General features: G+C 41.5%; 2 protein-coding genes across 2 annotated transcripts; both read left to right on the forward strand.

The window, feature by feature from the left end:
* Positions 1-16,211: 16,211 nt before the first annotated feature.
* Positions 16,212-24,881, forward strand: psmc1b (proteasome 26S subunit, ATPase 1b). Its single transcript, XM_035423980.1, has 11 exons — positions 16,212-16,299; positions 17,196-17,249; positions 17,339-17,435; positions 18,122-18,246; positions 19,216-19,401; positions 20,369-20,497; positions 21,267-21,363; positions 21,932-22,121; positions 23,058-23,209; positions 23,557-23,711; positions 23,985-24,881. Exons 1-11 carry the CDS (start codon positions 16,297-16,299, stop codon positions 24,117-24,119), a joined length of 1,323 nt encoding a protein of 440 aa, XP_035279871.1. The 5' UTR covers positions 16,212-16,296; the 3' UTR covers positions 24,120-24,881.
* Positions 24,882-35,550: 10,669 nt separating this feature from the next.
* On the forward strand, positions 35,551-48,522 carry calm1b (calmodulin 1b). Its single transcript, XM_035422620.1, has 6 exons — positions 35,551-35,702; positions 40,585-40,615; positions 41,061-41,204; positions 46,841-46,947; positions 47,140-47,275; positions 47,577-48,522. Exons 1-6 carry the CDS (start codon positions 35,700-35,702, stop codon positions 47,603-47,605), a joined length of 450 nt encoding a protein of 149 aa, XP_035278511.1. The 5' UTR covers positions 35,551-35,699; the 3' UTR covers positions 47,606-48,522.
* Positions 48,523-62,858: the final 14,336 nt, after the last annotated feature.

The following is a 62,858-nucleotide window of genomic DNA, read 5'->3' on the forward strand; positions in this document are numbered from 1 at the left end:
CCTGTAGTTCTGTTTTTAGCCTTAGTACACATATTACAATATTCAGCCTTATTACTCTCAGTGCTGTCATTTTTGTGTATCATATACAGTTATATATTGTATACCCTTTTCACTCTCCACAATCCTGTAAATTTTTATGTAACATTTAACATAAAAATATCACCCTCATGAGCATTATAGTTTTTCAAGGCCTTTATTAAAAGTAACATGAACTTTAACAAAACTAAATAAATAAATAGAATAAAAGCTCAACAATACATTTTGTACAGAAAATAGTTTGTTGACTTTTTAAAGTGGTAATAAACTTCAGTTAGTGGAAGGGTGTTGTTGTCCTTTATTTTTTTTTTGCCATATGAGGCTAGTATGATGTAGCTAACACAAGCCAAAAGCACTAACCCATAAAATGGGTTTTTAACCCTTTGAAGAGTATGTTTTTTTTTTTCCTTTTCAAAATTCTCTGTCAGTGTTTTATAACTCTATTGCTTTCAGTTACCAGTAGTGATAATTGCATCAACATTGGAATGTTCAGTTAAGACTATTCCAATCACATTTTCTGAACTTACACCTTAATCGAAAGTTAAAAGTGAAAGTGTTTGATATGGTCAGCAGCACCAAAATTAGTCATAGGCTCAATAAAAGGCAGGAGTCACAATTAAAGATGGAATTATCCTTTTAAAAGTTGTATATATTCTAAATTGTTTATTTTGCTTCAGTGTACAGTCGTTGTAAATTACGTCATAAGTAGCCTATTCGGACTATTCTTCCAGAACTCGGTACTGTCGGGGCACTACTCGTATCATTGATGGAATTTTGGGCAAAATGTGAGTTTAAAAGCCACAAACATCAGTAGGCAATATCACATTAAGATTTTTGTGCACAATAGCCTAGGTTTAACTAGGGTTAAACTCCGGTTGATTTCTGGTAATACATTTTTCAGTTGTCCTGCCTACTCATGTTTGGAGGAGCTATCACTGTAGGAGCACTAGGCTACTGTTCACTATTTCACTCATTGTAATTCTCTTGTGTCGGTAAGCATTTCCAAGTTTCCCAGCTTTCCAGGATAAGACTAAATCTGTAGAAAAACTAGTACCGTTACGTTTTCTGAATTATGACTTGGTACCAAATTATTGGTTTTTATGACATCCCTACTCCACTACCAGCCTTCTGCAATGCCCTGTGTTTTTTTTTTTTGCCAATGGGAGTGTTCAAGAGGCTTTGTGAGTGATGCTGTCTCTTAGCTTATTACCTTTCATGAGGCTACTATGCTCTCATCATGTGTACGCTGTACTGCATCAGCCAATCAGTACACTTAAAAGTTTCTTTTATTTTTCTACAGTCTATGAGTCTGAGTTTTGAGGACAGAAGCTGTTTAGGAAGTAGCACTGTGTTTATTTTATTTTTTAAGTTGGCTAGAGTAATCGTTAGATTAAGACTATACTGCTGTACATGTTTTCAATGAAGCATTTGGCATGTAACTTGTCTAGATCGCTATCACACAATGATAATGCTGTCATTTTACGAAGAGGTTCAGTGTCATTAATCTGATTATTTATGCGAATTACAACGTGCATGTGTTCAAATCCTAAACTTTTTTACGGTTTTACGGTGTACCACAATATTATTAGCCAACATTTCACACCTTTCCAAATCTATACTTCATTTCAGTTTATCATGGAACTCGTAACTCTTCATTTACTGTGTTAAGATAATTTGCAGCGCCAGCCACTTCATAACTAATGTGGTTGTGAGATGGCTTGGATGTGTCCACAGCAAGCGGCCAAAACCAGGCTTCGTTTTTGAAGCTCACTTCCTGATCTTGTTGAGAGACGTTGCTCACTTGTGCCTCTGCGGTTGGCTCCAGTATAGGTGTTTCCATATCCGGTTTCTATGTAAGTCTACGATACAAATGCGGTCAAAATACGAAGTCAATCATTTTTTCCCATAAGAACATATAGTCACAATATGTGTATTTTCTTCGTCTTATGTCTGTCCATGGGCCAATTTCATGATTTATTGTGTCATTTGGGCACTGTTATAATATTTCTGTGGACCAATGAGGTACAGTTTGCGTCACTTCCTGATCACTGCGGAGGACTGAGCTACAGTAGGGGCTACAGTCTGTGGTCACTGAGTCATCAGGTGGGAGATGGCGTCTCATGATCTTGACATTGCGGCTCCGTCTCATCGTCCACCTGTTATCTGTGCGAAGTCAGAAAATGTAGACATCCCATTTCGTACAGTGATTTCATTATGGCGTGTGCTATTTACAGCTGCACAAATCGACCATCAAATAATCCTTCTCTGAAGTTTTTTTGATAGCTAAGTCATTTTTACAATTTCTTTTAGCCTGCTTAACCAAATAATTAGTTTGCAAAAAGTGTCATTAGTTAACGCTTATTTGCTATATTGGGTAGTCCAGTATGCTAAAACAGTTAGCAACTTTGGCTTCCAAGCCATTTGGCTAGCAAGCTTGCTAGCTAACCCTACCCGGCAAATATTCAATCTGTCAAACGTGTCGACAGCTTGTCAGTCTATGGTCCACAGTTTGAGAATTCTCTGGGAGTTTGCTTTGTTTCATTGATATAAAGGATGTATGCCACCTTTCATAGAGCCAAAGATTTTTTTAAATCCTACTTTTAGTTATGTAAGTGAATTTTAAAGTTTTCATTATGTTTGATGGGCTCCTTCTTAGAGACAGAGGTTACCTCTGCCTGGCCTTTCTGATGACACCCAATCCTGCCCCTGAGGCTGGACCACAAGTTCATTTCCACTTGCCCCATAGAAAGACACAAGACAGTGTGGAGATGACAGTCGGAATCCTCAAGGCCTGGTTGCAGTGACAAAAATGTGGCATGTGCTGTGCTACACAATGTGGCAACTATGAGTGGAGAGAGAAGCCCCACACCATCACTTGATGAAGAGGATGGTGATCGCATCCACCACATTCACACAGATGGTATCCTTCTAAGGAACAACATTGCAAATAATCACTTGAACTAACTGATCTACATCATCACTGCAATACCCTCCCCCCCACCAGAGTCTGTTTTTAATAAAGGGAAAATTGTGTCTTTACCATTTTATTTCCTCTGTAATTTTATATTTACAATGAAGAAATATATGCCTGTTGTGTTATGTGCTCACTGATACTCTAATTATGCTATCTCAGGGTCCGATTTTGCTCTCTGTCAGTCTTCATATTTTATTCATATTTTATTATTTTTTCTAAACGGACCATATACCACTTACAGCCAACTCATAAAATAAGTATTATAATAAATAAAAAACCAGTATAATTAAAAATAAACAACCTAAATACTTTATTTAGCAAACACCATAGTGACCGCACAGTCTGAGAAACTTTCTCTACTCAAAATCTCAATAGGTGCAAAAAAAAAAAAAAAATGATGCACAGTGTTTCTCGGATTCTGAATTCATGTTGAATCATTTTTTATGTGTGATTGGAAATGGCTTTTAAAATTCATGTATGGGTTGGGCTGAAGTTTGATCGATTTTGATTGCTTAAAGCCGATTTCTAGCCCATTTCAGTTTTTCAATTGAAATTTGAAGAATTCTTTCCTGTTTTCTGGAACAGACCCCAGGCCTCTCATGCATTAGATACTTAGTTATTTATGTTTGCTATCAAAAGTCATAAAACAAAAACAAAATGATAAGCATTACTTAGGAGCTTGGCTGCAGTAAGAACAACATTTGCTTCAGATGGACAGATATCCACTAGCTCTGCTCAGTTATATTCCCTAGCATAATAGACAACAAATTAAGAGGTTGTATATTTTGTGTACTCTCACAGATACCTGAAATTGTAGATCAGATCAGAATTGTAGATTTTCAGACTCGGTCCTGGTGAGCCATTGTGTATGCTTGTTCAATAAATAAAAAATAAAAATAAAAAATGTACATGCTTGAAATACAATTTTGCACTTTCACTTATTCAAATGTAGATTTGGTTTATTGCCATTTGCTTTGTCAGTGAAATCAGATTCATTTTTCACAGAGTTTAGTTTCAGTGATCAGGTGACTGTGGTTTCACTTTGATTAGCGAATCTCGATTGAAAATGCATGCCAGAGCTGAAAGGGTTTCCCACCCTGGTACATCGCTGCTTTATCCCGTGGGTTTGTACAGTGCAGGGGGAACTGTCTTCTCCTGTTTCTTCTGCCAGTTCAAACTTCCCTCAGCATGAAACGCAGCTTGTTTAATTTCCATGACTGGTGATGCATGCGCACATCTTCTGACTCCACTTCAGATTGCTGTCCGGAGTTTAGCATTGATGCTAGCTGAGGTGGCTGCGTGAACTTCTCCCTCTCACGCTTTTGTTGTTGCTTGGCAGTGTACTCAGGCTCTAAATGATTGGGACTCACCAAAAAATATACAGTTATTTGTATTCTTCTTGAATATAAGTAAAAGAAATTCCTTGTACTAGCCATGTTTCACTGACAATGATAGGTAATATACAAGCTGACTACCTTGTTTTCTTTTATCCTTTTCCTGTGTGCAGGAAGTAGAGTAATTGTGTCTGAAGACAAGAAATTTAATTCCTGCCCTTTCCATCTAAGATGTATTCATTTTTGGGAATTACTTGAAAGTGGGTGTGGCTGCCCTGGTGATGGGGGAAGGATTCCTAGGAATACTGTAGTATGTTTTACTGGTTGACATTTTTTACTGTATTTTCCACAAACTCATTTGCCATCAAAAATTGATTTAAATTCTCCTAAATTATAGATTTTTTTGCTACACATTAAAATGTTTATAAATCTCAACAAAACATAATGAATCCACAAAGAGGAAATCATGAAACTTGAAACCCAAATAAAATCAGAATTTAGCCATAGAATGTGTTGTATGAAATATTGAAATATTACTTCATATATGTACTGTTTTGTAACGTTTTAGTTTGTATAATTTAACAACACATTATTCATTGTATTTACAAAACGACTTGTATATTTAAGTGCCAAAAATGTAGTATATTTCATGTAAATGAATAACAAGTGCATTGGAATTCAAATTTCACCTTATATCATTTTTTCAGAAGGGATTGGACGGCACTTCTTCAATGGACTTCACATGGTATGTGCGGGGTGGAAATTCTCATGGTATTCACAGTTTGTTTCTCCTTCCCAATAATGCCACATTGTGACTTGAATTCAGCATAAAGGAACTCCACGTTGTGGGGGTTATTGTATCAGTCTTGAGATTAGTCTTTTTAGGGGGGGTGTATCGGGGAGAGAAAAAGTTGCGTCATTAGCATGGCAGAGGGAGCAGTGACAGTAAAATGATCTATCTTTCTGCGGTGTTCTTTTTGTTAGTGTTTTTGGTTCAAGTTCTTCAGTTCTGCAGTCACTTCAAAGTCATTCAAAGAAGGTCTGACTTCCAATTTAACTGATAGCTACAAACACAATAGAAGGTACTTGAAAATCAATTGCATGTTGCTATCTCTGTTGTGCTTGAGGGGGCAGAAGAAAGCTTCTAATGCGTGTGTAGCACTGACAAAATTGGGCTGAGGGAAACGGTTCAGTGTTCAGACATAAGGTTCAGACATAATGTTGCTAATGAACAGGATCGCCAGTGGAAGAGAACATTTTAAAAGTGACCTGCTCCTCCTCAGTCTTCTAATCCTCACTTCTTAGCTTCTTAGCTGATCTGTTTCAAGGTTTCTTTTTTTTCCATAAATATTTCTCATAGTTTACATAATGATGGCACGGTGGTGTAATGGAGAGCACTGTCGCCTCGTAGCCAGAAAGTCCGAATTACGGGCGGGACCTTTCTTTGTGTAGTTTTTGTGTTCTCCCACTGTCCATGTGGGTTTCCACTTGGTACTCTGGTTTCCTCCCACAGTCTAAAGACATGCAGGTTAGGCTAATTGGAGAGTCTAAATTACACCCACCGGTATGAGTGTGTGAGTGAAAGGTGTGTGCCCTGCGACAAGTCTAGGATGTATTCCTGCCACACGCATGCTGGGACACAAACACACACACACACACACACACACACACAATTCACATGTGGTTAAAGTGCACATTATCAGCTTTTATTGAAGGGTATTTTTGTTATAAATAGCACTTTTTATACATAGTCCCCCATTTCAGGACACCATAATGTTCCGGTTGAATGGCTTCACTGGTGTTTTTGATTAGTCAGATGTATTCACTTGCTTCCTTAGTGCAGGTATAAGAGAGCTTTCATTGCCTAGCCTTGGTTATTGCCTTTTGAGTCTGTTATTGGTGTTTGTCAACACAAGGACCAGAGCTGTTCCAGTAAATGTCAAGGAAGCCATTATCAGGCTGAGAAATAAGAAAGAGACACAGGTCAGACCTTAGACTTATCAAAAGCAACAGTGTGGAACATCATTAAGTAGGCGGGGGTGTTATGGTTTGGGCATGTATGGCTGCCACAGGTATTTCAAAAAAGCCAAAAATGGGAACATTCTTGACTGGCCAAATCATTCACCTGATCGGATGAGTCATAGTTACTGAAAATATGATTTAAATATCCACCAAGTATAACCATACCTGTTAAAGACATCCAGTATTATTTGTTCTTAATTAATACATTTTGTGTCATATGGAGGGATATAAATACTTAGTAAACTATACTTTTCACCATAGATCTCACAATTAATGACCTACCATCTGGATCAGCATGTTGAAATTTTATGGTAAAATGGATATTCTTATTAATGACTCCCCAAATATTGGTCCTAAATATGGACTCAAAAGCCTCCCATGCCCAGTGTTTTTTTAAGCATTGTATTTGTCCAGTTTTAAAATACAGGTCTTGTAAAAAATACAACAAGTTTCAACTTCATTTTACTTTTTAGCTCCATCATGTAGGCCATTAACATTGCATGTAGTTACATTCTGTTTATTCGGAAAAGTTTGTTCAACCACATCTAATCTTTGACAGGTATTTGTAATGTATTTCAAAACTAAAAATGCAAAGCTTCTCATTGCATTGCAAAGGAACTTTAGACAGAACAATACATAGACAAATATAATATACCTAGACAGTGTACAAATAACCTGTAGACCAGAAATATTACCTCTTAGGAGCATAATTTCCTACCTGTTATTGCCCATGAATGAGTAATGAGATGCTCAAAGATCATTTGATGAAGGGAATTATTTTCAATGTTACCATGTGCGTAGAACATCTGTTCAAAATGCCCAGTTTCTTACATTACTTTAGCTGCTCTTTAATATTGTGGGACATTTTTGGGTGGGATCAAAGACTAATTTTCGCACTAGATGGTTGAAATGATGTTTTTTGTTTGTAATGCTCTGGCTTACTGTATGTTCATAGAGACAGTTGTCATTGCTGCTGGTGCGCGGTCCTTTATGGACAGCTTCTGCAGGTCACAACTCTCGATGGCGCACCATGCAGCAAAGATTTCACAAAGCATGAGGTGTACATATCGCGGGGGCCTAATCCATCACACCTACTGCATTCTTTTCTCTGAAAAGTATGAAAAAAGAAAACATCTGCACACTTGGTAGAAACTCTCCACAGGTGCGTTGGAGAAAAGAGGCGGTGGAGCCTCGGGTAACATCCTGGCTATGACACATGTTCTCCGGTGACAGTGCTATTATTTTATTCAGCTGAAACTGGAAACTCGCAGCAGGCAGAGCTGGAGAATTGCAGGCACAAGCGTGGTAGGCATGGAAGAGTTTCTGGAGGCACCTGGAAATCCTTGTTATTCACATTATTATACAAACCAAGCAGTGTATTTGATTACAGACTCTGTGCATCTCTCACCTACAGGATTTGATTTTTGAACATTTTGAGCCTAAAAAGGGGGATGTGGAGGAGACATAGATGAATGGGGAAGGAAGGGCAAAATGTCTTATCTGTGTCATTCTTCGATCTCCCCTGTCTGCAGAGCTGAGAATGCAAAGCAGTAGAGACATTACACTACAATCATATAGCAGACCCTCCCATCCATATAAATAAAGAACATTAGTGTTAGTCTCAGGAAGACAAAAGTGCAATATCACCAAGAAGGCAGAAGACCATCTATAATCAATGGGCCTCATTCACAAAACTTTTCTTAAATTATTCTTACTTTCGTTCTTAAAAATGTTACAACAAAAAAAACAATATGAGATTCATGACATTTGTGCAGACCTTTGTTTCTGCGCATATCCCAGATGTGTGAGATGATGAATGCTGACTGTAAATCGTATATGCAATCCTGTGATCATGTGATCAGTATAAGAACACAGCCATGAACAAATACGGATAAGAAAAAATGTTGAATGCCGAAATGTACTCACGGTTTACATTCAAACGTGATCATACACATGTTTTGTGAATGAGGCCCAATAAGTCTAAAGTCATCTGAACAAACCAACATTCAGTATTGTAAATCAAAGTTAATTCCACCATACTGCTAACTTATTTTTACACAGCTATGCCTGAAACATTATTATCGCAATATGCATCCAAAAAAAGGAGAAAAGCTAATGAGGGTAAAGGCAGCCATGGTGTTGCCTGAAGAGCTGGATCTTCAATTTCTGTTGGAAAATGGGTATGGTTTCTTCTGTCCTTACTGCAGTGGGAACCCAAGAACTGCAAGCGTGTAGGGGGCAAAGACACCAGACGTAGCAGAATAGAGAGGTCCAGTCGGTGTGAAGGGTCTGGTGAAAATATAATGGTGCAGTCCCATTAGTTGCCTGATTGGCTAGCACAAAGATTTTAATTATATGTGAGCCAATATAAGTGATAAGAAAAAGATTATGTTATTATCATAAATATACATTTTGCTCAGAAAATATTTATGTACAGTGCACTTGATATCTTTTTTCTTTTTCCTATCATCAGTTTTGGCTATACTGACCTGCGGCGACTTTCATTGATCGAGTGCAACAATCCCATTTTCATTTTGAGCCAATATCAGTGACCAGTGGAGGGAGATGAGAATGGGAGTGACATGACTGAGCCTGGAGAGGTTGTAGACCAGGGGAACAGCAGTATTTTGGATAAGCTGTAGGGGGTCTAATGGCAGATGTTGATTTTGTACAGGAAGAATCTGCACACTGAACGGACTGCTGTGATTGTCTTGGAGAGGGATGATTTGTTGTCCAGTGCCACTCTGAGATTCCACACAGATGAGAAGATTGACATTGTGGGGGGGGGGTGGGGCAGGGTAACAGCTGGGAAGCGCATTCGTTTTGGTCCAATTGAGCTTCAGATGATGGTTTGGCAGCTTAAGATGTCTTACAGGAAAGCTGAGATGCGTGTTCAGACTAGTTTATCGGAGAAGGGAAATGGGAGAAAAATTTGTGTGCCATCAGCATAGCAGTGATAATTCAGGCCATGGGAGGAGATGACAGAACCAAGGCACTTGGTCCAAGGGTGTCTGATCTGAAAAGGGCTGGTGTGGTGAGGAGTTTTGTTCTAGACCAGCACTAAGATACATGAATCTGCACATCAAGGTCTTGATTGAAGAGGTGTCAAGTGTCGCAGTACTGGGCTAAAACACAATCCTGCACCCACATTGGCTGTTTTTGGATTGGATCGGACATCACTGGCATAGACAGAGAACAAGAAAGTACCCTGGACCGAGTCCTGGGGAACATGCGCAGAGAGGTTATAAGGTCTTGATGCTGCACATACAATCCAATCTGGAAGGAATGTCTATCAAGATAGGAAGCAGACCTGTTGGATAGTTGAGCTGCAGATCCCCAAGGTAGTCAGGATGCATTGCAGGCATAAACTGTATCAAATGCTGCAGAGAAGTCAAAGAGGATTGTAATAGAGAAAGAAAGAAGCCACACACACGCAGAGGCTCAAATAACTGCTTAAGTGCATATTGTAGCAGCCTCCCAGCTGAGAGTAAGTGGCACAACCAGAACCTACTGTGAGAGGCACGCTGAGCGATTTTTAATGTTTAATCTCCTCTGCTGTTGTGCAGAGAAACACGAGACCAGGTGTGCATGTGTGGGAGTGCAATCATGTCTAATGCTTAACAGTTTCACAAGCTTTTAGGCTTTCCTCTCTCCTCACCCTTTCATGCGCTATAAGTAGAACCATGTGACTTTGCTTTACTTTTTTTTGATCGTTTATTGCCTGTAATTATCAGTACCTCAGTCATCATCTGTATGTCAATCTTATTTAGGATTACAATTGCTTTGCTGAAGGTTTCAGTGTTGTTTCACTTGTACATTTACCTTTAAAACAGATGATTACATGGTTTTGCATAATAAAAATATGAAAAAGAAACGTATTGTTCATAAGCGGTTGTCATTGTGTAAGCTTCTGATAAATTCAACATGGTGTTCTATGCAAATCCTATGCAAATAAATTCTGGTAGCATAAAAATAATGCTTAATATGTAAAATGGATATTATTGTTGTTTTTATTTTAATTTACCTGATCAGAAAAGGTGTCATAAAATGCAAGCAGCCATACCAGCCTTACCACCATGCTCCCTGCTCCTGCTCCTTTATCTGAATTGTTGGAGTAAAGCAAGTGTGGGCTTGGTCAGTGCTTGAATGGGAGACAGCCTGAGATACCTAGGCTACTGCTGGAAGATGTGATGGTGGAGTGGTAAGGGGGAAATCTTCTCTCTGGACAAATAATCCCCAACACCCCAGTGCAGTGATGGGGATACTGTGCTGCAGGAGATGCTGCATTTCCAATGAGGTAAATCGAGGTCCTCACTCAGTGTAGTCATTAAAGACCCCATGACACTCATCGCAGAAAGTAGGGGGTGCCCTGGTGTCCTGGCTAAATTCCCTACCGGATTCTGTCAACTTGCCACCAAATCATCCCCTGACTGTAAAATCTTTATGGTAAATTACTGCGTAACTGAGTTACCTTACTTTTACATTATGTTTGTAAAAATACAAGTGATTACTGTAATTTATAAACAGCTGACTACTGTAATTCTACAGTAGGTACCACTATATCACAGGAAATTGTGGTCTTGTTTAGTATGAAATCTCAGTATATACTTGTCATTTAATTGTAATTGTGAATATGTTACAGTAAACTACTGTGAATAGGTTAACAGTAAATTGCTGTGAAGCTTACTGTAAAAGCACTAGTAGCCAGCAATTTACTGTAAATTTACAGCCAGTTATTTTACAGTGTATGTATAATGAAAGGTTGCTCACAATGAGTAAGCATCAGAATTAGGTTCAAGTTGTTTCAGGCAAGGTGTTTAGATGCCATTGTTTCTACTAATCAGTGTGTCTACTTGAATATGCTCAGTTAACATAATGTATTGGACAGCACAAAACTCAGGGTGATTGGTATGTTTTTATTTAATTAATAACTGTTTAATCACAGCCAGTTTCCTTGTTATGTGTTTAACTGGGATGGTTACAGAGACACTCTGTGGATGGTGACAAAATTTTAGGCTGCAGATCTAAAAACACAGACTCCCAGCTATCAGTGAAGATGAAGCAGCTCTTACACAACAGTTCTGCTTGAGCCACTACAGTCCAGGCTCCACACTTCAAAAGCATACTGATGTTCACCTACTTGAAGATCCATTATCTTGGAACGATGAAGAATGCTCATTCAACGCACAGGCCTCCCCAAGGAAAAAACCATCAGCCTCACAAGGATTGATCGACTAGACGAAAACATATTCAGCCTCATAAAACCAAAGCAGACTTGCTATAATTTGGCTGTCAACACCTCAGAGAGAGGTATTGAGAAAAAAAAATGTTAGGTCGGTTTGAGTTCACTTTAAATGGATTCTCAGTTTCAGGGATCTGCATTGGGCTGCTATAGGAAAACACTTGTGGCCAGATGTACAAAGCCATTTGTGACTAGATTCAGACCCTGATATGTCCCATAAACATGCATGTTTCTGTATGTAGCAAACAGGGACAGGTGGTTGGAAGCACAGTTTGCTTGTTATTTATGTGATTATGCATTTAAAGGAGGATCACACATATAACAGGCAGAGATATTATAAGTGTGGCTGATTCTGTATTACATTGAATTTATTAAAGTCCACACTATTAATGACCGCGGCTTTTTTTTGTGAAATTGCACCACCTCTAAAGAGCAGGGCTTAATAACGATGCACTCAAGATGAGACACAGGGATAGGCTTTGAAGAAGCATGAAGAGAATCTTTGCAACAAGAATCACACTATTTCAACTTCCCAAGCAAGAAATTGTAAAAAGGTGCAGATTAAAGGGGTAGTTCTTCTAAAAATAAAATAAAGCAATATTTTCACTTACCCAGAGTTCTGTCTATCAATCCAGATAGTTTTTATGAGTTTTCTAGATATCCACTGCAGCTCACCGTGATACAACGTATCTCAACAGGGCCAATGTTATGTGTATTTGTTCAACCAACAAAATTAAATTGTATTTGCATTTGTATTCAAATTAAAACCAGAAGTGGACTTAGCGTAAACCGAAAGTAAATGGGGTTTAACTCGGAAACTGTATAAAAAGCAAATTCCTCATTTTTACCATTATAATCACCAGCACTGCTATTTTTGAGATATTAAAGCATTAAAGTCATGGTTTTACAATGACATGAAGATCCAAGTTTAAATAATCCAGTTTAACAACAGGTAATTTGCTTTTTAAAGATGTATAACAAAAAATGACCTATGTTACCCATGACAGGCATTTGTAACACTGAGGAAAACAAACAGTCAAATCAAGTTTCAAACATAGGCAAAATTTTTTCGTAAATCAAAACATGCACTGAACAAAAATATGAATGCAACACATCAATTTCGAAGATTTTATTGATTTCAAAGGTAATAAACGTAAATCAGTCAACTGAAATAGATTCATTAAGCACTTATCTATTGATTTCATGTTATTGGGGATACAGATATGCATTTGTAAGTCACAGATTCCCCAAAAAAGAAGATACCATGAAATGGACAGAATTCTGATCAGTATCTTGTGTGACCAGCATTTGCCTCATGCAACGCAACGCAACGCATCTCCTTTGTATTGAATTGATCAAATTGTTGATAGTAGCCTGTGAAACATTGTCCCACACCTTTTCAATAGCTGTAAGAAGTTGTTGGATATTGTTGGGAACTGGAACACGCTGTTGTATGCGCCGGTCCAGAGCATCCTAAACATGCTCAATGGGTGATGTCTGGTGAGTATGCAGGCCATGGAAGAACTGGGACATTTTCAGCTTCGAGGAATTGTGTACAGATCCTTGCAACATGGGGCCATGCATTGTCATGCTGAAACACGAGGTGATGGCGGTGGATGAATGGCACGGTAATGGGCCTCAGGACCTCATCACAATATCTCTGTGCATTCAAATTGCCGTGGAATGCACTTGAGATCTCTGCCCAAAGGATAAGCCTGGCCATACCAATACCCCACCACCACCATGGGCCACTCTGTTCACAACATTGGCATCAGCAAACCGCTCACCCACCTGACACCATACACACTGCCTGCCATCTGCCCTGTACAGCTGAAACCGTGATTCATCAGTGAAAAGGACTGTTCTCCAGCGTGCCAGTGGCCATCAAAGGTGAGCTCTTGTCCACTCACGTTGATTGTGATGCCGAACTGCAGACAAATAAAGACCCCGGTGAGGATGCCGAGCACGCAGATGAGCTTCCCTGAGGTGATTTCTGACAGTTTGTACAGAAATTCTACAGTTGTGTAAACCAACTGTTTCATCAGCTGTCCTTGTGGCTGGCCTCAGACAATCCCGCAGGTGAAAATGTTGGATGTGGCGGTCCTGGGCTGGCATGGTTACACGTGGTCTGTGGTTGTGAGGCCTGTTGGACGAACCTCCAAAATCTCTGAAATGAGAATGGTGGAGAAATGAACACCCATTACTCTGGCAACAGCCTTACAGGACATGCCTGCAGTCAACATGCCAATTGCATGATCTCTTGACTCTTGACTCTTGAGGCATCTGTGAAATAGTGTTGAACAACAAAAAACTCAACATTTTAAAGTGGCCCTTTGTTGACCCCATCATAAGAACACCTGTGTAGTGATCATGGCTTTTAATCAGCATCTAGATATGACACACCTGTGCAGGAGATGGATTATCTTGATAAAGGAGAAATACTAGCTAACAGTGATATATAAAAAAAATTGTGGGCAAAATCTGAGAGAAATAAGATCTTTGTGCACATAGAACATATCTTTGAGGTATTATTTAAACACATTAAAAATAGCTGCAAAAATAAAAGTGTTGGGTTTATATTTTTTTCAGTATATTTGCTACAGCCATGTTAATGTGCTTGTAATGACACAATTAGGTAAAAACCATAGAAACTGCCCTTATGCTGTCAAAATGGTTTGAAGAATCAAAAACAGTGCCTTTTCATCCACTTTTCATCCTATACTTTTCTGCTAAATTTTTTGAGCAGAGGGAATTATTTTGGTGTACTGAGCTGGCTATGTTGCAGAACATGATCCATTTATCATTAGTTGCCAAGGTTAGAGTGTTGGTGCAGGTGAGTTGTCAAGGTTACAGAGTCCTACCCTGGGTCCAGGTGAGTCATTGTGGCAGCTCAAGATATGCCATTAACCTTGTAAGGGTGATAACACTTGAAACTAAGGGGCATGAATGTTCCTTTTCCCTTGGATTAATAGCGTCCTGGTTCTCAAGGCTGTCACATAAAAAAAATACAAATAAATCATTCTTAAATATATAGCCCTTAGGGTTAATAATTCTGCCTTACCTGGTAGGGTACAATTTTTGATTAATGTGTTTTGTAGAATTAATAATACAAGGTTATTACACAGGCAAAGTGACTGATCAACTCATTACATTAAGAGAAGTGTTTAATAGAATGTTACAGCAACAGATATCCCTACCACATTGCTAACTGCATGGTGGTGAAAATCATAATGAAACAATTTCTCATTTTAACATCTTTTACACTGCTATATTGGCCTTCCATTTATTACATTAAAGTAATACCATTTTATTAATGGTGCCGTACTGGTGATTTCTCATTTACAGAGCAAAATGGTAAAACCTGGGTAAAGTTCTTTAGGTTAGACTTGTTTAACATTACTCAGGTGAGGATTGATTGTCCTGACTTCTGAGAAACAAACCATTGCTCTTTACCATAGCGGGGATGAAACATATATGGTAATGCCTTTTTGCAATTCCATATTCTGTTTCAGATTCTGTTATATTCTATTATATTGTTCTGTTATATCCACTGTTCTGAGTGGAGTTCTCCCCATGTCCATCATGTGGGTTTCCTCCCAAAGTCCAAAGACATGTAGCATACTGTAGGTGAACTGTAGAGTCTAAATTGTCCCTAGGTATGTGTGCATGTGTGAGTGAAATGTGTATATGCCCTGTGATGAACTGGCGACCTGTCCGGGGTGTATCCCTGCCTCTCACCCATCCCGTGACCCTGAGCAGGAATAAGCAGGTTAGATAATGGATGGATGATGTTTCAGCGTAACTCCACTGCCCGTCCCTGGGAATTATGTTACACATACTGTACATACAACTCTCCAGTTGGATCAAAGGTTTCTGGTTTAGACTAAAACACCAGCAATAATTGCTGGGAACGTGATTTCAAAGAAATTATTGCATGACCTTGAATATATGGATCTGTAGAGTAAATGTATATCCCCTTTCATTTGGTAATCATTTTTAGTTTTGGCAGTAATCTGGTGAACAATGAGCCAGTACTTAACTGACAGTGTAACAGTGTAGAGAAATGCATGGCCGGGCTACGCTAAAACACCAGCAACAATTGCTGGGAACATGACTTCACAGAAATGATTACATAATGTTATAGGTATGGGTCTGTAGAATAAATGTATGCCCCCTTTCATTTGGTAACATGTTTTAGTTTTAGCAGTAATCTGGTATGCAAATGAGCCAGTACTGAATTGACACTGTATAGCAATGCATGGCCGGGCTAATTAGACACCAGCAAAAATTGGTAGGAACATGATTTCACAGAAATGACTACACAATGTTATAGGTATGGGTCTGTAGAGTAAATGTATACCCCTTTCATAATTTTTAGTTTTGGCAGTAATCTGGTAAACAATGAGCCAGTACTGAATTGAGAGTGTATAGAAATGCATGGCTGGGCTACACTTAAACAGCAGCAACAATTGCTGGGAATGTGGTTTTCCAAAATGACTGCTGTAATGTTAAAGGTGTGGGTTTAAATATGAGTATATAATGTGCAATTATATCCAACTGTATTAGTTACAAGAACAAAAACGACAAAATCGCACTAAAGAGATCATTGCATTTACCGAGCTTTTAGTTCGAAATCCTCTAACCGGAAGTAACAATTTCCAGCTTCCGGGGGTTCATTTCGAAGAGCGATGGTAAGTGAGCAAGCATTTTCTGTCAGATTAATTATTCTGGAACAGCTATAAACATTTTTTTAAAATGTTATTCTTTAATTGGTGCTGCTGCCATAACTGTTTCAGTTATTTTGAAATGTTACCGTAAATCTGTCTCTCATTGGGAAGTCTATCTAATTCTAACTAACGTTAAATTGTAAAGCCAGATTTTACTTGCTAGTTGGCTAACTAGCTAGCCTGGCAACTGCCTAAATAAATAGCTGTCTCGTTCGCCAAACAACAACCTCATCGAAAGCTTTCTCGTTCCAGCTACAAATTGTTACCGTTGTTTATTAATATGGCTGAAATATCAGTTTCATTGCAAGCGAACACATTAGCCTGTCATGAACTGCCATGGTCGTATTGTTGTTTGTTTTGCTAGATGTCTGCATTAGGCCAGCTTCCAAATGTTAACTTGTCCAAAAAAAAGGCCCAGTTGAAAAGCCAAACGTTGTTTTACATCAGCCGTAATTACCAATGTAGACCGTGCTAAGTGGATAGATATGATGCGACGTTTATCTAACAGTAGGCTATATCGCAAGCTATGTTAGTATGTAAAATGTATGGCTGACCTGTGAATTTTCACAAGTTAACTTATAGTTAGTAAATGTATCCTCCTCAGATGCTGAATCCATCATAAATAGCCTTATCACAATTTACGTGTTGATTATTATTTAACTTCATTTACTCTAATAGAAAATGTGTGAGGTAGGGATACTGGATTCTGTCAAATCATGGCAGCAGGGTTGAGACTCTTTCTTTTTTTTTTTTTTTATCTTGAGCGGACTTTCATTACAGCTGTCATGGTAATTCAAATAACATTTTCGACAATGAGCGCTGAAGTTCTGTGTTAAATTGTACGTTTTTGGTAAATATAGGGTCAGAGTCAGAGCGGCGGTCACGGACCAGGAGGGGGGAAGAAGGACGACAAGGTAAGCTCGACGTTCGTGCCTCAAGTCAAGGCGAAATGTGGCTGTCGCTAAATGTGTGCTACTAACGATTTGACTTCTGATTTTGTCAGGACAAGAAAAAGAAGTATGAGCCGCCCATTCCCACCAGAGTTGGAAAAAGGAAGAAGAAGACGAAAGGACCAGACGCTGCTAGCAAGCTGCCTTTGGGTACCCACAGTTCAACTTTAATATTTCATACCTTAATTGTGGTAACCCACCTACACTTCTGATATATTTCTCATTTACTTGGAGTGTTTCAGTTATGCATGCTGTTGTCTCAGGTTTTTAGGGCTGCATGATACAGCGAATGCTTTTAAGCTTTACAAGAATAACTGCTGCCATGGGGCGTATAGGCCATCTTTCATCTTGTTTCTTTGAGGGCACATGAAATGCTTCTGGAGAAAAAACATCTCTGATGTCGATTGGGTGCTGAAGAGACAGCCGATCAGCAGCATGGCCTTGCAGCTTCCATTGGATTGAAAAAGCAAATCACGTGATCACATAGAAGCTGTACAACCATGCTGCTAATTGGCTGTCTTATCACCAGCCAATAGATATCAGTTTTTTTCCCAGAAGAATTTGACATGGCCTCTGACATTTGGATGTTTACTACCACATCAGGTATGATCAAAAAAAAAAAAGAAAAAAAGACAAGAGATCGCATATATGTCCCATGCCAGCGCTTATTCTCATTATGCTTAAATAGATTGAGATTCAGTATATTGTGCAGCCCTAGTTTCAGGGCTGTTTGTAAATCTGGCTTAGACCTGACAAGCACTTGAAGATTGTGGCTAGAATGATATGTCTCTTTGATTGGTGTGCATCTGACTGCTCTTCCTTTCCACAACTTGCAGTGACCCCTCACACACAGTGCAGGCTGAAGCTGCTGAAGCAGGAGAGGATCAAAGACTACCTGCTAATGGAGGAGGAGTTCATCCGAAACCAGGAGCAGATGAAGCCCTTAGAAGAGAAGCAGGAGGTAATTGTAACACCCACAAATTTCTGGGGGCCTCTACTAGAGCTGGGCAGTATATCGATATTATATCGATATCGTGATATGAGACTACATAACGTCTGGGATTTTGTATATCGTAATATCATGATATGGCATAAGTGTTGTCTTTTCCTGGTTTTAAAGGCAGCATTACAGTAAAGTGATGTCATTTTCTGAACTTACCTGACTTCTCTAGCTATTCTATTATTTGCCTCTGCCCACTTAGTTATTACATAGGCATTACTGATGATTATTTATCAAAAATCTCATTGTATAATTTTGTGAAAGTACCAATAGTCATCCCCACAATATCATCACAATATCGATATCGAGGTATTTGGTCAAAATATTGTGATATTTGATTTTGTCCATATCGCCCAGCCCTAGCCTCTACGAACCGCTCGGTCCCTGCACACCCCCCACCCCCCACCCCCCTACATAGTCTGAAGGCGCACATCTTTTCAGACTGTACCTAGACTAACTCTCTCTGCTATGCAGGGCACTCCCAATCAAGGATTGCTCTTATCATTTGTATCCTTCTAATTGGTTCCTGTAGCACTTTCATGTCACACTTATATCTCCATTCAGCATTTATTGCACTTGTACCTTTATCTGGATGTTCTAGCTGGTCATCAAGCCTGCTAGTTTGACTTACCATTACTTTCTAACCTTGCCTATTCTTATTGTGTGAACTGGACTTGATGTTCATGGCTATGGGTAGCTGTTACATAATGAGTATTGTACCTTATCGGACCTTTGTTGTTGTTGTAGTTGTTGCGATGATCTTCCATATGCACTTATTGTACGTTGCTTTGGATAAAAGCGTCTGCCAAATAAATGTAATGTAATGGATCCCTTACCCATGCATGCCAGCCCCTTGTGGTGTTTCATCGAAGGTTGGGAAAAGGCTGTCCTCACGTACCCCCTGTGCCCCCCTATTTCCTTTCTTGACAGGAGGAGAGGTCGAAGGTCGATGACCTGAGGGGCACCCCAATGTCTGTGGGGACCCTGGAGGAGATCATAGACGACAACCATGCCATCGTCTCCACCTCGGTGGGGTCTGAGCATTATGTTAGCATCCTGTCCTTCGTGGACAAGGACCTGCTGGAACCTGGCTGCTCTGTTCTGCTCAACCACAAGGTAACAAAGACCTCAGCTTCATGTTACTGTTTTGAGAAATTACAATTTGGGGGGACAGTATAGAATTTTCCATGAGAAATTAGTAGTGTATCAAAGCAAGATTCGGTGTGGACAGTACATGCCACAAACATTCAACATGTCACATGCAAGCTTAAGATACATCACAGTATACCAGAGCATTTGAGAAGAGCAAGGAGGAGAGTGGAGCGAATGTATTTTTAATGAGGTGCAGAGTGGATGAGCAGAGTGTATTTTGGTGCTGCTGCATGTGAATATCTCCTGTGTGTGGAGATTTGGGTGGTGCTGCTGCGTGTGGAGATTTGGGTGGTGCTGCTGCGTGTGGAGATTTGGGTGGTGCTTCTGCATGTGGATATTTGGGTGCTGCTGCTGCGTGTGGAGATTTGGATGGTGCTCCTGCGTATGGAGTTTTGGGTGGTGCTGCTGCGTGTGGAGATTTGGGTAGTGCTCTTGCATATGGAGTTTTGGGTGCTGCTTCTGTGTGTGGATATTTGAGTGGTGCTCCTGCGTATGGAGTTTTGGGTGGTGCTGTTGCGTGTGGATATTTGGGTGGTGCTCCTGCGTATGGAGTTTTGGGTGGTGCTGCTGCATGTGGAGATTTGGATGGTGCTGCTGCGTGTGGATATATGGGTGGTGCTGCTACGTGTGGAGATTTGGGTGGTGCTCCTGCGTATGGAGTTTTGGGTGGTGCTGCTGCATGTGGAGATTTGGATGGTGCTACTGCGTGTGGATATATGGGTGGTGCTGCTACGTGTGGAGATTTGGGTGGTGCTCCTGCGTATGGAGTTTTGGGTGGTGCTGCTGCATGTGGAGATTTGGATGGTGCTACTGCGTGTGGATATATGGGTGGTGCTGCTACGTGTGGAGATTTGGGTGGTGGTGCTGCTGCTTGTGGAGATTTGGGTGACGCTGCTGCGTGATGAGACCTTGGCTCTGCCCGTCTCATCAGGTGCACGCGGTCATCGGGGTGCTGATGGACGACACGGACCCGCTGGTCACTGTGATGAAGGTGGAGAAGGCCCCCCAGGAGACGTACGCGGACATCGGGGGGTTGGACAACCAGATTCAGGAAATCAAGGTGCCGTCCACGACCCACAGCTCCCCTCCCATCATTTTCACTTGAATGACTGTGAATCAGCGCCAGACCTCCGTGTTTTATTACAGCTAGCTCATCCTACAACTCTCTTCCTCCTCGTCAGCACTGTGTCACTGTATCTGCATCTGTCTGCAGAAGTCAACTTGGCGAGCGAGCTCCTTATGTCATTACCTACGGTGCATTCAGTTGAATTAAATTAATGTTGGTATCTGTAAGACGCTTCATTGTAATCCCGCTGTTGAGGGCACTGGACAACAGTTTGGATGAAAGGATTGACTGACTACAGGGCTTTCACACTAGTACTCAAGTCCATTTTGTATCTATTATACAAGTTCCATTTCCTTTCAAGGTCCTTCACTGACCTATAAACCATTGTGCAGTAGGCTATATTACAACTGTGGCACATTTTTCATGAAGCAGTATAAAATTGGTCTGAATATCCATGAAAAGGGTCGCTGTCCCTGGATCAGCGCCTTCAACCACAATCCAAGCCCCAACCCATTTCAAGAAGAACACGAATCTCTCAACTGAAAATGGAAGTGCTTCACAATGGCTCTTTTGAAATTGTCTCATCTCAGTCCCATAAATTTTTCAGTCATTGTCTTAAATTTGATTTGCGGGAATTGTTTCCCGGAGCACGGGAATTCCACGACCAGTGTGTGTAGGCCTGGTTCTCCATGCATTGTTGAAAGTGCGGTTGTTCATTTTTGCCGTCTGTTTCCCCCCCCCGCCTGCTCTGGGTCAAATGCAGGAGTCCGTGGAGCTTCCCCTCACCCACCCGGAGTACTACGAAGAGATGGGCATCAAGCCCCCGAAAGGAGTCATCTTGTACGGCGCACCTGGCACAGGTGCACCCCCTCCGTCTACCGCAATGGCACTTAAGGCACCTGTAAATATATTTTAGCGTTATATTACTGGTATTTGGCCAATGCTCTTGTCCAGAGAAATTTGCAGCACACAAACAAACGTATGGATATGGGATGGAAGTGTAGTGGTGCCCTAGAGGTGGGAGTGTAGTTCTGAGACGGACTGGCGTCTATTCTGAGATCAGTCTCCTAATAAAGTTACGAGTACAAAAAGGCAAATACAACGGGTTTGACACATGTAAAAATATACGGATATGCTCAAATGGCAGCTACATAAGGTAGTAAGGCAGGAGCCAAGCTGCAATCTGAACACAAGTCTTCAGCTCTGTGTCGGAAAATGGCCAACCTCTGTTATTCTGACGAGCGTAGCAGGCTCATTCCCTTCAGGATATTGTAAGGGTGTGCCATGGTATTAAAATGGAATGGAAGTGAACATCTCAGCTAACATAAAACAGTGTCACGATGTTATAGCATTGACAAAGCATTCCAGTAATATAGTGAGAACTTATCTTATGTCGGCTGCGATGATAAAACCGGTGTCCTCGCGCAGGGAAGACGCTGCTGGCCAAGGCGGTGGCGAACCAGACGTCGGCCACGTTCCTGCGGGTGGTGGGCTCGGAGCTCATTCAGAAGTACCTGGGCGACGGGCCCAAGCTGGTGCGAGAGCTGTTCCGCGTGGCGGAGGAGCACGCCCCCTCAATCGTCTTCATCGACGAAATTGACGCTATCGGCACCAAGCGGTGAGAACCCTCCTCAATCCAAAGTTTTTTTTTGAAATTTCTTTATTTATTTTTCTTCTATTGTGTACAAGTTAAGGCATGTAGCCCGCTATTTTAAACGTAATCGTGGGGCGCGGTCTATAAAATAGCCTACGCCTATGTTTAGCTTTGTGCAGTTGTTATTTTCTAGTATTTTCACTGCCTCACCTTTTGAGTGTTTTATTGTTATTCATTTAGATATGTATTAATGGTAATTTATTTGTTTTTTTTTTTGGGAACAAACAGCCTTCCTCATTATGTTATTTAGGGCAATGTTTGTTGTTTTTATGTTTCTGGACAAATGGGCTTTTAAAAGTATACAGCATAAAAGCAGCATTCTCGCAGTTGCTATTCACGATAAAAAAATACTTTTTTGAAACAATCTGCAGTTTTATTTAAGAGAGGATATGAATGTGCCAGAGCTGCATCTAATAACACTGCATTTGTGTTTTAATTAAGATTTTTGTAATTCAAAAAATGTTCCAGGGGTCCTCGGCAAACTGGAAAAAAATATTTTCCCTTTGAAGCAACATCAAAAATTTTTGTTTTTGACATTTTTATTATCCTGCTCATAGCACTCCAGTCTGATATTTTCCCAATATTTTGTTTGTATTTTTTGTAGTTCCATATTAGATTTCCAGATAAACTAAACCAGGTTTAGAAATATTTCTGGATAGTGCACTCTTGGAAAAATTATGATCATTGTAATTTCATAATACGATACCATACCGTATAGAATACTTATCTGATACATGCTTTCATGTGCTCCTGTGTTGGGCAGCCACTTGACTGCAACTAGTTGCTGGTGTTGAATGAAGCCTTGATGGTGAACACTGACCTACGGTGTTGGAAGTGTTCGTTTTAGGGGGCCTTATTATTAAAATTTGGGGATCCCTAATGTAACCTGCCCCTCTGCAGGTATGACTCAAACTCGGGTGGGGAGCGCGAGATCCAGAGGACCATGCTGGAGCTGCTCAACCAGTTGGACGGCTTCGACTCGCGAGGCGACGTCAAGGTCATCATGGCCACGAACAGGATCGAGACCCTGGACCCCGCCCTTATCCGACCCGGTGGGCTCACTCATTGAAAACTCATCCCAGTCATATGAAATGTTCTGAAGGGCAATTATATGTTGAATCTGAAGCTTAATAGAGGAAATGCCGCATGTATAACAAGAAACCCCCTATACAAAACAATAGAATCTAAAGATTTTATACAAGAATTTCTCCTTATAAATGCACAGATCTACAGGTCTTATACAAGAAAACCTCCATGTGAAACCACAAACCTAAGACCACTAATGGTCTTACTGCAAGAAACCCTTCAGAGATGGTACTGGACACAGCGGAAGTGTATTGGGAACACAACGGAACACACTGGTGCTGCTCTCACTTTCTTCCTGGTGTCTGCATCGCAGGAAGAATCGACCGGAAGATTGAGTTCCCCCTGCCAGATGAGAAGACCAAGCGGCGGATCTTCCAGATCCACACCAGCCGCATGACCGTGGCAACGGATGTAACGCTGGACGACCTCATCCTGGCCAAGGACGACCTGTCCGGGGCCGACATCAAGGTACGTCAGCCCACTGCAACACTCCGCCTTCTGTGCCTCTCCTATGATGCTGCATTCATGACTGCGTGTGTCTGCCTGCCTGTGTTGTAGTGATCTTTTTCCACCTGTTTTATCATTTGGCTTGTCATTCTCTTCCTGTGTTTGATCCCGAGTTGCTGTCTTCCTGCGTCTAATCTGAGTTGTGTTCTCTGCGTCTCCCCGCCGGTGGGGTAATGATCTTGTTGTTTCTGGCCAATGTTTCCACCGTCTCCGTATCATGTGTGTGTGTCACAGGCCATCTGCACAGAGGCGGGGCTTATGGCTCTGAGAGAACGCCGGATGAAAGTGACCAACGAGGACTTCAAGAAGAGCAAAGAGAACGTGCTGTACAAGAAGCAGGAGGGGACGCCGGAGGGGCTTTACCTCTAACTCCACGCCTCAGAGCACGGCGCAGCTAGACAGTGCTCTGTGCTAGCTAACAGTGCTCTGTGCTAGCTAACAGTGCTCTGTCCCCATAAACCTTTTGATACGTTCTGTGCATGTTGTTATGTTTTCTTAAATCCATATTTGGATGATGTAAGAATAAAAAAAAGTTAAATTCCAGAAACTGCATGTTCTGATCTGTTCAGTCATACTCTTGCAAATATTTCATGTTCAAAAAAATGTTTCTTTGAACAATTTTACAGTAATTTTACTGTAGTTCTACTGTAGGTTATATTTCTGTCTTGGTTTGAGTTCAAGATCAAACTGGTAACCAATCATATTTTTTGCTCGTCTTTATCGAGCCTGTAATTGTGGTATAAACCAAGTGGGTGCTTGAGATAGAAAAAATCATAGATAATAAAATGTTAAGGGAAATGATGTGGGGTATTTAAATTAGTCTCAGATTAACAGTGTAAAATTCCACAATTACAAAATTCAATTTTACTTGGTATGCCGTAATCACATTGCTCTTCATATCATGTATTTTAACTGTCTAGCTATTTGTTCCATTGTAGACAGATTGTATAAAAAGCAATGCAGTGTAGCCAGTGTATGCATTTAAATAAGCTGGCCGTTTAGCGTAACTGTAGCGGAGCTGGGCTTAGTGCATGTGAAACCCTGGAGGGTCATGGCTGCTGTACCCATGTGGAAATTCTTACTGTAAATGAAACCACTTCAATAAATGTCCAGCTACAGTGAGCTCTATAATGCTTGGGACAAAAATGTTTTTTTCTTTTTTTTTATTGATTTGGCTACAATCCACAATTTTATATTTGTAATCAAATAATTCACATTTGGTTAAACTGCACATTCTTAGCTCTCAGCTTGTAACATTTTTGTTTCACCATGTAGAAATTGCAGAATTTTTTTATACCTAATCCCTGCCCCATTTCAGGGCATCATAATGTTTAGTACTTGTTTGCATATCCTTGCATGCAATGACTGCTTGAAGCCTGTGACCAATGACCAGGTGCGGAGTATCTTTTCTGGTGATGCTTTGCCAGGCCTGTACAGCAGCCATCTTCAGCTCCTGCTTGTTTTGGGTGCTACTTGCCTTACATTTTCTCTGAAAACACATGCTCAATTGGATTCAGATTGAGTGGATCTTGGATCTTTTGGACAGGTGTTTGGGGGTTTGTCTTCATTATGGTGAGAATTATTTCATCATCCAAAGTAGAGGTTTTTCTTGGCTTACCAGGCCCATTGCAATTACTGAGCTCACCTGTGCTCTCTTTGTTCTTAATTATGTTCCAGACTGTCAATTTTGGTACTAAGATTAAGATTTGGCCTATGTCTGACTTTTTTTATTTCTCAGCCTCAGAATGGCTTCCTTGCCTTCTTTATTTGACACAACTCCTCATGTTGACAAATGCCAATAACAGACTCTGAGGTCAATCAAAAAACTTAATTCAAGAATAGACACTCAAAGCTCTCTTATAATTGCACAAAGGACGCAATTGAACACACCTGACTAATCAGAAACACCTGTGAAGCCATCTGTCTTAAACATTATGGTGCACTGAAATGGGGGGACTATGTATAAAAAGTGTTGCAATTTCTACACAATGAAACCAAAATGTAAAAAAAATACCATTCAATAAAAGCTGAGAATCTGTACTTTAATTTATTTATTACAAATCAACAATTGTGGAGTACAGAACCAAATCAAGAAAAAATTGTCTTTGTACCAAACATTATGGAGCTCACTGTACAAAAATATATAATGAAGTGTGTATGAATATATAATATGTAAGATGACCTGGAAAAGAATATCTTGTAAGCATTTATGGCAATTAAAATAGTAAAACCTTCTCTGATCAGACTTTTCGGTTCGATATCAAAGTTAGACACAATAACATTACCCTGTATGTGTGCTTTTACCACTGTACAATTTGGGATTTCTGAAACTAGGAGTGCAAACCCGCCATTGGTTGCATTCACGAGGCACAGTTTAGTATTATTTCCAAAAAGAAAGCACAATTTTGGGTATTTTTTATTTGTTTATGGCAATTGACGTGGTTTGATATCTGACCTATGCGTTAGAGGCTCTGGCACACAGGACAATATGCACATTGATTAACAGTTCAATCATGAGCTCTGAGAGAAGACGGGTCCAGGACTAATTAAGTTCAGAGCCCCACTTATATCAGTTGGAAGCACTTCAGAATTAATTAAATTAACCCACAGTTGTAGCCTTTTCATTGTCTGTTAATTAAATATTTACATCAAATTAGGCATATATATATATATATATATATATATATTAATTACTGCTGTCCAATCCTAAGCATTTTTTCTGTTGAGTAAGCGCTTTGCCCCTCAATGCAGTTTGCGCATGGCAGTCCAGCTGACAGAGAGGTTTCAATCACCAATTTGTCTGTTGGTCAGCCAGCATTGTGGGCCCATTACTCCGTAGAGTGCAAGGTTGTCCACTGTCCATTTCCAATTTCAATTACCTTGCCTCCCTGTTAGCAGCAGGGCAATAGTTTCCATAAAAATAAAATATGGCCCAAGATAATAAAATAAAACCAAATCGGGAACTGTACTGCAGTTGGAGGCATTGGTGGATCCAAGTCGTCCATCTAATAAGGCAAAGTAATTAAAACAGAGGGCGTGAGTAGGCTATCCATTATGAGCAGCAAAGGGTAAATTCTGAAGGGCTGAATGTACTGGTTGAGTATATACTAAATTTCACCATCTTCCTATCTTATCTTTAAAAGGCGTGAAAGTGTATTAATCTCTCAAAAAAACAACAGCTCTGTCAGGACCAATCCATAGTGTAAAATAGCCAAACAGAAGAAAGAATGCCTGCACTGACATCCTAATCAACCTGAGTTATTTAAGTGAAAAAGCAATGTAGGCAGCCAGTGTTTCCCACACATAGGTTTTGGAAGGGCGGGCCAACCATATAAATTAATGGTTGCCCAAATACACTCAGACCTTTTTTTTTTTTTACTGGTGTCATTTTTTTTTTTGCATCTGAGAAAACAACGCCATCGTCGATCAACTAGCAGTCTCCCATCACCCTACCCCTCCCATCCCTGTTCATTCTGGTTTCGCGAGAAGGAGATGTAGGCTACAGAAATGATAACTGATGTTACCATTTTTTTTTTCTGGAATAGCTATATTCATATGAAAAAGGATGTCTTTGAAGATGAATTCCCAGGAAATAATATACTTGAGACACATTCAAAATAGTTTGTGACTGTGCATGTAAAACACTTGCATGGCAAAAATCATTTACCAACAAAAAATCTGAAATATAGCCAAATTGTCAGTAATATTTATACACTTTCCATTTTAATTTGATAGAAAATTACACTGTCATATTAGGACAGATGGGTATATTTTGCTTGCAATAAAACCACAGATTAACCTATTTTTATCTGGGCCATTTAAAATGAATTTAAAAGATCACATCTTGATGAAAAGAAAATTACAACATGGAATGCTAAACCATATTTTATCAGCGAAATTATTATTATTATTATTATTATTATTATTGTTGTTGTTGTTGTTGTTATTACTGATATTTCTTCAAAAGCATGTGATGTCAGTCACCCCTTCTTATCACACTGAAGTCCGCAAGTTGGTTTGCACTGACATGACAGTTGTTGGAAAAAACTTAATGTGCGGCTTAACTGATGCAGGCACCCAACAAACCAGCAGGGGTCTCTGTTGCATGACACTGTAATACTGGCTGAAACCCTGCTCTCCATGGGCAACCTGAGAGCCAATTATGTTTCATACAGCGAGCCTGCCTGCCAGTCAGAACTGTCTAGGTCTGGATTCAATACAAAACCATGGGGGCCCATCCATCCCATAGACTAGCCTTAAACAGCATGAGGCACCCACCTGTGATTCAAATATTTTCAAGCATTTGATGGGTACGAATAGGGCCTACTCGTAGTTGTACTGAGATGTAGTATGGTTAAAAAAATGACACCCCTCACAGTTGAATTTAGGCTGTCCTTGACAAATCTGAGCTTCCACCTTCATCTAATCTGACCCTATTTGTTTATTGTATTCATATTGGTTGAGCAATGATTCACATTTAAAGCTTTCAATGATTTACTGAAACAGTATCCATAAAATCAGCGGCTGTCTTGCAAGGGCTCTGTGCTGTGAAACAGAATTTAATTAGAGCCAATTTTTAACTGTTTGTGCTGCATCTTTGTTAGTTTACAAGGGCACAGAAATGTACTATTCTAAAAACAGTGAACTCCCACATGTTTCACTTCCACACTTAATTAAATTACCCCTGCTGTTGAAACATAATCAGCAGTAAGCAGCTTCACAGATACAGGATATTAGAATCATGGCTATCATGCAGTGTTCTCTTCTGAAAGCAGGGCACATTTTAGAATGTAAACGTAATTTATCTTTTTGTGATTATAGTATTCGCTAAAATGTGCATACCAACAAAATAAATCTTGGTAGTTTAATATGACATATTTATATTACTCCGTTTTCAATGATAAACAAAAAAGCAGTTTGATATGTCATGCATGTTTCACCTAGGATAAATAGACAAATCAAAACCAGTCACATGGTGGACAACAGTTGCAATTGCATCAGACTGCAGAGACCGGCTGGGTTTTCTCCTACACTTGCCCCATGTGCTGAAGGCCTGTTCCTGAACTGAATTTTATATGAATGTATATGGAAGTTTGCATTTTATGAAAAAGCACATTGGAATTCTGCATCTATGAAATGTTCTGTATAAATAAACTTCAACTTCAACTAAAAAAATGCTGTGGTCAGATCTTTTATGAATACAGCTTGATTCTGTATTCAACAGTAGATGGCACTAGTGACCGTACCCTCAGCCTAGGTAGTTATATCACCATACATTTGTACTTTTCTTGCCAGTGTTATCTATAAGTGAATTCAGTAGCATATTCCTTTTCCGGGCCACTGCACAGCCTAATAGTCTAATTGGAAACAGAAAATGCTCAAATGAGGACAGGCTGTGTGTGAGACTTCTGAGGAGGGTCCGGGTTCAGCATTGGGTACAACCGCTTCATTTACATAATTGAGAAGACCTGAGGTTCTGGGACGTTGCTAGAGCACTAACACCAAGACAGTGGCAGCTATCTGTAAACGTCCTGATCGAGGTCATCGATCTCCCCTCACTGGGCAAATCCACTGTGCCGCCAAAACTGCAGTACCTTATACAGCGATCAGCCAAATGTGCCCTGCTCTCAAAGAACCATGGATCTCAATGCCCCCCAGCCCCTTTCCACTCAATTTCACTAATAATAGTCAACGCTGGCCAAAGCTGCCATTATTATAAATATGACTGTTGTTTTGTTGTCCGTAACAGTAATAGCAATCATTATTATTAATTTATGATAACATCTATTGTACTTAAAAGTGCTTAGTGATTATTTATCTGTTTACAAATGCAATCCCTGAAAGTGTGGTTTCCCAGGAGAAAATACAAATCCTGCCAGATACTGGTAGTATATCAAAAGGCCTCCCATGGGTCTGGCTGCCAACACAAGGCTATGACATAGGGTGTGGGCCCCTCTATTGTGTATAACATGATATAATACTGTAAAACTGCATAAATCCACAATGTGTATGCGGTGAGCTGATATGTCAGTATCTATAAGCTATGTAATATTTTTCCAGCAGACACTTTCATCCAGGGTGACAGGCCTTGCTTACAAATCTGTTTCCCTTGATATTGTTACTGAAGCCATTCAAGTTGAGGACCCTGCCTAACACCCTCTACCTGAGGATCAAACCTTCTCAGAGTCCTGAATGAGTCATTGATACTCCAGCTGTCTGTACATGTCTGTGTGTGCTTGTATATATGCATCAGTGCCTGAGTGCATGTCTTTGTCTGCCTGCATTTTGTTGCCGTTTATAAACATGTCTGCATGCATTTGTCTGCACATACATGCATGTTAATGCATGTCGGTGCATTTATCTTCATGTGCTTCTACGTGTGTGTCTCTCCAGTGCCGGTCCAGAGGAATCAAAGCAAGCCTGTCACATGGTAATGCTGCAGGGTGGCCGGGCCGGCCTCTCTCATTGGGGTGAGGGACAGCACGGCACTGACAGCATCCAAGAAGCCACTGGTTGTGGCCTCTGCAACATCCTCCTTCCCCCATTAAAGTATCTTCCTTAGGTAGGAGATCCTAGAGGCTTCCCTCTGCCATGTTGCTAACAGAATTGCTTTCAAGCACGGACCCCAAGTCTTTTTTCATGCGTTGACTAGGTGTAGGTTTAGGGTTGGGCGCGATGACCAGACCAGTTGCTGGAATCAGGAACGACAGTTATATTCAACTGAGAGTCTCTTCAAGCTTCAGCATTGTTTTCAAGTCTATCCTCTTGGCTGGCAAGTGACCAGATTCTGCTTCAAAAGGTCATAGGATATCAGGAAAGGCCTTTTAGTGTCTCTTCTTGGATTTTTTCCCCCTCATTCCTTGATGACAGCACAGTTATCATCCTCAAATGGTTGTGAAGTGAAATCATGACACACATCATCAAATTATGCAGCAACATATGATTATACAGTCATAGCGCTTGACTGTTGTTGTACTCTTAATGACCCATGCCAGTAAAACAAAAAGCAAGGTAAGTGTGGAGGAAACGGTGACGAAAGTCTTTAGTGTAAATATTTATCAGTGTGCAAGAATGCAGGTGTGTATGTTTCCAGGTTGGGAAGATTGAGGGAGTTCACATTCACATTCACATTCACATTCTAGGCCAATAAACACAAATATCAAAGGGCTGTGGACACAAATATACAATGTTACAATTGTATTATACAATATTGCACCCCAACAGGCAAATGCAAAGCACATCACTAAAATCGATATTCCAATATATAGGCTAATTCAATAGCAAGCTGTACACAGCTCTTGTGGATAGTAACATGGATGAGTCCATAATGCAATGAGCATTATTTGTATTTTAATTGTGTAAAAAAAACCTAAGCAAGAGCCTGGACTGGACAAATTGCCTGACGCTTGGTTGGTGAGAGGAGAAATGTTTTTAATCCAATGATAGAAAATGGGACTGCACAAATGGAAACTGTATCAAACTATTATTTCCATGAACTGGATACCGGGGTTAATTGTTACAGATTTTAGAAGGGTTTGTCTTGTGTACATCATTACATGGAACAAGTTCGACAGACAGGGTCCAAGAGGACAGAAACATCCAAAGTGTAGACTGCTCCAGGCTATCCGCCTCTGCAGATAGAATAATGCTAAATGAATTGCAATTAGCTACCAGCGACCCTCCAAGCTAGGATTAATCTGGTTTTACAACAACAGCGAAACAACAAAAATCCCCTTATAAACGTACCAGATGGGAAGACTCTAAAGGGTTGTCAGCTTTTTATTTATTTATATTTATTGTTTTATGAAGCTCCAGTCAGCCCTCTTGTTATATGGGCTGTCTTTTACCAGCTTTACAGTGAATGTAATAAAAATACATTTAAAAAAAATAAAACTATAGATACCCATCATGGCTGCTCTTTCAAGAATCTTTAGGTTCCACGGCCAATATACTTTAAGGAATCCTCCTTCTTGCCACTCTGTATTTTGCCTCACAGATGTTTCAAAAGAAGAAGACCCAATATGAAAGTACTTTTTTTTTTTTAAACACATTTTCAACATACAAAAAGGCCAAGTTACTTACACTTACAAAGCACTTTCTCAAAGTCATTAATGAAAACCTATGATCTACGCCTGGCGTTAAAAGTATTGAAATCAATTTCCAGAAAGTTACAAACCATATCAGCATATTTTGTCTACAACCGACGTAAACGCACACTCCAGAAAGGATAAGTTTGCACCCTGAGTTACGTCCCAAATTCGTCCACCATACCATAACAAGGACAACACAAACTGGAATGCAACAAAGTCCATTGTGGCCATAACAAAACAAAGTTGAAAATAAATTTCCCCAACCTACTATAAACAAACACATTTATTATAAAGACACACAAAAACCAAACCCAAAAACCACAATATATATATAAACAGTCAAAGGTGTGGGACAAAACAGGTTGGGCCAAAGCAGGGCCTACAGAAGACTACTAACCCTAGGCTACTACAAATAGTCATCTTTCCCCCCGATTAAAACAAGAATGGTGAGTCTTCCGCAGGTGTCCTACTCTGACCTAAAACCTAACAAAATGAGCACATAAAAGAAAAAGAATATTCCCCATCCAACATCACACAAAAAGACAGAGAAATAGCCAAATTAAAGCCACAAGTCTGCATCATGGTGAAAGACCCAGCCACAAAACTACTCAACAAAAGCACCTCCTCTTCAGCTGTAGGGCTACAGGCAAGTGAAGCCAAGGCAAGCAGAGGCCAAGGCACAGGTAGGGAGAGAGAAGCACAGATCACCTGCGGGAGGTTAGTTTAATCACCAGCACGTAACACTGGGTTGTCAAGTTAATTTTACAAAATGTAAAAGTTCTTGTAAATTTGCAGCTTAAAATAAATACCGATTGGAAAATAGATAGTATATATAAACAGATAATTAGTCGTACATAGAAACTAAGCAGGGATTGGTGGACTGCAGTGTCACTCATAATTTGCTAACAGTCAATTGGCCACTTTCATCAGATGACTTTGGTCAGGTGTTGTTACTGGCAGATGTAGCTAAATGTTCAATGGGGCAAATTATTGATTGTGGGACTGGAGAATTTGTGATGACAAAATCAGTAGTAAAAAGAAGAAGAAAATCCAAACGACCCAAGTCCGGGGCTTTATTTTACAGACGTGTGAAACTGTATCTGAATTCTGCGCATCTAGGTCAGAAGGTACAGGAGTTAATGTTCTTAAGGGCTGAGAGTCTGTGGTCATTTTTGTAGGAAACCCTGAAAAAAAGTGCCAAGCTTTCGGTACAATATAGGTATGGGACTTGCCCCACCTCAGTGTAACTTGGCAGATGGCATACCTGCCATCCCAATAGTAGCTTGATTAAATAATTTAGACAAATTCCACTGCCAGATCGGAACATTAATCAAGGCTGTTACCACATAAATGTATCAATTGTGGACCGTCAAATAAAACTTAAAACAATCAAAATGAATTTACTTTACCCTTTGTTAGGCTACAGAGTCTTGTGAAAACTAGCAAGGGTAGCCACGTGCTCCTGTCCCACCATGTAAACAGTCGCGGCTATGTGACGTCAGTACAATGAGTGAACGAATGGAACTGTATAAATTCATTGTGTGTGTGTGTGTGTGTGAGATATATATATATATATATATATATATATATATATATATATATATATATCCTAAATAGTACGTAGTGTTAATTTTGCAATTAAATAAAATCAGTGCTTCCCGTACTGTAATACCTTATACATTAAAGTGATGTGTCGGGAAGCTGCTCGAGCGCAGTATTAAGTACCTAGTTTAAATAAATAAATACATAAAAAATAAATAAATAAAACGTGTTAGCTTGAAATGTCTAACTATTATGAACATAAATGCGTTATGAATAAATGCGTTAAATATTGATTGTTTTCGCTGGAATTTTATTAAGTGTTACATTTAACCAACGGATCCGCTTTTAAAATACATTAAAATTGTGTGTGATGTCTGTATTAGTGACAAGCGCATTGACCTGTAAGCATGTGGCTTTCCGCTTGATGCGTTTCTACCATCGACTGTATACACTGCTGTATAAAAGCTCTTGTCCATGTAAATACTTCCGTATAGGTTAGCAACCAATTGAAAATCACGTACTTCCCCACACACAGGAAACTAGCCACGGTTTACATTTTTCATTGTAAAAAATAAAAAGAAATAATATTCCCCGGCTGAGTCCAGCCTTTTGAAAATTACCAAAATCATATGCGCATAAGCTGCAGTAAAGTTAATAAAACAACCCAACATTATACCATCAGCCTCTCTTTTACGTTACTGCATTACATTTCCTAGACTACTGTCCAGCGCCATTGCTTGGCGCATTGCAGATCTTATGTAGCCAATGATAGAGTTCAATACACCGGGCAGAATATTGCAGGTCTGCTGTGACCAATCGGGTGCACCGTCACAAAAAGGACCGCAAATTCTCCAGTGTCAACTGGAAAATAGGCCTTAAATCTAAGAGTATCCTTCCACTGAAAGTAGTGCCTAGATTTCGATCTCGAGGTTCAGTGCGATAGGGGTTGTCTCCTTGAATTACGGCTCGCAATTGATTAGGCCGAGGACGGATGGCATCGCCACAAAGGCGACCTGCAAGATCGTTTTTATGAATACAGTTTTCTAAAAACACAGTGTGATTGCATTATTTCGCTTGCTAGAACGTTCTGTAATGGTGGACTTTTGGTGATTTGTCAGGCAATCTATAATTTCTACAATGAAGAAACAGAATAGAAAACGTGTAAAATATAAACATGTCTGATACGTTTGTATCATATATTTAGGATGTATTCCAGTGTCTTTTTAATGTCATGCCGCAGAAGATGCAACGCATGAGCACAGATGAGAGCTTCGATCAGTTGCACCAAACACCCCAGCCCCTGAAATTGTCTGTCCCCAAAAAACTCGGAACACTTGTGGCTCTACACATTGCATTGTGACGCCACAAAGCAGAGGAAATAAGTTTTATTTATTTATTTATTTATTTATTCATTCATTTTAATTTCCCCTTTTGTGCAGTTTACTGAATAGTGAACTTTTGTTCACTATTTTACTATTTTATGGATTTTAACATTTGTTTTACCAGGAGGGTCCTACTGAGAGAAATAATTTATTTTCCTGGGAGACCTGTCCAAAAGGGCAGTAAAGGTTTAAAAGCATGTTCCATACACTATCGACTATATGTATATAACTACACACACAGCTACTACAAGGTTAGACTTCTATGTGAAACTGTGAGTGTTAGAAGAGCCAACAGTAGTCCTTCCAGTCGTATTCACTTGGTTTTAAAAACAAAAAACAGCATCAGCGCAAATTATTGCCTGTTTGTGCAAAAAAAAAAAAAAAAAGTTAGTGTTCTTTGTTGACAGTTAGGTGTCAGTTTGGAATAATAGATTGCCTTAAAACCAGTTAACTATTAAACATGAACGTTCGTACGCACACAATTTTAAATACTGGGAATAATTTGTAAGAACAGACCACTCTGAATAAGAGCATTTTGCAAATGAATGGAATGAAAAATTATGTAAATAGATATTGTGAGCTTCAGGAAAGATCTTCACCTCTTTGGAAGTCGGGACACACGGGGCAGGACGTTTAGCCTACCTGAATGCGGTATTCAACGCTTACAACCAGGAGGTGATCTTTGGGATCCACATATGCTATTGTTGTGATCGGTCTCCGCCTCGTTTTGATGTTGTTTAGGGAGGAGCGTGGAGTTGCGCTCCTGCAGTGTAGAAATAAGGAAGTGGCTTGGGTCTCAGTGGCGGAGGAATACACAGCTATATAGAACCTGACCACAGAGGATACACACCTACCTGCCTGCTAGTAGATATCTATTTGGGAGCCGGCTGTCCGCGTAGTCTAGCTGTAGATACCCAGATCAATTGCCGACAAAAATGGTATGTATTGGAACTTAGCTTCTTTAGTGCGATGATGTGATTTTAATATTATATTAGGGAACAAACGGGCATTTCGACGTAGATTCCCTGATTGACAACTAGCTAGCAAGCCGATTATTTGTGTAGAGCTTGCTAGCTAGCTAATAACGTTCGATGGCTTACATCGGGAAACGTAGCCACCATTGTGATCAGAGTAGGTACGTCCCAAGCTAAGTTGCATTGGGGTGTGAAGATAGTCAAATTGATGAGAATATTAACGCTAGGCTCTGGTTTAAAGTACCGTCAAGTCTTTTCGACGCGGCGTCGTTCGCGAGTGAGACTCCGCGTGAGCTAATGTCAAATGTGCGCATTTTTGAAGGCAGCTCTTGTCGCTTTAGCTGCATCGGAGATTTTAGGTCAGATTGCTTTCATTCTTAGTGGCGATTAACGTTGAACCACATTGGGATTATATGATGATATAACGTGGCTATTCACCTGGAGAATTAAAGTGATACATTTGAAACATAAGCGAGAAACACAGCGGCGTCAGCAGCGACCAAGCCCCAGCGAATCTTGATATTTTTGTCAAGCAGTTGGGGGAAGCCTTTCGAACGGAATATATTTGCATATGTTTAGACTCCTTTGCTTACAAACTAGCTACCTACTAGATCGTAGATTTTACCTTGTAACTTTCTTGTTAACTTAGTCTATAATTGCATTTGCTATAACGTTATAGACTTCCAGATAATCTTGTTCTGAATTGTGAGGGTAGCTAGTATTGCTGGTTTGGTGGAAATGGGTTTAGTAAACTTGCTGCAGAATGAAATACGATTAAAGGACAGCGCGCATTTTCCTTTGCCCATACTGAACCCGTTGATCAAGCCTGTTTACATATCTAATCAGCTGGTATAGCTGTTATATTTGTAGAGCTCTTTCGATTTAGCATTTCAAAATGATATCCAATCGCTTTATCGTTGTAATAATCCACTAACATACACGCAGAAATTGTATTGACTGCTGTGTGACTGAGATGTGCCCATATGCCGTCATGAAACGAACCGTTCGATAATGGTTCAATCCAGTCGATTGATGAGAAGTTTATGTGGCCTGGAACGTTAATTGAAACTATACGGGTGAATGTGTAATACGGGCAGACTAATAATTCCAGGGCGGTGATGTTATACCGGTATTATATTATGCTGTCTGTTTTTCCGGCAGAATTATTGCGAATGGGTTGAAACCTGGCTCGTACACAAGTGGGATTTATTAGCGTCCTTGGGTACACCCTGCACATACCAAACATTGTACTGCATAGCAACACACTTCCTACACCTAGCATTGCAGTCTGTTAAAGCGGCGACTTTTATCTCTGGTTTTATTGCGCTGAGTTCGTCAAAGCACCGATTAAACTGTGTCTTCTTGGACCATTCTATTTCAACCGTTGATTGTCCCGCAAGGCTGGTTACCTCAAACAACCCGTGCATAGAAGAGTCTGAACTGTTATTACCTTATTCGCCAAGAAAGATCGTAAAGGCGATCAGAGACTCTGGAAACAGAAGGCCAGTTAGCACAAAACACCAGGGTCATTCATACTGGAGCGTTTTGTGCTGCGTCGGTCTGTGTGAGGCCAGCTATTCATTGAGTTGTCCATTGTATGATAAAGCAAAGATACGGGCTCTGCTTGGTTTGATGGTTTAAACTGCTCTAGAACATCACTGTGTATTCATAAGTAATTTTATATTTTGAGTAATTGTAGTCAGTGCTGATGTACTTAATGTGAAATAACTCCTATATTAAGATTAATTCACCCTTTTTAATACACAATAGGCTGGTTTACAGCCTTGAGTTTCCTAAAACAATTAAAGAAATTACACACATTCTGTGCCCCCTAGAATTCAGGGTTTTGACTTTGGCTCATGGTCAGAAAGTACCTTTAACAAGGGCACCAACACAGACGCTCCTGTTCCCCCTGGATTCAAACTCAAAACAATCCAGTTTATGGTCTAGTTTTTAACCCCAATGTATGTGACATTGGCTAAATGACCCAAGCGAGGGACTTTGGGCATTGGGAAATGGTGCAGTTCCACAGTGTCGCTATCCGAGTACGCGGGGGGAGAAAAAAAGCACCTGTTATGTTAGGGCGAAGGAGCTGGCAGTCATTACACGCAACTCATCTGCGGGTGCCTGTCTAAGACCCCAGAATAATCCCGCTGTGCGTCAGCTACTGCTGAAGAGACCAGTGCACCGGAGAGAAGGCCCACGTTTTGGACCTGCTTTGGGACACTTGGGCTTGAACACGGCTGTCCTAATAGAGATGTGTACTTGCCTGCCCTTACATCCCATACCAGTGTTTGGCAGAGCCAGTAACAGGAAGGACATTTAATTTGTTGCGGTCCAGATATAATGCTCAGCAGTTTGTGAAAACATACCTTATATGGAAAATATTAGCCTAGCCACCGTTTAATCAGTTTGCCTATCCTAACCTCTTCTAAAGCTTAAGCCAAAGGTGTAGCATCAGCTAGATGGGTGTGTATGTGTTCCCAAACAAGAACCTTGTTGCCATTAGTGATGTGTGGGTGTGTGGCATCACAAAATATCCAAACGTCTACAGAAACATGTGGAATTTTTCCTTCCCTCACACCCATCAGTGGTGGCTACAGTGTAGTGTTGTGATTGGCCACAGGGGCATGCCTTGCGACTTGGGAATCGGAACACTATTCCATTTGATGAGGTGTAAACAGAGAAATTTGCGTGTGGCATTTTCCCAAGCAACCCCCTCCGCCCAGTGCTGTCCCTGTAGCACAAGCCCCGGACAGGAAGGTTTGGTGTACGCTCAGATTGTATTGGACAGCGGGGGGCGCTGTTGTGACTGCTGCGGTGGGGCCGGCTGCGGGGGAACACCCTCCTGGCCGTGTGCCAAGGGAGTGCCACCAGTGTGTCACCGCCCAGCCCGCGTAGAAGTGCCGCAAAGACAGAGAGCTAGAAAGAGAGTGGGAGAGCGAGAAGAGAAAGCGAGAGCCACAGGAGTGGAGAGAGATGGAGAAATGGAGAAAAACAGAGGGAGTGGGAGGGAAATAATGAAAAAGTCAGGGATGTAGAGGGATGGATGGAGTGAGGGAGGGAGAGAGTGGGACGGTGATGCTGCAGGGTTGACGCAGTGTCCGGCTGCCCCGCCCCCCCCCCCCCACTCACCCCACGTGTCCGCTTAAGAATGAGCTCTCTCTCTCTGGATGAAGTGGGTCACAGGACCATGTCCCCTACAGTACATTGGGATTGCCCCAGCTCCACCGCAAGCGATCCGATAGTCGCGTGAGCTGTAACGGGAACCAGGCTTTGGAAGCTTGGAAAGCCCAGCACAGTGAGGAGCCTGATTGTTCTTCAGCAGGGCTGCTCGTACCGCTTCCTGAAGGTCTATCATCCAATAGGTTTTCATTTCAACCCTAGTTCTACTCTCACACCTGATTCTGCTAATTAGCAGCTCAATGAGATCTGTAACTGTTGAATGAGGTCTGGAGTTAAGGGCTGGAGTGAAAACCAACTGGACGTTAGATCTTCAGGAGCAGGGCTGGGCAGCCCTGTCGTTCACTGTAGCACCTCACAGGGCAGCCCGTGGTCAGGCGAGGCGAGGCGAGGGAGAGGCTGTTCATCAGACAAACGGCTGAACGAACACTTGGGTCTGCTGAGCGCAAGTTCTGCAAAGCCCCAGTCTGAAGCTCCTGGCCCTGTCCTCCCGTTCTCTCTGCTCTCGATCTCAGGCTCCTGGTCTCTGTCCTCTTGGTCTCTGGCTCCTGGTCTCGGTGCTCTTGGTCTCGGTGCTCCTGGTCTCTGTGCTCTTGGTCTCTGTGCTCCTGGTCTCTGGCTCCTGGCTCTGTGCTCCTGGTCTCTGGCTCCTGGCTCTGTGCTCCTGGGTCTGTGCTCCCGATCTCTGGCTCCTGGTCTCTGTTTTCTGGCTCTGTGCCCCCGGTCTCTGGCTCCTGGCTCTGCGCGGCACGATGTAGAACCCAGCCCAGCTTTCCGCAGCGGACAGCGGTGGGCAGACGGTCCAGCCTGGTCAGGGAATGGGAGGTTTGAGGGGATGGACCGTGCGTACGTCTCCACGCCTGGGGCCGCGTAGAATGGGCTCCGCGCAGAGCTGCCCCTTCAGTCTGCGGGACACCAGGAACACTGAGAAAAGCCAAGCGCCGGCGGGGGAGAAACACCGGGCCAGTCGGACCCAGAGCCTGGCGACTGACCTGACAGACTAGCATGGATCCGTCAGGGCGCGGCTGTTTGAAATGCTGCGTTTGTCTAGTAAAGTGTTTTAAGGTACGTGGTCCAATCGCGTTATGCCTTGGGGGGAAAAAAGCCAGGCTGTCGCTGGCAGACAGGGTGGAGTCCCGCAGTACACGGTTAAAAGTGACCCGGTGTCTGACCTGAGGGTTGAATGAAGCTGGCGGAGGGGCAGGGTCGCCAGTGCCGTTTGGAGAAGTCCTCCTTCTGCAAAGATGCAGTACAAGTTCTGGCACAGCTGTGTTGGATTACTTTGAATTTGTGCACCACTGGCCAAGGTGTTCTCGTTTGCTGTCCTCAGCCAGTCCGGGCTCCCTTGCTTTCCCTCAACCAATCGGCTTGCAGTGTACGGAATACCGCGCGGTAGTACGGAAGGAAACCAGTACATATTTTCTACGCTTCGGTGCAGAATGGAGAAGGTCGTAACGGTCCATTTCAGGAGAGCAAACCGTTCTATTTCTGACATCAGCGTAGTAGTTTCCTGTTATCTACTCAAACTTTTAGCCTGTGTGCATTCGTGCATGGGAGAAACTGATATCAAAAATAAGTGCACGCTGTTGTCAGACTCCTGGAAAAATGCAAAGCGTGAAACAACCACTGAACGAGTCTTTCTCTCCTTTCCCCCTCCCCACAGGCTGACCAATTAACAGAGGAACAAATCGCTGGTAAGTTTTGAACAATACTCAAACTAATAAATGCATGCATTTCTGTTGCAGCGATGTGATTGGTTGATCTGGATGATGCATAAATCAGTTTTTTCTCATCATGCTGAAAGCGTTCATTTTAATTTGTTCGGGGAACAATCCCTTTTGTTAATTAAAGCTTAGTTGAGGGTAGAGGACTAGGGCAGTTTTAGCATGTAGCCGATATATGTAATATTTCATATCAACATCGCATGAAAATAGCAACCTGATATAACAAAGTGTCCCAGTGCAAAATTGTGTTGATGACTGTGCGAGGTGAAACATCGCAGGAACGCACATGATGCATCGTACGGCTCGTGCTTCAGAACATCGGCTTTTGTTCCGGAAGCCGATGCCAGCCGCCGCGTGACGGAACTGTGGTTGTTACAAGCGAACGTTTCTTTCTCTCGCCTCCTCGCGGTTCCAGAGTTCAAGGAGGCCTTTTCCTTATTCGACAAGGACGGCGATGGCACCATCACGACGAAAGAGCTGGGCACGGTGATGAGGTCACTGGGACAGAACCCCACGGAGGCGGAGCTTCAGGACATGATCAACGAGGTGGACGCCGACGGTGAGCGTTCCTCCCCGGCTCTCGGTGGGAGCGGGAGGTTTCGGTGACACCCCCCCGCCCCCTCCCCACAGGACCATTTACATGGAGTGTGACATGCAAGAGCTAACTTGCTTGTACAGAGCAGCATAAAGGGGTAATGTTAGCTCTGGTCTTGTAACCGGATGGGTGGGGGTTCGATTTTTTTCTTTTACATTTTTTAATTTTTAATTATTATTATTATTATTATTATTATTATTATTTTATTTTTTGGTGGGGTGCTGCCAGGGCTGGGCGATACACCACGGCGATAATTATTGACTGCGGTACGGGCCGTTGGCAGCTTGTGGTGTATGGCCTTTTTTTTTTTTTGTCAACCATGATTCAGAGGCCACGTGAAATACTTCTGGGGAAAAAACTATTATCTATTGGGTGACCGCAAGACAGCCTATCAGCAGCAAGGCAAAATTGACAAAAACACATCACGCGAAGGCTGTACGACCTTTGGCTGTCTGATTAGCGGTGGGTGTACAGTTCCTATCGGGGACACATTTGACTAAAGGGATTCGTTCTCGTTCAGACTCAGGAGAACGACTGGTTCCTGCTTGAGACTCGTTCTTCGTGAATGAGAAAGCGAGTCTTGCAGAGACTGAAAACTCCAGGCGGCCGAAGAGAGAGCTCAGCTCGGTCTTGCAGGCTCATTCTCAAACTGATTCAGTGAAGAACTGTTCAGAAACAAGTCACCTTTGTGTTCTTTGTTGGTGAATTCCTACAGTAGACCGTTGTTATGCTCTTCAGATGTTTTTCGCAACATTGAACCTACATTTAAAAATAAATACATCCATTTTTGTGCTATTTACTAATGTAGGATTTACTCACAAATAATTGGCGGAAGTTTTGAAATTGTTTGCAATCAAAGGGTTAATTATAACAATATAAGCTAAAAAGAGCACAATATTTAGCAATATTTCTAATGAATTTATTAGTACAGAATCCATTGGAAAATGCATACTGAAAACATGTCCTTTTTTGTTCACGTTTTATTTAGCCTACGTTATGTCACATAATCAAAGAGTTGGGCTAATGGCTGAAAGCCAGTTGCTTTTCATTTCACTCAGGCGAGCGTTCGTCATTGCAATACGAGGACATCGGAGGGAGGGAGTGGTAGAACTGCTGAGTGCGGAACTCATTGCCGACCCGGTTCCTTTTATTTATTTGTTCCTCATTGCCTCCGCTTTCAGGTCAGGAACTGTTGCCTTCAATCACACCGATTGGGAGAGGCTCGGAGAGCACGCCCCTCTCTAGAGGATCAATGCTGTCATTGGCTAATGGCTATTACGGAGCCCAATGATGAAAACTGCTAAATAGGCGTGCAGCTTGAGCAAATGGGAGGCTTCAACAAATGGGAAGTTAGCAACTTACTGATAGCTGAACCAAAGGAACGAATCCTTACATGAAGTTTTTGTTTTGTTCACTAAAATGATGCGTTCAAAAAGTACAAAGTGTTCACGAGCCAAACACCAGTATGTCTTATCGGCACCCAATCTGTAAGTGGTTACATTTTTTAATCCAGAAGCATTTCACACAGCCTCTTTAGTTTGTATACCGTTTCAGGTATAATTTAAAAAGGAAAAAGACAAAAAGAAAGTTAATGCCTCATATGGTGGCGAAGACCGTTATTGCATTCAGTAATTATCATTGTGGTATGCCATCCCAGTGATAGGTACTGGTCTTGTTACATTACATTACATTACATTACAGGCATTTAGCAGACGCTCTTATCCAGAGCGACTTACACAACTTTTTACATAGCACTTTACATTGTATCCATTTATACAGCTGGATATATACTGAAGCAATGCAGGTTAAGTACCTTGCTCAAGGGTACAACGGCAGTGTCCTTACCCGGGAATCGAACCTGCAACCTTTCGGTTACAAGCGCAGTTCCTTACCCACTGTGCCACACTCCGTCCTCCGTCCTCTTGTGCCTTTGAGAACGGCATAACCTGAATCGCTAACATGCAAACCCATCCTACCGTCGGAATAGACGACGCATGCACCTGTTAACTATGGCAGCAAGGTCTGTGCTGGGGTCTCTGCCAAGCGCGCGGTATAAGTCATGCGAAATCATGAGTCACGTAAATAAAGATCGCAGGTGGAGTGGAAATCCCCCGCCCCTACCCCCCCCCCCCCCCCCCTCCTGCTGAGATCCCGCGTAGCTTGCACTATTGACTGCGCTGCAATCCGCTGGAAACGCACACGCAGCTGTTTTCCGCCTAGCGTCCGATCAACCGGGGCGACGCGCGGCCTTCTGCCGTTCCGAACGGACACGGCCCTCACTCCCGTAAAACGGCGCCGCGTGAGCCGTCCACTCCCACGGACGGCCCGGGGCGAGGCCGCCCGCAGCCTCTCTCTCTCTCTCTCTCTCTCTCCCGCGTTTCCGCGCGCGGCGAGACCGCGAAGGAGCGGAGCGGCAATTTTAAGTGCCGCCGTTCAAGAACAAACTGTTCTGTACAAGTACTGAGGGAAGAGAGTGGAGGAGGGGGGGAAGGGGATGAATGTTCTTATCAAGGCTTGTTCTTTTTCTAGGTCAATCAAATTAGAATTCAGAAAGCAGCTTGTGCATGGTTTCTTCCCGATATAAATTACTCAGACGTGTTACTTTCTGTACAGTAAAGATTATTATAGCGTTGGCGCGTGCGTCTCAAACACGGAATCATTACGCTACCGTGACTGTTATTTTGCAAAATTGCCGTTTGGAGAGAAACACTGGAAATGCATTTAATTGCATTCATTAGCATTCTCCCCAGTGAACACACGCAGGCTTATGCAAAATGATGTGTGTGATAAATGCAGCAACATTTCCCCTGCTCTTTTCTTCCCCCCTATTTGCATCTAAATGTTCTATTGGGAGTCAATAGAGCGGCCTATGTATCTGTGTCACTGTGCTCTATTTTTCTCTATCTAGCAAAACCCAAGGTGCGGCTAAAGCCTAGGAAATACTGGGAATGACCGTGACGGAGAGCACACCCCCCCCCCCCCCCCCCCTCCCCAACCAATCCAAGTGTATAGGGTTAAAATACCAATGCCTTGGCTCAAGATGACATGGCGATATGGAGCAGTTTTAACTGAAATGTAAATACAGCCCTTCCGTCTCCGTGTGGAAACTGGTCTCTTCGGTGCTCCAGCGAAATGAGGGTTCGCCGTCTCTGTGGAATGAGCGGTGGCTCCCTGACAGGTTGTGTCATGCTGGGTGTAACGGCTGTTAAAACTCTTTTCTAGACTCTGCTGGCCCTTTGCAAATATTTGTTTTCAGTGCAGGTGTCTCTGCTCTGTAATAGCTGCTGGCTCTCATTTTAAGTGTGACTACGTACTGAGGCGATATTGTGGTTGAGGAGCTGGACTCACAACCTCAGGGTTACGAGTTGAATTCCCAGGTGGGGTACTGACGCCGTACCCTTGAGCGTGTTGTAAATTCGGGAACTGTCAGTGAAAATGTGCGACTTAAAGGGCTAGTGTGTATTAAAATTCAAAATACAAAATTCTCAAATGGTGCATTCTAAGAAGTAGAATAATAAATAAATGTTCAATATGGAAAAAAAAGCAAATCTGCATGAGGAGACTAAATAAATAGTACTGGTTGCATATGTCCTTCTGGTTATGGTGTAGGTTAAATGGAAATCCTGGTAATGAGCAGAAAGGCATCAAGAAAAATGGGGGAGGGGAGGGGTGGAAGAACAAACACCCTTTAGGGCTCTGCATGCCTGCCGTCTACCAGGAACCTGGCCTTCCTCGGGCTCAGTTTCCCGTGGGATTGTTTTTGGGGAGCGCGAGCGCGTGGCGGTTCCTCGCTGCAGGGTCACGCGGTAGACGGGGTGGCAGACGGCCCGGCCCGGTCAGCCGGGGGCCACCACAACAAAAAGTGCCGGCTTTTCTGCGCGCCTCACGCGGGATCGGTGGACGAAAGAGCCAATCAGCAGCTGTTGTTTTGGCCAGCGTGGCCGTTGAGACGAGGGCAGAGCTTCACAGCGCTGTTTCCGGGGACCTTCCGTACCGTGACGGCCCTCGTCCCAGCCGAGCTCATGGGTAATTAGGTCCGATCAAGCTGTTAATGGACTGCTGATCTGATCTAATTTGACACACTGTATTAGTTCAGCCATGCAGTGTCTTAGAATTATGTAATGTCATGTTTCCTCACCCGTGAATGTGTTTATTCAGCATATATTTAATCTTCCCTTGAGTATGTTCAGCACGACTTTCTTAAGCTTAATTACACAGTAAGTTAAATAAAATCAAAAGAATTGCTCCCTTCTTGTCCACATTACAAATTACTAACAGAAACGTGCCTGCTTTGCTGTACTGTCCTTTGTTAGAACAATATTGGTACAAAAAAGCTTTAACAAAGATCTAACAACGGTTCATTGTGAAGTTATTCATTCATTCTTAATCAAATCCGGACTGTTATTCGGTGAACGGTGATCAGACCTAATTCTTATGGAGGGAATGTAAGTAAGAGGTTCACAACTTTACTCAACACTCATTTCAGTGCGTTTCGACACGCATGTATAAAGGGATGTGTAAAACGGGTCATTATTAACTGTCCACCTCAGAAGTGTATTTAGCACAGGGCTGCCCAACCCTTTTCCTGGAGGTCTACCGTCCGATAGGTTTTCACTCCCACCCTAAGAAACCGCTTCTCATTGGACAGCTAGAGATCTTGAGCTGCTAATTAGTATAATCAGGTGTGCCAAATTAGGGTTGAAATGAAAACCTGCCGGATCGTAGATCTCCAGGAACAGGTTAGCCTTGACTGAAAACTGTAAATGTGTAAGAAATGACGTGATCAAAATATTACAAGCACAGACCAGATTCATTTAATCAATTATTATTTCGCTTTATTTATTAATATTAACAAAATGCATTTCAAAGTGGGGGAAAACATTTTTTTTCTCATTGACACCGTGAATTGAAGAGCCTGAGTTTCCTGGAGGTTGCATTGCTTAATTCCCAGGTGGGACATCACTGTACTGTACTGCAGTAATGTCTTTAACCTGAACGCTTTGATAAATATTCAGCTGTACAGAGAATACGTAACCTTTTTATGTAAAGTAAGTCACACTGCTCAAACGCAGATGAAGTCCTTTGTCTCCGTCTGCACCAGAGGCAGTCACGCGAGATTGGAGTCGCAGGGAAGTTGCAGTCTCTTGTGAATGCCTTCACTAAATCTCAGGATGACTTATTTAATTTTCTTGCGCTCAGAGTTACAGTGTGCTAGAAGTGCTGTCACTGTGAGAGCTGATACCCACCCCCCCCACCCCCCACCCCCAAATGTGTGGTCAGTTCTGCTGGCAGCACTGTTCCCTGAGACCAGTAGATCACGCCTTTTCACGCTCAAGAGCCTGTCACCAGTCTCATCCCTCAACACTCTGGGTTTAATCTCACACTGGTCATATAAGTCAATACATTTAAAAAATGGCTGTTGCCTCATTCTGGGTTCTCCCTCCATCACGGAGCTTGATAAAAAAGACGCAAAGCACTTAAAGAAACAGACGTGCGAGAGGGCTGCCGCTGCCCCATCCTCTGGGTTCCAGTGTGTGAGTGGTTGAGCACCTCTTCGATGGGTCTTCCAGTGGAGCTGACTCTGCCTCGCTCTTCCCCAGGCAACGGAACCATCGACTTCCCAGAGTTCCTGACCATGATGGCCAGGAAAATGAAGGACACAGACAGCGAAGAGGAGATCCGCGAGGCCTTCCGGGTATTTGACAAGGTGCGTTCCCATAGCGACTCCGTGCCCCGCTGGTTGGCACCGAATCGTTAGTAGCTTGCTGGCTTCATTGGAAAAAACGAAAGGATGTTCCCTGTACTTCCTCCAGCTGATTCAGTCTCTCTCTCTCTCTCTGTCTATCTTGCTATACACTTTCTTTTTCTTTCCTTCCTCCCTCCCTCCTTCGTTCTCCAGGATGGAAACGGTTACATCAGTGCAGCCGAGCTCCGTCACGTCATGACCAACCTGGGGGAGAAGCTAACGGACGAGGAGGTAGACGAGATGATCAGAGAGGCGGACATCGATGGCGACGGGCAGGTCAATTACGAAGGTAACAGCTCCTATTCAGCGCCTGTCAGTTCCTCCTACCTGTAGACGGGGGCCTGCTGACCTGTGAAATACGGAGCAGATTCAGGTCTTTCCCTGGTACGGTTCACAGTGAGGGCTTCTGGGAAAATACTGTATGGGATCCATAAACGAACTACCGCGTGAGCCTTAGACGATTTGTCTCTGAACTTTTTAACACTCTTTCCCTTTGATTGAAAAATTAACAAGCCACTTGAGTAGCCTTTATGTTTTGACTGTCTTTCAAAACAGCCCTGTTTTTATGCTCTCTTTTTGTCTCTCCACAGAATTTGTACAAATGATGACTGCAAAATGAAGCTCTCCTGACCTTTCCCTCTCCCTCTTAGAAGAAAAAAAAAAATCAGTCAAATGTTTTACTTACCTCTTGCAAAAATGTTCATTTATTCATACTGTTTCTGTATAGAAAACACGATTGAATGTTGAGGAAAAAAAACTTCTGTTCCCACAGAAAGAAAAAGATACAAAAAAAAATATATCTGCATGAAATGGTTAGTGGTCTCCTCCCAAATGCCTGTGCTACCTTTAAACAGACCGGAAGCGCTTTGGCTTCGCCTGCTCGTACTCATGTTTGGGCCGGCCATTTTCTTTCTCCTCTTATTTTATTAATGCATGCGGCTTGTGGCTGGGGCACTCTGCGGCCAATTTAAAAAAACAAAAACGAAAAAACAACAAAAAAAAGACAAAAAAAAAACCCGCGCTGATTCCACCGGAAGTGGCGTTATCGTCTGTATGGTTACGTGGTTCGCACTGGGAGACGGAGAAGTTCACCGTCGGAGATTGAAACTCAGAAGACTGAAGCAAGTCGCTGTGTGTTCCAACAATACGAATAAAATAGAAATGGGGGGTGGGTGGGGGGGAGGGGCAAGTAAAAAGTAGTTTGGCATGTGGGCATCTCAAAACTGTCCTTTGTTGTGCATTGCACTCCTGGGGGGAGGATGGGAATTGTGTGGAGGTGATTGTGTCTGATTGTGATCGTTTACAAAATGGAGTCATTCTTTCGGCAAGGAAAACAGTTGACCTTAACGACTTCTGTTTTCTGCATAATGGCAGGAGTGTGTGGAACGGTCTTGTGTATCTACAGTACTTAGGATTTCAGCACAAAAAAAGTCTTCAAAGCTGTTCATCTGAATACAGTTTTCGTTCATTCCAAGTTGTACATGCTAGTCTTTTAATTTTTTTTCCAATAAAAGACCATGAACTTTATAAACTGAATAATTTTGAGTCTCATTTTTTTGGAGGGGGACTGGAGAATGTGAGTGACGTCAGTCCTCATCTGCCTTGTCTTCGTTCTCAGGAAAGGACATGTCTTCTCTTGCTTTCACTGAGGAATGTTGGGATAACTGGCTGCTTGACATTTACAGTCTGGCTAGGGGCACTCCTTGACAGCTTTCAGAACATTTCCTTTAAAACCGTAATCTACTGAAGTTGGAGGTCAATCCAGTAATACTGGATTTAGTTTGAGAGCTTCTTTTCATGGTGCCCAAGGCCGATATCACATACACTCATATATACATGTATACTCGTATCTGGCCCTGATGGCCAATAGTACTGTTGATGTTTATTCCTCCCCATTAGTCAGGGACTGATTTTATAACCTGACGCACCAGGTGAGTATGATCTCTGACCAATCAGTGGCATCATTGCATTATGAACTGTCAAGCAGAAGAGAAAACCAGCAGTACTACTGACCTAGAAGGCCAGAATTGAGTATCCCTAATTTAAACCCCAAAACCACATAGTGGGGTATCAGTCTCTCTGGAACCTTCTGGGTTGTTCTGCTGCCTCACTGAGGTGCTCAGTCTTTCACCTCCATGACCCTGTGTACAGACTCCTTTATGATTGTGACACTGGAATCGGGACTTTAAGCTGTTAATTTGCTTGTGTTATTTAATATGAAAAGTCTGAAATAGCAGGAGTGTACGTATATGTGTGTATCGTGAAGGACTTCTTGGGGTGGATATTGAGTATGTCTGTCTTTGGAAATCTGGTGGGTTGCCCGGCAACTGCAACATGCAAGAATTGGCCTCATAAGGGCTTTGAAAAGGCACGTGGGAGTTCTGTAGAACAAAAGAGCCGTACATGTGGGCCTAAAACCTCAGCATTGATTTCTCACTCGGACTCTCTGATTCTCTCTCGCTCTTTCTCTCCCTCCCTCTCCTGCTCCCTCAGATGCAAGATTATGTAATGAATCTTATTAATAAAACCAGCCATGGTTGATATTTAGACAAAATAGAAATCCTATTCACTGCGGTTCTTCAAAAAGTTCCTGAAAAACCAGATATCAGACTACCCTGGCTGTATCGTCTTCTGTTAGAGATGAAGTAATATTCTTTCTTGCTGCTAATATGCTGAAAATATGGCAGTTCTCATTGTATTTCAATATTTATCCAGAATAATGGCAATACAAGTATTCAGTATCAACTGGTTGTCCATGCAAGGAGCTGCCTTGCTATTTGTTTGGTAGAAACCCTTATCCAGAGCAAAGTACACAGCTTATACGTTTTCAAACTATTCATTGATACAGCCTGATATACAGTACAATACTGAGGCAAGTAAGGTTAGTGATTTTTGCTCAGGGGTACAAGCCTGGTTCCTTTCAGTAGTATGTATATCTGGAACCTGTTCCTCACACTCATCCAGTGGGAGTTGGAGAAGTGCTGGGAGTATAGGGAGGTGATGAAAGTGTGGTAGTGTGAAGGTAATATGAGTGGGAGAGTAGGGGATAGTGTAGAGGTGATGAGAGTGTGAAGGCAATGAGTGTGGGATAGTAGGGGGATAGTGTGGAGGTGATGAGAGGGTGGAGGTAATGAGAGTGGGAGAGTAGGGGGATAGTGGGGAGGTGGTGAGAGTTGGAAAGTGGGGAGGTGATGAGAGTGTGGAGGTGATGAGAGTTGGAGAGAAGGGAGATGAGAGTGGGATAGTGGGGAGGTGATAAGAGTGTGGAGGTGATGAGAGTTGGAGAGAAGGGAGATCATGAGAGTGGGAGAGTGGGGAGGTGATAAGAATGTGGAGGTAATGAGAGTGGGAGATTAGGGGGATAGTGGGGAGGTGATGAGAGTGGGAGAGTAGGGAGGTAATAAGAATGTGGAGGTAATGAGAGTGGGAGATTAGGGGGATAGTGGGGAGGTGATGAGAGTGGGAGAGTAGGGAGGTAATAAGAATGTGGAGGTAATGAGAGTGGGAGATTAGGGGGATAGTGGGGAGGTGATGAGAGTGGGAGAGTAGGGAGGTGATAAGAGTGTGGAGGTAAGGAGAGTGGGATATGTGACTTGGCAAAATTCTTTGCCTGGTTTTCTCATCCTTCTGCATAATCATCCCATCATCCCCCAGTTTGACTGGCATGAATTCTCCCTCTTCACTTCATCTGATGTATGTGAGCATTGTGGTGAACAAGTAGCCGCATTGATAGTGATTGAGATGAATTTTCCTTTTGGTGTAAAATGTATTTTACTAATTGAGAAGCTTTACACAAGGCAAACTTATCAAAAACATTATTATTATTATTATTATTATTATTATTATTAAAAATATGAGGAATGGTATCTGTGAAAGAGCAGTAGAACAGGAGCAGTACTGGCTTACAGACTACATATTGATGTGGGAGAATGCAAGCTGCATCAGAGCCATAAACGTGTCAGCAGCTCTTAATTAGCCAGAGTATCTTTCCCTCTTATACAACCCAAGTGCTCTGAAAAGTGACACGAGCAGCCGCAGAGAGATTAACAACGTTGCAAATCTGCTGGAACAGACAGCCCAAATGTAGCTGCAAAGTTATGGAGGAGGGTGCGGTGCACTGAGAGTCACAACGCGATTACCAGGGCATGTTGTGGCTCGGCTCATCCAGGAACAGAACCCATCGAGAGCAGACCACTGCTCGACTGCTCCTGACCTTTATAATCACCCAGCTGAGTGTTTCAGTGAACAGCTGAGGACAATGCCAATAAACATGCGATTTTTGAACAGCAGTGGATCACAGGGTGATCCAAAATAGAACCGTTTGAGTGCAGGACATCTGACTCATCTGTGTTTGCCTGGTCTGTGGATCGCAAAGCACTACTATGGGAGTGGGTATTCATCACGGCAACCAATCAAGCTGATTGTGATGATGGCAGCAGGTGACCCAGAACAACCCATGTAATGATGATGGACCCACATGAATCAGAGAATCTTCTGTTGGCCAATCAGAGGCCTGCATTTCTAGACTGTCAGACATGTACCTAGGCCTTCCCCAGCAGGATCCACGTTAATATTTTACACATAGAACAAATGAGCAGGCAGCAGGGGCAGGAAGAGGCCATGAGGCCATGAATGCTGTCGAGGCCAGGTCAGAGTGGTGGGACATAGCTAATCTGTTATATCATAGCTGGAAGAGCACACCACAACTCATTTGCTTGCTCGCTCACACATACACACACAAAGGAAGTGGGGAGCCAGGAAGAAAGAGAAACAGGAAGTTGGATGGTGGGGAAAAGAAGCAGGAACAGGAAGCATCTGACTCTATAAATGAATCATTCCTGCCTTGCACACTTCAATGTGCATTCACGCTCAAGTGAGTGAGGCTTCAGGGTTGTCCCATGTAAGAAGTTTTCAAATGTTGAAGGGCTTGATACTGCCCTGAATGAGCCCGTCTTTGAAGTTAGCATCTCAGCACCCTTTGGTGAAGGTAATTGTCCATAATTACTTGCTGAATTGCGAATTTCCAGTCAAAGACTAGTTACAACCAAAAGTAAACACTGTAAATTGGCAGCTTTGATTTTCACTTAACAGAAGTAAAGTACAGAGATCATCATGGCAAGGAAAAATAGCAAATGTTTTTTTTTAGAATAACAGGTTAGGCTATAGCCTATTGAAGAGCAATGAGGTCATGTTTTTCTGTAACATCTATCATTTATTTGCCAACTAAATATCCCAGAAATACGTATTTGAAAGAGTGTGAGTGCCTAGACTAGGCATTGAGGGTTCCAAGATAGGAAATGGGGACGGAGAACTGCAGGCTGACCTAAGTGTGACACAGAATTACATCCCATTCGCATTTATTAAGATGTACCATCCCCCCATCCACATCCTCAGACACACACACACACACACACACACACGTCAGTACTGGTCCTTGCAAGTTTAGGGTGAAAAGTTAGGACAACAGATGTCTCCAGTTCACCAAGGTTTCACTTTTGCACCAAAGTCCACATTCTGAGTGCAAATGGACCAACAGAAGGCTACAGATGGTAATGTGTGAATATGCTCCCCAGAATGCGTCATTTTTATATCAGAGGATCTGAAACATAAGAATAGACTCAATCACACCTTACCTGTTAATGAAAACATCACACTTCCTCACAATAAAAGTGCTGACCTGTGCCCGCTTAGCAGCTCTACAAATATCTTCTTTTCTTTATCCTGGGATCTGCACAGCTTCCTAGTCTCTGTGTGCTCCCTGTGATGCGCAGTTTCTCTCCAAGATGCGAAGACCTACTTAAAGATGGGCAGCTATAAAATAAGGACTTAGTTATTTTATCATTTCATTGTATGTTTTTTACCCGGAAACAATAAGAGATCAGCACCTTGGTCATGTGTCTTGACTTGGAGATCACCATCATGAAATAGAGCTTCTCTGAGGTTCTGGAAGGCAACAGCATCTAAAGGGTTTCTCAACACTCTTGGTCTGCACTTTTCCCAGTTTTTTCCCTGGAGGGTTACAGTGCCTGCAGGGATACTTTCTCCATTTTCTTGAGTGTCTGGTAGATTTCTTTCCAGCCAGACACTTAACCCTCTGACTGAGCTTGGAACTATCTTGACTAAATTGATCCAGCATTCGTCCCCCCTATGTGAACAGGGTAATCGTGTAATGAAGGTCGGAGGGATTGTGAACCTGGGCCTTGTAGCACTCCCCCTTATCCCCCCATGTCAGTTTTCCTACTTTAATCCAAAACTCCTCAGTTGAGTTGCCTGGTCCAGATTGCTAGAACAAAAGATATTACTGAATACTGCCCTCATCAATATCTGTGCCCCCTTAGAAAACATTGTGTTCATATTTATAACTGACAGACACTAGTAGTCTATCCCAAACAATATCTTGCCTGAAATGTCAAACCGTGTTCACTGAAATAATGATACCACAGGCTTTCTACAAGCCGGAAATCCCTTTGTCTCCAGTTAGGCATGCCTGAGTTGCGATGTCCTGTCCTGAGCGGCACGCGGTTGATCCGGCTCTCTCTTTCAGTCACGGCACACTGCGCCAGGCTTAAATCACCCGACAAAAAGCCCTGTCGGTATTCCAGAGCTCGTTCAGCAAACAATGCCCATGGGCAGCCAGAGATACGCGATAGCGAGGAGCGCGCCGCTGGGCTGGAGCTGTGTCAATGGAATACGGACCGTTACGTAACCAGAGCGGCACAGGGAGCAGGCGGCTGGGTAAAACAAGCCCCGCGCCGCACAAAAAGGCAGATGCTACATTTTTAATGACAGCAGCAGAATTAATTTTTCAGAGCACTTCTCTTTGCAGTCTTTATCTGTTTAATTTAAAGCAACATTTAGAAAGGAACATGCTTTTATACTGGAAATGTGCATGTACACATTCTTCGTGTGTGTGTGTGTGTGTGTATGTGTGTGTGTGTGCATGATGAAAACTGTAGTCAGGTAGTGTTAGGAGGTGTCTTATGCGAGGGTCCCATATTCTTTCTATTCTTTCTATTCCAGAGTCAGAATGTACAATAGTGCAGACCACCTGACAGTATCTCCCTAATTAATGTTCCATTTTTCCAGTTTTATGCAGCCATTAATATGATCTTAGCTCTCTTCATCCACAAACCATCCTTTCATCTCAGTAAATGTCTGATGTATTTTCCCTATACGTTGAATGTTATTGCATAAATGGAGCCCCCTATCACAATCTCATTGGCCATAAGACTCATGTGGAAAAGACCTTTTACATCACTTTGGATAAAACTGTCTGTCAAATGTAATGTAATGTATATGTTGTCATGACAACATCATGAGAGAGAGAGAGAGAGAGAAAGAGAGAGAGAGAGAGTGTGTGTGGAATGGATGGAAAAAGCAGAGATATGAGAGACGGAGATGGAGAAACATCAGCCAGTGTAAATATTTCAGCAGTAATGGCTGGACCTAGAATAGTTTGTCTGTAACAGATTTCTGGAAATGCTATGTGTTTCCTGATGGGAATGAAGTATTCAGTCCTGCTGTATACAGACCCAGTTTTCAAACTAGTTGAATTCCACTGTACCCTGTATGGGATGTGGGAACGATCAGAGTGGGTAACATGCAGACGATAGTGCTGAGGCATTCCAGATTTTCCTGCTTTCCCGTTAAAAAAAGAATTAAAAAAACAGAAAACAACAAGCTGACACCACTTGATCGATCCTGTGCAAAATGCTAAAGACTGTGGTTGTGCAGCTGATTCCTTGTCTTTACACTGGGACTGTCTTATTAATCTTCATGGGAAAGGTAGGGGGCATTATCAGCTGTTCAGAATGTGGAGGAGTACAAACACCATGAGGCTCACCAGCCTTGCAAGTCGTGGATAGGCTAGGAAATGGCAGTAATTGTGTTTGAAATACATATTTTTTGAGTATTTTGTCATTTGTATTTTATTATTGTATTTTATTATGTCATTTGTGTCATGTTACAAAAAACATATTTTTGTATTTTCAAAATGCTAAAAAAATTAAATAGAGCCTTTACAATCCCCCTCTCTCAGTTCTATCCCCATTCACTTCATCCTGAAGTGTTTTGTAATCCAGAGATCTGGATTTGAATATCCACTTGTCATATCATCTATTATTAACTATCCAGAAATGAGGCAGCCTCACCTTTGAACACCTTTGTCAGATCTGATAACATGCAGCCTAGCGTCAATTTGTTCAGACAGGTCTTATTCTAAGCAAGTCATTTTAAGGCAGTAGGTGTCTAGCTAAGATAACTACTAAACTAAACTTGTAGTTACAACTGTAAAAATGGGCTAGATTAAATGATTTTAAGGAAATTAGAAGACGATTAGATAAGAATATTAGATTGGTTATTTAATATTTAACACTCACCATTTTGCTTGTTCAACTGTTTTATCACTGTGGGGGCTGCTTTGATTGCACTGCCATGTATATAAAATTATACTTGATTGGACTGCCAATGATAAAACCATGGGCCAGTGCATTGAACAAATACAGTTCTTCTTTTATTCAATGATTTTGTAGTGATCTTTGGTTTTTAAATTTTTTCTTATTGCCTTGACACATAGATCTCATTAAACTAATAGTCTGAAACACATTTTTGTTAATTTGTCTGATAATCACCAGTCTGTCTCCCCAGTTCCTTCACCAATATTTATGAAATTATTCTTTATAAGGGAACCAGAGTACCTGAATAAATTATCAAAAAATTTAAAGTAGTTTTAAACTACTATTTAAAATATAAGTGGAAAAAGTTAGCATTTTTAGAACATATGTGAGTTGGATAACCTAAATATACATATACACATAAATCATGAACATACAGCAGCCTATATGGGGTGACATAGCTCAGGAGATAAGAGCGGTTGTCTGGCAGTCGGAGGGTTGCCGGTTCACACCCCGCCCTGGGCACATCGAAGTGTCCCTGAGCAAGACACCTAACCCCTAATTGCTCTGGTGGATGCGAGGCATCAATTGTAAAGTGATTTGGATAAAAGCGCTATATAAATGCAGTCCATTTACCATCCATATACTTTACATAGACGTACATACATACATGCATACGAGCACACACACCTTGTATTAAAAGTGCCATTACTTGTTAATAAAAGACTAAAAAGACAGGATATAGGGCTACTGTAAATGTAATGTTTATGTATGTATATGAGCCAGTTTCTCTCTCTGTTGTGAATACACACTTTTACAGAAATGGTGATGCATGTGGTGTCTCACTAGATAGACTCACAAGCTTGTGCCAAAAGAGAACAGATTGTTTTGCCTGCTGTACTGGTTGTTCTCTTCTGTCGTTAGCTTTGCATATTGTAAATATCCCATCTCCGTTAAATTTTTCTTTTCTTATGGCTAATATTTCATAACATTCAAAGATTGATGAGTGCATTTCTGAAGCTGAACAGAGAAGGACGAGGAAGTGCCTAAAGAACTCCTCTCCACAGAAAAAAACATGGATTAAAAAGATGAAGAGAAGATGTATGATGTGAGCCAATAAAAAATGCAGGGGTAAAAAACAGGAAGTACAAAGCTCTGCATTAAGTAAATGAATGGGCACAGCTCAGGGGGAGTAAATCACATAGATGCTGAGGTTGTATTCCGCAGCTGGGAGATTTACAGAGCTGACTTCAAGCTGACTTCAGTGGAGTGTTTTTGCAACTGTAGGGGGTGCTGCAGGGAAATATGACGTACCTCCACTCTGGTTTCACATCATTTGTTTTATTGCATAGCAGATGCAGAGAAAGCTCTTCCTAGAATCAGATACAGTGTTTCTAACAATTAGTTTAGAAAGCTATTGGAAAGCCCCCCCCCCCCCCCCCCCCCCCCCCCTCCGCCCCCAAGCGTGTGATTTACAGGAGAACTAAATCATAAACAAATACATAAAGTACCAAAAATATGACTATACGAACAGAAATCTAAAGCCTCCACATTTTCTAAACACATTCTTCAAGCAGGACATTAGCCAGCCACCAAGCTCACTGCCAGTTCTGTGGAGTTTAGTTTCACACAATAAATATACATCTCAAGTTGTGGAATGTGAACTGAATTACGTGGGTAGCATAACACTCCCGAACAACACAGGAAGTCAGGCACCAGTGATTCATTCCTGTTTCTAATTAAATGTGTGAGTTCGGTGGTAACAGTAAAGTAAGTTAAAATTGCCTATTGCCAGCTCCTGTGCACAGCCATTTAAATGATGTCGAAATGATGGAGTATGGCTCAGTACAAGGGGCAGCCTAATGTCACTATCACAGAACAGGGGCACGCCCCTGCATGCTCACAAACTACAGCATTAAGAGATGCAGAGATAATGAACGGCAAAATAAAAACTCTCATAGGCTGCCAGGGAGGTGCCTGGCACTTGTTTTTAGCATAGCAATGGGCCATGTGTTCTGGATCAAATCCTGAGTGAGCCAGGGCTGACTAAAGCTGGATGGCCTGCCGAAGGATAATTAGTTTTGGTTTCAGTATAATTCAGTGATTTCTTTTGCTGAGCCAAAATGTCTTCCTCTTAACCAGAGGTCACTGTACCCTTTCTGGTAGTGTGTTGTACAAGCTAAAAACAAGCTTACTTCGTCAAAAAAGCGGAGGTATTCGGCCAATCCTCAAAACCTACAGTCAACATAAATATGCATTTACCACTTCACAACAACTTCTCCATTAACGCTGGCTAAAAATACACAGGAATTTAGTGAGATTTGCTCAAACACCTGCGTATGTCCTAACAGAGCAAAAAACACTGCTGGTTACAGGTTAACAAAGTACCAGAGCCAGCTTGGATCAGCGGTCAGGCCAAGGATACAGGTAGAAGGGAACACCACGGAACAGACAATCAATAGCTGAAGGGAGGGGGGGGGGGGGGGGGGGGGGGGTCAGGTTTGACACAAATAAATGAGTTCTAATGTGATTAGACAAAAGTCAACATGGCAGACTATTGACAGTTCTAGTCCTCTGAGGATTGTTTTTTTAATGAAGGAATCAATGCTGAAAAACCCCTGGCCTTTTCAAACATAATGGGATGCACTGTGGCATTAACTAAAGACTATGGGCTTGGCAGGATTTTTACCTGAGAAATTCATTGTTCCATACTTCCCCAGTGATTCATGCAAAAACATTCAAAACAGTTTTAACTTCACTGACCGTAGCCTATGAAACTATCCTCAGTGTAGATGCCGGAAATAATTAAACCTGTTAATATTTTTTAATGTTTAAACTTGATAGAATAAATATGCAAAGTACATCTCATCACAATTTCTAAATACCACTGAAAAAAATGTGAACAACAAAAATAAAATAAAATTTGAATAAACTGAAATGAATAAAAACAGACTTCCTCTGGTTAATGGACATTACATATGGTGTGCCCCACAGGGCAATTCCTGGGACCATTTCTTTTTTTTTCTTTTTTTTTCCCTTTTTTTAAAGTGGTTTTACATCAGTGTCAATTTTTCATTTGTCTTTTTTTTGTTTTTTGTTTCTTTGTCTTATTGGCTTTGCACACTACTAAATATGTATGAATCGTGCAGCCAATAATCCTATAATAAGAAGCCTTTCCAACCTATTGATACTGTATTGTGTTTGTGTAAATGTGGTCATCATCATCGACTCCTCATGTTATCTTTTTCGTTTTTTCAATGCATAATAAACAAGACTGACATTTAGCTATAAACTGCACTGACAGGCTTTTGATATGCAAGATAACAAACAGGCACATTTCTTTCATTCAGACCTGACGTCTGGCACTTTCCACAGAGATGAAAAAAGACTGTAATGAATTCAGCAAAAAGCATTCACCAGAGGAGGGAGTTAGATCTCATTTCTTTGACAAAGGCCCATTGAAAACATAGAACAAGCTTGAAAGCTGCTGAAAGGTCAAAACACTCTTCCTGGGAAAATCAGGTTCTCACAGGGACATCAGTAAACTCAACGCTGCATAAAAACATGACTCAACTGTCAGTGAACAAGTGTTGCTTCATTAGGAGGTTTCACCACAGTTTGGTGGCTGTGATAGAGGCAGCACATTGAAGAGTACCTTTGCAAGATTTTCACCAAAGGCAAAAAATAACTGAAGCAACATTAAATTAAATTAAATTAAATTAAATTAAATTAAAACCATCACCATTATGCTTTCACAACAATAAATGCATTAATCAACAGCAACAGAAGTACTCAAAACTTGGTGAAATGATCAATGGGGTACCTGTGTATTGTTAAGGGGCTAGTGCTCGATATGGTTGAGGATTTGGGTAGTGAGGGGTCAGTTAGGACATAATTAGGACCAAAAGAATAACCAATAAATAACCAACTAAATGCATCACTGAGCTGTTCTGTGTACCTTTCTTGCCTGGGCAGTGCTTTACCACATTAACCACATGTTCCTTTAAAACACATGTATTTTGAAGGAATGTACTTTTTGCACTGGTCAATGCCTCTGTTAAATAATAAATGACATCATATTGTCCTTTACTGCTCTCTTTTCCCATATGCTTCTTGACAAGCTATTTCCTGCTGTCGGAGACTTTAAAATGTATATCGTGTTTTTTATGGTAACACTGGGGAAGCTACATCCATCCCAGTGGATTCATCATTTCATAGCCTTACAATATGCAATACAATATGTAGAGCCAATTTCCCACAGCAGTCAATAAAAAAACAGAATTAAGAATGACCACCTCAGCTACTGCTGTTAAAGAGTGATGCTTGAGTGAAAAGCAAGAATTGGAGTCCTCTTGCGTAACCTGGAGGTGATTATATTTCCCTGTAATCACTCTTTCAGTAAACACAAAATTAGGCCTGGACATTAATTAAATGTGCCTCCATTTACTTTTGAGACATTTAATCTAAAAGAATCAGTGAGGCAATCTGGTATTACTGAGTCACTGCTCTCTGTGACTGTCTCTGTATATTCTTTTATGTAGTGAAATGACCAGCAATGGATTCTCCAGTGCACTCTGTGACAACCTGAACAACTGAATAATTATGCTTTGAGGACATTGCCATTTTTTATAATTACCAAACCAGACCCTCAAATGACCTGACCTCATTCAAATGAAGTTTTTTGAAACATCAGTAGCATTTGATATTGCAAAGAGAAATACCCCCTCATTCTTAACGATAGTTAACGAAGTGACAAGGAAACAAAAGACAACTCATCTAATTACAGACTGTTACTGACTGACTCTCAACTCTACAACTCAACTTTTGTGTAAGAAAGGCAGCTGGTTGGGATGAGGCATGCTTTAATCTGATGGGTAAACAGCACTAAGGTCAATTCATATTCAGCAAATGTCTGCTGCAGGAATTAAGTCTACTTTCACAGATACATGCCACTTAGTTAGTTATGTCCCATCCAGAGACTGTAAAAAATATGGACAAAGCTACTGTGACGTCACCCATTGACTCTACGTGGGTCTCTAAAACACGTTTTGAAGCTCAATGGCGGGCGCGGCCATTTTCTCGATTTGGAGCCAAAACCATAGAGTTAAGCGGTCTTGTGATTTTTAGAATTTGATTGACAGTCCGGTGCGGAAAAGCCCATCAACCTGAACGAGGCTAGTTGACTGTCTGCCGTTACGTTTTAAAATATATTATCAGATGTTTACGGAGTTTAATTTCCATCCGTGACTGTACTGTGTCATGTAATCACGTTATATGTATGACATTAAAAACACAATTAGGCTATGTTCAGTTATCTTCAATTTATGTTTCTCAGCAAAACGAATATGCTTAGCTAGCATATCAGCTTGCCAGTGAGCTAGGTAGGCTATCCGTGGTTAGCTCACGCATTAGCAATATGAACCACAGGGGAATAACATTGACTACACTGATGGTCAATCAATCAGAGATGTGTAGGCTACTGGTGATTTGACTAGGCTAATTTTCGTATAACTGTCTGGTAGATCTGCTGTTAACCGAGCAAGTTATCGTCGTAGGTTTTCGCCACAGTCAGTTAATGAGCCAGTAACTGCTACTAGCTACTCCATCGCCGTTCACTTGCTGGGTGACGCTAGCTGACCGATCGTTCGCAAATCACTTTCTACCGAATAAAAATTAACACTGTCAGCGGTGATTAACAAATCTACCAAGTATTTTAATAGCTGATCTGCAGGCGTGTAAATATGACAACGCACTTTGTACAGCAAGTTTTCCACCTGGTGCATGAAGACAAAAATGATGTAGCCTACATTGAATTTCTAATTATTAGGCTATTATTTTTTTCTTGTAAATCATCAAAACCAATGGAGAAAAGCCAATAGACGCAAGGAGCCCCCAGAACCGATTCTGAGAACCACGGTCTTAAATGCCTAGCTTGTCGGTCTATTAAATGCTAAAAACATGATCCTTTCTAAATGCCAAGATGGTTAATTTCGTTAAATTCTGTGTGTGATTTCATCGTGTGTTGTATATTCAGCAAATGAACCTTGAGACTTCGCTTCGTGAAACTGAAAAAGTGTTTATCCCAAAATCGGGATTATAGTAGCTTTGTCACATGCGTGAAGCATGGCCAGGTAGACATTTACGGAATGTACACGACTGACAAGCCGTCAAACACGTCTGACAGATTGAATGTTTGCCGGTTAAGGTTAGCTAGCTAGCCAAATGGCTTGGTAGCCGAAGTTGCGAACTGTTTTAGCATAGGCTACTGGACTACCAAATATAGCAAGCTGATTACGTTTTCTGCCAACTAATTATTTGGTTAAGTAGCCTAAAGGAAATAGTAAAAAAGACTCGGCTACCGAAAAACTTAAGAGGAGGATTATTTTATGGTCGTCTGATGCAGCTGTAAATAGCACACGCCATAATGAAATCACTACGAAATGGGATGCCTGCATTTTCTGACTTCACACAGGTGGACTGTGGCCGGAGCTGCAATGTCAAGGCCAAGAGGCGCCACCGTCCACCCCAGTGACCATAGACTGTAGCCCCTACTGTAGCTTAGATCTCTGCAGTAATCAGGAAGTGACGCAAACTGTACCTCATTGGTCCACAACAAATATTATAACAGTGCCCAAATGACACAACAAATCATGAAATCGACCCATGGACAGTCATAAGACGAATAAAACACACATATTGTGACTATTTGTTCTCATGAGAAAAATTTATTGACTTTGTATTTTGACCCCATTTGTACCGAAGTCTGGTTTTGGCCGCTTGGTCCCATCCCACTGTTACAATTAGTGGTTTTGCCCTCTTACACAAAAATAAAACAACCTAAAAAAACAGTCACAGTGGAAAGTTCTAGCAGATTTGTTCATTCTTTTTTACATGCAATATGCAGATCATTCCATTAATGAAACCTAACAATGTACATTTGTCAGAAAAATCTAAATTCAAACTGACCTGTACTTGCCTGTTCATTGACTGACAGTAGAAAAGGTTAGATTTATCAAACGTGGTATATGAATTGCAGGGCAAACAGAGATTGATAGACTGCATTTGGTTGTGGTTTTTGTCACCTAGAGTTCCACAACAATCAAATGCACACAGGTACTCTATTTCTCTTTCTCTCTGTCTGTTTCTACATCCCACAGTGCCTCTTAATCTTTCAGCACTCCTGAAAATATGCACAACAAAAACTGAAAAATCTTTATTAGATTATATTATATAATCTCAGAATATATGTATTATGTGTTTCTAATGTAGCAATTTTCACAAACACAATACTGTCTTTTTAAATAAATGAATAAATTCTCTCTTAAAATTAAATATGAAATATCCCTTATATATGCCACATGATTTTTTTTATAAGCAAACGCAAAATTGCTTATAAGAAATCTTTTATAAAATAATTAGTATCTTATTTCATAGTACACACACAGCAACTGCAGTTATCCTAGGATCACTTCTAACCTT

The sequence above is a fragment of the Anguilla anguilla genome, chromosome 6 (assembly GCF_013347855.1).
Source record: "Anguilla anguilla isolate fAngAng1 chromosome 6, fAngAng1.pri, whole genome shotgun sequence".
Taxonomy (NCBI): Eukaryota; Metazoa; Chordata; class Actinopteri; order Anguilliformes; family Anguillidae; genus Anguilla; species Anguilla anguilla.

Excerpts from the sequence above, each read along its gene's own strand:
- psmc1b (XM_035423980.1), top strand. Across the intron at positions 17,250-17,338 it reads GGGGGAAGAAGGACGACAAG|GACAAGAAAAAGAAGTATGA; the intron begins GTAAGCTCGACG and ends TGATTTTGTCAG. Across the intron at positions 18,247-19,215 it reads CCTTAGAAGAGAAGCAGGAG|GAGGAGAGGTCGAAGGTCGA; the intron begins GTAATTGTAACA and ends CTTTCTTGACAG.
- calm1b (XM_035422620.1), top strand. Across the intron at positions 41,205-46,840 it reads CAACGAGGTGGACGCCGACG|GCAACGGAACCATCGACTTC; the intron begins GTGAGCGTTCCT and ends GCTCTTCCCCAG. Across the intron at positions 47,276-47,576 it reads CGGGCAGGTCAATTACGAAG|AATTTGTACAAATGATGACT; the intron begins GTAACAGCTCCT and ends GTCTCTCCACAG.